This window comes from Malania oleifera, chromosome 1 (assembly GCF_029873635.1).
Source record: "Malania oleifera isolate guangnan ecotype guangnan chromosome 1, ASM2987363v1, whole genome shotgun sequence".
Taxonomy (NCBI): domain Eukaryota; kingdom Viridiplantae; phylum Streptophyta; class Magnoliopsida; order Santalales; family Ximeniaceae; genus Malania; species Malania oleifera.
In genome coordinates, this window is record NC_080417.1 from 5,163,279 (window position 1) to 5,235,367 (window position 72,089).

The 72,089-nt window shown below is 37.3% G+C and overlaps 2 protein-coding genes across 2 annotated transcripts; one reads left to right on the forward strand and one right to left on the reverse strand.

Annotated features, from left to right (window-relative positions):
• The first annotated feature begins 19,651 nt into the window (after window positions 1–19,651).
• LOC131150636 (probable N-acetyltransferase HLS1) lies at window positions 19,652–22,135 on the forward strand. The gene is made up of 3 exons (XM_058101491.1): window positions 19,652–20,271; window positions 20,534–20,709; window positions 20,959–22,135. Exons 1-3 carry the CDS (start codon window positions 20,092–20,094, stop codon window positions 21,821–21,823), a joined length of 1,221 nt encoding a protein of 406 aa, XP_057957474.1. The 5' UTR covers window positions 19,652–20,091; the 3' UTR covers window positions 21,824–22,135.
• Window positions 22,136–31,749: 9,614 nt separating this feature from the next.
• LOC131150647 (BTB/POZ domain-containing protein NPY5-like) lies at window positions 31,750–43,391 on the reverse strand. Its single transcript, XM_058101501.1, has 5 exons — window positions 42,649–43,391; window positions 41,208–42,039; window positions 35,392–35,461; window positions 33,755–34,933; window positions 31,750–32,983 (listed from the first exon to the last, which is right to left on the reverse strand). The coding sequence occupies exons 2-5, from the start codon at window positions 41,267–41,269 to the stop codon at window positions 32,408–32,410; spliced, it is 1,887 nt and encodes a 628-aa protein (XP_057957484.1). The 5' UTR covers window positions 41,270–42,039; window positions 42,649–43,391; the 3' UTR covers window positions 31,750–32,407.
• Window positions 43,392–72,089: the final 28,698 nt, after the last annotated feature.

Sequence of the window (72,089 nt, forward strand, 5' to 3'; positions counted from 1 at the left end):
CTCATTTTATTTTTGAGCTTAAAATCTAAACTCAAATTTGACTCATTTATGTTAACGAGCGAGCCATTATTGAGTCAAACATTGAATACTTGCGAATAGCTTGGCTCATTAGTAGCACCAACTATGAGGGGGTGAGAAAGAGGTCCGGGATAAGAAAGGGTTGCCTCCTGTTATGTCGTTTAAGCCCAAGATGATCTTCAAATTAACCCAATAAAAAGATATTAACCTTGTTAACCTTGTAAGTGACTTGCGAATTGTAATTGATTGACTTCGGAAAGGTAGATGTATCTTGTGGTATCTTTGGAATTTTTGAGAGGAATTCATGACGGAGTTAGGAGTGAACTTCATGGTGATACATCAAAATAAGGAATACAATAGTGCGACTGATTTTTTTACTAAAAAAGGAGAAATAAGAAACAATGTCATTTACAAAGAACAATATTTTTTACCACGTTCTCGGAAAGGTATACTTCGGATGGATAGGTTGGGTCTCACTTCCGTTCGTCGTTAGTTTAGATTTCAAGTTTTGTGATTTTATCTAGGTCTGTTTAAACTTGTTTCTTAATTAGTATAGTTTGGATTTGTTGTCCTGATTTGGTTGGTTGTTGGTGTTGTTTTTGGGTGAGTTTTAATTTCATTATCTGTAATCTTCATTTTGCTCGTTTTGTACACACGATATTCCTCTACCAAAAGTGAGGACATATCAATAAATAAAAGAAGATATCGCCCTCTTTTAGTATAAAAAAAATAAAAACCTTGTTAACCATTGTAATTGGGCTGACCTTACTAGAAGTCTTGAACTTTGAAGGTTCTGAACTTGTTTAAGTTATGTATCAAAGAATATACAAATCATCATAACCCTTTTGTAATTTACAAATGCTATTTAGAAAAATAATTATTTTCAAAATATATATTTAAAAAAAATTATATTTCATATTTCATTTTAAAATAAAGATCTCATAAAAGACATCTCAGTATATAAAATTTGAAACTTGTATATTGAATATTTTGGATTCTAAATTTAAGACGAGTAGAAAAAAATATATAAGATTAAAAATAATCAATGCCGAACATAAGCGTTCAATTTTTTTAAAAAAATTTAAAAATGAAGACTATTCCAATATCTTGAAAGAATTCTTTTAAATAGATTATTCATTTACATTCATACATCATGTAACACAATCACATAGAACTCACAATACACATGATTTTTTTTTGGGCAAGACAAATGTAAAGGGTCTTTTAGTGGCTACTTTAGTAATGCCAAAAGGGATATCCACTCCCACCCTCAAAACAAAGGAAGCCTTCATTCCTTTGTGCGACTTATGATTGGCTTCCTTTCACTTTCCTTCCCACCAAATATTCTTTTTATATTCTCCATTATTCTAAGTCATTTTCATAAAAGAAAAAGAAGAAATAAAAAAGGAAAGACACTCATGAAAAATTAGTTTTTATGTATATGAATTAGAACTCATAAATTATAAAATATCATATAAACACTTGAATTAACATAAGCGAAAAGTACTTATTGGTTTGGACTCCAATGGGGTTGCTCCAACATTACTTTGATATTTTGGTGCAAGAAGAGTTCTTTATCGTTGTATTTTGTAACTTCAAATTAGACATTAAGTTTGAATTTTTGTGAGAATTTATACAAAATATAGAATAAAATACATTGGGTTCTGTCTAAAAATTTATACAAATTCAAAACCCAAAATCTATGCTTCCAACCATATAACTAATTCTCAAAAAATAGAAAATGAAAAAAGTAGGAAGGGGAAAACCAATAGCTCTTATTTTCTTTTGTTAACTTCAAGTGTATCATAAGTCAATAATAAGGTGAAACAAGTAAATGAAGAACAATGCTATTTATACTACAAAAAATATCAATAGCACTCTACGTCTACTTTTTCATATATTAATTGACAAATTTATCTTTCTTTTTATAGTAAATAAGAAATTTGTCCTCTAATCTATCTTCTCTTAACTTTTCACTTATAAAGTAAAGAACAAACGATATGCAACGACACGATTTTTCCATCATTTTTTTTTCACACAATAATAAATAATAATATTTATCATTAACTACATATCCCTGATACCATATATCAATATAGCCCGACCCGAAATGGAATACAGGGTATCTGACCATCAATACACACAAACCATATAGTGGAATACATAAAGTGTCTAGATCTCAAAATACAATACCAGAGTGTTATAATCTCCACACACATACATATACATCCCCAAAATTCTACAAAATACTTTGGGAATCATACCAAACAAATCCCCAGCTCAAAAACACTTACCCTGACTACTAGGGTAACAAGACCTCCTTTACCTCAGAGCTCTCTCTGCTCGTCTATCCTGATTTTTTGAAATGTTTAAATTCTGGGTGAGACACCTCTTAGTAATATGGAATAAATTATTCACAGTGTGTGACAACGTGAATTTTTAATATTTCATAACACTTTTGTCTCAATGATTATATCAACTGGGAAAAATATACATATTTGTACCCATAATCATATATATGTAAAACATAGTTTCATAAGCTTTCATATCATTTTCATAATCATATACATAAGCTTTCATATCACATACCATATTTGTGACGACCTGCTTAATTGCCACATTTATATATATTACAAAATCACAAATCTCAACTCAATAGATCATAATCCACCAGGACCCATGGGTACCAGGGATACATCAGAACACATAATGGAAGCTTAAGCAGTAGGAAACATACAATCACAATATTATAAATATGAAAACATCCATCATATTACCATAAATACCAAAGTCGCTATAACCACTGTATTTCAGTATATACATCCCAAAAACAAGATTTAGGGACATTTCCCACAAAATCCAACTGTCTCTACTAACACTTACCCTTCAAAGAGGGCAAACAAATAGCACTAGATTAGTGGGGCTTTTCCCGTTCTCCTATTTGGGGCTCCTGAAAAGTTTATAAAGTTTTAGGGTGAGACACCTCTCAATAAGAGAAATAAACTAATATCAGTGTGTGGCAACATGAGTATTCTGTGTTATACATATACCATACAGAACATATTTAGTAACTGTTTTGTCAAACTTTGGAAAACACATACATCATCAAAACATGGCAGAACATACTACATTATCATAAACATATTTCATGTCATATAATAATAATACAAAAACAATCCTGATAAGTTAGCTGGCTGTTGTCATATATTACTCCCACATGACTAGGTTGTATGGCCCGAAGGTGGGACCTGACAATGGTTGGCCGACCACTGTCAAGTCAAAAGTTCAGTCTGTAAGTCTTATGGGTCTGCCAAACCTGGTCCGTACACCAGGGGCGCTCACACACTTCTTAAAAACCACATCGACCATCCAATATCACACCACTCCGTATAGTGGCGTTAACACAAATATCATGATCATGATGACCATGGACACATAACAACGGTATCGTGCAAGTGCCAGCCTAGACCAAGCCAATCAGGTTGTGATACCATATAACATATATTGAAACCGTGATACATGGATATTTCATATCATTTATTTTCAAATCAATCATACTATTTTGCATATATACATATATCATGAAAATCATCGGCCCGTACGCCAATATTTCACATTTTACCATAGCTCGACCCGTACGCCAATAAATCATATCATAGCACAGCCCGTATGCTGGCAAATCACATCCATAGCACGGCACGTATGCCGTAAAATCATATACATAGCTTAGCCCATACGCTAGCAAATCACATCCATAGCACGCCCTGTACGCCGACAAAATATATCCATAGTTTAGCTCGTATGCTAGCAAATCGTACACATAGCACGACCCGTACGCCAGAAAAACATATAAAAATTTCGACCCGTATGCTGGTTTTTCATTATAAAAATCCGTATCATCAACACATTCTCAGAAAAAAGTATTTCATAACAATTTCTACTCATGTCACACTAATAGGTTTTTCGCATATTTAACATATCATCATTTTTAACAGTATTGTCCCAAATATAAATCATACATAAATATATTTACTTTCCAGAAATCAAATGCTATAATAGTATACATATTTTTCATAAAATACTAGCTTAGTTTATCCCCTTGCCCGATTCCTGAAAAGCCCATAAGAAAATTTGTTCTGCACGCGCAGGGTTCCCAACTCAACACCCTGGAAACAGTATTTCCCAGAACTAAGGTTTAGTATTTCTACGCGTATAACACTTTCTACAACTGCCAAATAACTAAATACTGAGTAGGAAGCCTTACCCTCGATTTGGGATGGTTTCCAACTCAGCCTCACTAACGATCCGCTCCGACAGACTTGCAGAGAACTTTTCAGGAGCGCCATGGTGGCTTCAAATCGTCGAACCGACGAAAATTCGGCCCAAAATCTTAGTGAGAAGTAGGAGAAACCGTATGAGGAGAGAGAGAGAGATTCGACACAGGAAAATGATTGAAAATTCTCGTTTAACCCTATTTATACTACGGGATTCGTTGAATAGCCACGTCACCTCGTCAACGAGTCTTATAGAAAGTTCATCGACGAACTTCAACGCTCGTTGATGAATTTCAGGTTTCAACAAATTCTCTCTCGATATCTTCTCGTTGACGAATCCTGTCCTTATTGACGAGCTCCTCCTATACCCTCATTGACGAAGTTGACTGCCTCTTTCTGTTCCTATTTCCATTTCCCTTTCTTTTATTATTTGAATACCATTATTCTTCGAGTCATTACAATATTCATAGTCTTCTTCATGACCTCGTCGACAAGATGATGTGGCTCGTCGACAAAGGCCACAATTTAAATAGGCCTAAAATCCATTTTTGGCCGAAATTTTCTGCGCAGAATCTCCCTCTTTCTCATTCTTCGGTTTCTCCTCCTTCTCTCTAAGTTTTTGGGCTGGATTTCCATCGGTTCGACGATCTGAAGCCACCACAATGCTCCTGAAAAAGTTATCTGCAAGTCTGCTGGAGCAGATCGTCGATGGGGTTGAGTTGGAAACCATCCCAAATGTAGGGTAAGGCTTTCTACTCAGTATTCGGTTATTTGACAGTTGTAGAAAGTGTTGTACACATAGAAATACTGAACTTTAGATCTGAGAAATATTGTTTTCAGGGTGTTGAATGAGAAACCCTGCGGGTGCAGGAGTGTTTGATTTAGGGGCTTTTCAAGACACAGGTAAGGGGATAAACTAAACTAGTATTTTATGAAAAGTATGTATAATATTATAACATTTGATTTCAAGGAAATAAATATATTTATATATGATTTATATTTGGGAATTACTGCTGAAAATGATGGTATGTTAAATATAAGAAAAACCTGTTCATGTGGCATGAGTAGAAATTATAATGAAAAACTGTTTTCTAGGAATGTGTTAATGATACGGATTTTTATAATGGAAAACCAGCGTACGCCAACATACGGGCTGTGTTATAGATATGATTTGCCGGCATATGGGCCGAGCTATGAAAATGATTTGCCAGCGTACGGGCTGTGCTATGGATATGATTTGTCGGTGTACGGGCCGAGCTATGGTAAAATGCAAAACATCGGCGTACGGGCCGATGATTTTCGTGATATACGTACATATGTAAAATGATATGATTGATTTAATAATTAATGATATGAGATATCCATGTATCACAGTTTCAGTATATGTTATATGATATCAAAAGCTGGTTGGCTAGGTCTAGGCTAACACTTGCACGGTACTGCTGCTATGTGTCCATGGTTATCATGATCATGTTATCTGTGTTAACGCCTCTGTACGGAGTAGTGTGAGATTGGATGGTCGATGTGGTTTTTAAGAAGTGTATGAGCGCCCCTGGTGTACAGACCAGGTCTGGCAGATCCATCAGACGTACAGACTGTACTTTTGACTTAACAGTGGTCGGCTAACCACTGTCAGGTCCCACCTTCGGGCCACACAACCTAGTGGTAATACATGACAACAACCAGCTAACCTACCAGGATTGTTTTAGTATTATTATTTATATGAGATGAAGTATGCTATGGAATCCATTATGTTCTGTTATGTTTGATTATACATGTTTTCCTAGAAATATACATACAATTTTACTAGTTATGTTTATGATTGTATGTATATCATGGAAATACTCATGTTGCCAAACATTAGTGTTATTTTATTTCCCTCACTGAGAGGTATTTTACCCCGAATTTTATAAACATTTCAGGAGCCCCTGATAGGAGAGCGGGTAAAGCCCCGTTGATCTAATAATGTTGATATGCCCTTCCAGAAGGGTAAGCGTTTTGATAAGGTCAGATGTACTTTGTGGAAATGGCCCTATGACATCTTTTGGGTTGTGTATTGTGTGTATATAAATATAGTGGTTGAAGTATCTCTGGTATTGTGATTGATGATTTTGTATTTATGATATTAAGATTGCATGTTTCCTACTGCTTAGGCTTCCGTTATGTGTTCTGATATATCTCTGATACCTACAGGTCCAGGTGGATTATGATCTGTTGAGTTTTATGATATTGATTTTATTATATTATGGAAAAAAAGTAAAAATTTGAAAATTACGCAAGTCGTCACTGAATATTTCTTCCCCAAAATTGGGGCAATCAACAAAGGAAGAAAGTCAGTCGTCCAACCTGATAGATTAACATCAATGTCAAATGACTTTCGAATAGTGGTATGAAATTTTCCTTTTCAAAATAGCATGAACATGACAAAACATTTATTTTGTGCATATGATCTTTTGATTTCTCAAATCAATATCCAAAATGCATAATCACAGAGCCCTTTTATCCTTCAAAAACTCCAAAAGATGATCTGATAGTCAGAGAAGTATCTCGCAAAGCCCTTCAATTTTTCGAAAGCCAATTTAGAGGTTTGCTTACTTAAGTGGAATTTGAAAATTTGGTCAAGAACAGTTACAGATGCATGCTATTGGGGCAAAATCCAGTTTTAGTTTCTCTGTAGCCATTCTTGGTGCCTTCACATCAGAGTTAGAATTTGAAAGCATGGCTAGAAGCAGTTGCAGATGCATGTAGCGGGGGAAAAATCCAATTTGAGTTTCTTCGTAGCCATTCTTGGTGCCTTCATGTCAAAGTTAGAAAGCATGGCTAGGAGTAGTTACAGACACATGCAACTGAGGCAAACTCCGTGTTGACCTTATAGGTCACACCCAGTTTTGATAATGACAAATACTTAGGTATTTAATGGTTTTCAAGTGTATGTGTAGGTCTCTATGAGCATTTCAAGGAATGACACTTGAAGCAAGATACAAAGATCTTGAAGATTCTATTTCATATTGTAAATTCAATTAATGTAATATGAGTCTGTAATAATAACTAAGTATATGGTCAATAGTTATTACCTGCATGTCATGCATATAGGATATATGATAAACTCAGCAAGACCCTAGTATGACTGTAGGTCCCAACACTCATGCACATATATCATACAAAATTGAGGAGTGTTAAAAATGAATAAAATTGAATAATATAGGGAAATTTGAGAGAGTTCGGGCGACCGAACCCTAGGAGTTCAAAACTCCTCAAGTGCCCAAACTGTCGAACCCTCTGAAAGGGACCCCACACTAACTCGGGCTATCGATGAATTTAGTTCAAAATAGGCCCCGAGCGACCGAACACGTGCGTTCGGGCTACCAAACCTAGGACCGGGCACCCAAACCTACGAACAAATGTTTCTGACTTTTGTTCGGGCTATCGAACCTACACTCGGGTTGTCGAACTATTTTAAAGACCTTTTAAAAATGTGTTTGTTCGGGCGACCAAACCTCGGTTCAGCCACCCAAACCTTGTCGGGTTAAAATTATTTTAACTGAGGTAAAATTGAGTTAATGTGGGTTAATAGTGCTTAAGCATTTTGGAATTTTTCTAATAATACCCTGAAGGTCCCAAACGGTTATATTTTTTACCTTGCGTATAAATATAGGCTCATTTGTGAGGATTAGCAATTATTTAGCAAAATCATTAGCCAAGAATTCTCTCTACTCCAAAAATCCTACTTCGATCAAATACCCTTAAATACTCAATCCTTTTATAAATCTTGGTATTGTAAGAGCTTGATGAGTGTGCTTGTAATTGCTAGATAGTGCTAAAACTCTCATTTGCTTGAGTGATTATTGATATTATTTTTGGAGAGTTTAGCTTAATTTTATCCCACTGATTTCATATTATAAATCTTTGTTGGGATAGACTAGCAAGCTTAAGGGTCTTTGCATAGTGGTTGCAAGACTCCCATAACTCTGATTTTTGTTGTGCAAAAATATTTTCAACAAGTCAAAATATTTTTCAAACTAGTAGTGTGCTTATCTCATTTAAGAAAATTTTCTTGAGTTAGTTTGAATATCTGATTGATATCTTTGGAATCTTGATTAGCTATTGATATTTGCTTTACCTAGTTTAAAAGATATTGCTTGTATTGAACACTCTTGAGCATTCTATTGATCATACCCTATTGAGTGTTGTTTATACAACTATTTACATCACTAAGCTTACACTATATCCATATTGTTGATGTGTATGTGATTGCTTACATTGGGTACATATCTGCTATATATGAAAGCATAATCACTGTACTAGTCTTATTGAGAAAAATATTGTTGTATTCCAAGAGTGGCCTGAGTGGGCGGTAATCTAGTCGGGTAAGGATTATATGTAAAAATTGAGGTCAACCCTGTGTTAATTGACCTGGTTGTTTAGGTGCCACTCCACCCGCTTAAGTAAGCATTATAGTGGTAATCCTTGTGCTTGTTAGCCAAGGCGGGGACGTATGCAATTTGCTGAACCTCGATAACACTTCTGGGTGTTACTTACTTTTTACTGCTTTCTGGTGTATGCTTGGTTGATTAAATTGTTCTATTTAACTTTTGCTACATATTTTAATTGAATTATTATACTTGAATTAGATTGATTTTAGGGTTGTAAAAATACTGCTGTTAGGATATTGACCTAGGACATCAATTTTAAAATACCAATTCACCCCCCTCTTGGGATCATGGTAAAGCTAAAACTCTGTGATGAGCTTCACAAAAGGCAGTTCCGATGCCTGCATATCTGAGAAGAAGTTGAAAGCTTGGCTGAGGTCAATGTAACTGGGGCAAATGACAGAACCAATTCAGGGACCTTATATTGGACTAGAATTTTAAAGTGGCCAAGATTAGGGTTGGGATTGTCAATTACTGGCGCATTAGAAGAAGAAAGTCCATGCTTCAACACACTTTTCATGCATTACATAAGAAAAGTAAATATGCACTGCATACACGTTGTATCATTCAATATGCATACATCCTTGCATTCTATATCACAGTTGGCAACATGCATACATATAGCAATAAAGTGTCATTCATTTATACTTGTCAGATTGAATAGGCTTTTTGAATAATGCTTTGCCATCCTCAATTAAGTCGTTCTTGTCTTGAGAACATTTGAAACAGGGGCACCTGACCCCGATGGTAGAACGACATGCCTAAAAATGGGGCAATTGACCCAGGTACAGAATGACATGCTTTGAAACTAGAGCAATTGACCCAGGTATAGAATCACACATTTGAAACTGGGGCAATTGACCCCAGACAGAGACTAGCAGACTTTGAAACTAAGGCAGACGACCCCAAACACAAAATGACCACTTCGAAATAGGGGCACAATTCTTCAAATCCCAAAATATGTCTTTAACATTCAGATGATCTTTTCTAGAATTTTTCCAACGTACTATGGTACTCGGGTTCATCCTGGTACGAGTCATCTTTTGTTATGGTACTCGAGTTCGTCTTGGTACGAGTCAACATTTACAATGGTACTCGGGTTGGTCCCGGTATGAGTCATCATTTACTATGGTACTCGGGTTTGTCTCGGTACGAGTCATCATTTACTATGGTACTCCGATTCATCCTGGTACGAGTCATCATTTACTATGGTACTCGGGTTCAACCTAGTATGAGTCATAATTTACAATGGTACTCAGGTTCGTCCCGGTATGAGTCATCATTTACTATGATACTCGGGTTCGTCCCGATACGAGTCATTATTTGCTATGGTACTAGGGTTCGTCCCGGTACGAGTCAACAATTACTATGGTACTCGGGTTCGTCCCATTCGAGTCAACATTTGCTACGGTACTCGGGTGCGTCCTGGTACGAGTCATCATTTGCTATGGTACTTGCGTTCGTCCAGGTACGAGTCATTATTTGTTATGGTACTCTGGTTCATCTCGGTACGAGTCATCATTTGCTATGGTACTCGGGTTTGTCCCGGTACGAGTCATCATTTACTATGGTACTCGGATTCGTCTCAGTATGAGTCATCATTTACTATGATACTCAAGTTCGTCCTAGTACAAGTCATCATTTCGTATGGTACTCAGGTTCGTCCCGGTACGAGTCATCATTACAATGGTACTCGGGTTCGTCTTCGTACAAGTCATCATTTACTATGGTACTTGGGTTTGTCCTGATTCGAGTCATCATTTGCTATGGTACTCGGGTTCATCCTAGTATGAGTCGTCATTTGCTATGGTACTCGGTTTCGTCCCGGTACGAGTCATCATTAACTATGGTACTCAGGTTTGTCCCAGCTTGAGTCATCATTTACTATGGTACTCAGGTTTGTCCCAATTCGAGTCATCATTTGCTATGGTACTCAGGTACGTCCCGGTACGAGTCATCATTTTCTATGGTACTCGGATTCATCTTGGTACGAGTCATCATTTACTATGGTACTCGAGTTTGTCCCAATTTGAGTCATCATTTACTATGGTACTTGGGTTTGTCCCGGTTTGAGTCATCATTTGCTATGGTACTCGGGTGCCTCCCAGTATGAGTCGTCATTTGCCATGGTACTCAGGTTCGTCCCAATACGAGTCATCATTTGCTATGGTACTCGAGTTCGTCTCGATACGAGTCATCATTTGCACGAGGTACTTGTTTCAAGCCATAAAAAGATCAATTTAACTTGCAAACATGAGAAGGCATATTAAGATCAACAAAACACGGGGGTTGAACCATGAATACATCCTTCTAAAGGCAGCCATGCAAAAATGCATTTTTAACATCCAGGTGTCAAAATGGTCAATTTTTCTAAACAACAATGGAGAGGACAGTTCGAATAGTCACTAGCTTCACAATAGGACTGAACGTCTCATTATAATCAAAACCAGACCATTGATGAAAACCTTTGGCCACTAACAATGCTTTATAGCAAGAAATATTACCATCATAGTTTCGATTCATACAGAAAACCCATTTGCAGCCAACGGTTTTGATTATGGAGCGCAGTGGAACCAGCTTCCGTGTACCATGTTTAACCAACTCAGTGAACTCTTTGGATATAACATGCCGCCACTTGGGATCTTTCAAGGCTTGAGACACGCATGTGGACTCAATAGGTTGAGGAAGAGGGTGTCGAGTGGCAAGGTAATGATGTTTGGGTCTATGAATATTATTCATAGATCGGGTAGTCATAGAATGAGTACGAGTGGACCAGGACGAAGATGCAGGTGTACTTGGTGGATGAAGGAATTACCTCTAACTAAGAATGTGCAAGGTGTAAGATTTAAAGAAAGCTGGGAGTTGACATTGATGGCAATAAGAGAAGAGTTGCCACTACTAGGAAGTTCGAGAGTGTTAACAATAACGGACTCAGAGGAAATGACCATTAGGGAAACAAAAAGAAAGCTCGTTAGAGAAAGAGCTCTGATACCATATAAAAAATGCATAACATTTTCATTGATGTAGAGATGTCCTATTGTAAGGACCTCAAAATTCTTATCATTTTTTATTTTTTTTTTATTTTTTGTATACAGGAAACATTCCTACGCAGTGGAAACATATATCATGAAACCATTTATACATAAACGGTACAATACTAGATTCTAAAATATACAGACCATACACAAAAATGCCACTTCGGTATCATCTATCCCAAAAACATACACAACTCTACTAAAAACTCACCCTATAACTAGGGTGACCAAACACTTTCTCTATCCGCGAGCCTGATCTGCTCGCCTATCTGGCTCACTTGAAAAATGTTAGAATAAAGGGGTAAGTCGACGCTCAGTAAGTGGAAATATGCTATTACTAGTGTGTAAAACATATCTTTCTTTCACAATTTAAAATATATTGTATCATCTGTTTTTCTACTTTTCATATTGGTAATATCATACTATACTGTAAAACTGTAAACATATAAATATCTGTACTTTATCCCTGGGACTCTGTACGTCATAATTTGACCCCTCATGACAGGGTTGTGTGGCTCGTAGGCAGGACTCTATCTGGTCGGCCCTCCAGATAGGTCATCATACTCTACACTACTTCAGTCCGGTCAAACTGCATCCTCTCCTAAGCTCGGGACTGGCTACTACCTCGTCAAATCGGCCCCCTCAACCCAGTGTGCTATGGAGCTGCATACTCTCTGAGCACGGCTGACGGTACCCATATACTATCTGAGCTATGTGGTTGCACTCTATCTATATCTAGCAACAGTACCGTGCTCTGTAATCTATATCTGTCTGTATAACTTTCCTCAGGGATCTGATACTATATACATATATACATATATATACTCTTTTACTGTTTTCATCATATTTCCAAAATTACCATAATTCTGTCTTTCTGTTGTCACGACCTGCTCATTTTTTTTTCCAAATATTTTTTTTCTTTATATAATATCAATATCATATATCCCATATTCCAACTCAGCAGGTCACAATCCACCTGAGCCCGTGGGCACCAAGGATATATCAGAACATAAAGCAGAAGACCTAGCAGCAGAAAATATACAAACATGTACATCTCAATACCATATACCACAATATACCAGAGTTACTATAATCCCTGTATTTTCATATATACATCCCAAAAATAAAACCTAGGGACATTTCCCACAAAATCTAACTGTCCCTACAAAACTTACCCTTCAAAAAGGGCAAATAGACCATACTATATCAGCGGGGCTTTTCCCGCTCTCCTATCCAGGGCTCCTGAAAAGTTAATAAGATTTAGGGGTGAGACACCTCTCAGTAAGGGAAATAAACTAATATCAGTGTATGGCAACATGAGTATTCTGTGTTCTACATATACCATACATAACATATTCAATATTGTTTATCAAATCTGGGAAAACATACATATATATCAACACATAGCAGAATATACTGCATTTTCATAAACATATATCATGTCATACAATAATAATAACATAAAACAATCCTAGTAGGTTAGCTGGCTGTTGTCATGTATTACCCCCACATGACTGGGTTGTGTGGCCCGAAAGCAGGACCTAACAATGGTTGGCCGACCACTGCCAAGTCAAACAGTAGTCTATAGGTTCGACGGGTCTACCCAGACTGGTCCGTACACCAGGGGCGATAACAGCACACTTCTTGAAAATAACCACATCGACCATCCAATCTCACACCACTCCGTACAGCGGCGTTAACACAGATATCATGATCACGAGGACCATGGACATATAGCAACGGTACCGTACAAGTGCTAGCCTAGACCAAGCCAACCATGTTCTGATATCATATACATATACTAAAATCGTAATACATGGATATCTCATATCAATAATTATCAAATCAATCATATCATTTTTCACATATACATATTTCATGAAAATCATCGGCCCATACGCCGGAATTACACATTTTATCATAGCTCGGCCCGTACGCCAACAAATCGCATAGCACAGCCCGTACGCTGACAAATCACATAGCTCGGCACGTACGCCGAAAAATCACGTAGCATAGCCCGTACGCTGGCAAATCTCATCCACATAGCACGGCTCGTACACAGGCAAACATATCCACATAGCACAGCCCGTACGCCGGCAAATCATATATATATATATATATATAAATATCTCGGCCCGTACGCCGATTTTCCATCATAGAAATTCATATCGTCTCCATTCCTAGAAAACAGTATTTCACAACATTTTTATACTCATGTCACACTAAACAAATTTTCCACGTATTCAATATATCATCATTTAAACAGTATTTTCCAAATAGAAATCATATATATAAATATATTTATTTTTCCTGAAACCAGATGCTATATATATATATATATATATATATATATATATATATATATATACATGCATTTTCTCAAAACAAAACTAGCTTAATTTATCCCCTTACCTGATTCTTGAAAAGCCCCTAAGAAAATCTTCCTCGTACCCACAAGGTTCTCAACTCAACACCCTGAAAATAAAAACTCGCAGAATTAAAGTTAAGTATTTTCGTGCGTACAACATTTACAATAACTACCACTCAGTCAAATTCGGTTTAAAAAGTCTTACCTCAACTTAGGAATGATTCCCAACGTTCCCAATCAACACCCTTGGAAATGAAAATTTTCAGTATTAAAGTTCATTATTTTTACGCGTATATCACTTTTTTCAACTGTCAAAAATCCAAATATTGAATATAAAGTCTTACCTTGGATTTGGGATGAAATCCAACTTCATTTCCCTGACGATCCGCTCCGGCAAACTTGTAGAGAACTTCGCCAGGAGCGTCGTGATGGCTTCGGTTTGTCGATCCGGCGTAAAATTAGCCCGAAATCGAAGAGAGAGAGAGTTGTTTGAGAGAGAGAGAGAGAGAGAGAGAGAGAGAGAGAGAGAGAGGAGAGAGAGAGAGAGAGAGAGAGAGAGAGAGTAAGAGAGTGCACTCATACACACCAAAAATCCAATTCAATTTGGATTTTGACTTTCAAAGCTTCTGGAAGAAGCTTGTGTTATTTTATATATATATATATATATATATATATATATATATATATATATAATAGTAAATATTAATTAAAGTAAAGAAGCTTTCACACTTTATATATATATATATATATATATATATATGTATGTATATATATATATATATATACCTTTAACCTATATATTAAATGTATATCATAATAACTTACTTATAAATATATACATGCTTCAATATTTATATATATATATATATATATATATATATATATATATATATATATATTCCTTATCATACTATTCATTTTACTTGTTAATTTAATTAATTTATTTTATTTTATTATTTTATTATTATTATTTTTTAAAAAATTTTATTTTTCCCAGTTACTACATCTGTACTGTAAACATTGTATCTGTAGCATTTTGATGCTACCTCTCTATATCTATCTGTGTATTCTGTATATATATACTCTGTCTGTATTCTGTATGTTATGGTAATAGGAAAAACATAGCATGTTATAACACTGTATATATGTATATACCGTTCTGTAATAAACTGCAATATAAAATACTGATCTGAGTATTTATATACATGTATTTGGATATATGTATATAACCGTTTCATGAACTATTCATATAAAACTGTATATACATGTACATTTCTTTGCGGATATAAATCTATCTCTGTATAATTTCATATGCTGGAAAACCATATCAAATGTATATACTATCTATATTTTTGTATTTAGTATAGTATGATGTTTCATAACAACTGTATAAATTCATTCTTCACATGAAAAGTCTACTTAGACCACACAAACATTTATGCTCATTTTCTATAAAAACTGTATAATAAAATGACATAAAAATATGCTTATGAAATCTCTATTAACTCTATTAAAACTCCTAGCATAGCATATTTCCCTTACCTCAACTTTGAAAAACCCCTATAAAAATCTGGCTCTATTCCCACAGGATTCCTAACCCAACATCCTGAAAACACAATGTCCCAAAACAAAATATTATTATTATTCCGCCTACGTCATTTCTTATAACTACCATAAGGTCAAAAACTCAAAAAAAGACCTTACCTCGAATTTGGGATGAAATCCAACTTTATTTTCCCGACGATCCGCTCCGGCAATCTTGTAGAGAACTCCGCCAGGAGCGTCATGGTAGTTTCGGATCGTCGATTCGGCAACTGGTGGGACCAGAAACGAAAAGAGAAGGGAGAGAAAGTCGTAAGGAGAGAGAGAGATTTCGTAAAAATGAAAATTTTCCCCTGTGTTCGTCGACGAGTCCTTTACAAATTTCGTCGACGAGGCCCTATATTCGTCAACGAAATTCAGGCTGCCTCAGAACTCCTCTCGGTATTTTCTCGTCGACGAAGCCCTGTGTTCGTCGACGAAGCTTGGCAATTTAATATTTGAATATGGATATTTTCTAGGTTGTTACACCTATATATAGGACTTGTACAAGGTATAGTTGTTACAAATTCAAAAGTATTTAAATACCAAATCAAGAAGATCCTAGACTATTAAATACAAACAAATATTCAAGTAATACAACCGAAGAATACTAGATCGTCGCAAACAATCAGGTATCAGCTAATCTTCAACTGTTAGGATTCTCGACAATTCAACAACCGGTAGAACTGTCGATCGTTTGTTGAAACCGTCGACAATTTGTAGCAATCTGTCTATAGTTTGGTGAAACCATCGACGGTTTCCTCCTGGAAAATATTTTGCCTGAAACTGTCGAAGCAACCGTCAAAGGATATATAGAAACCATCGACGAGTTGCTGGAAAACTACACAATGTCCTTTATAGATATATCATTTTCATATAGGAATAATTAAATATAAGTTGACAGTGATATTTTTTGAAGTGTTAGATAGTATTTTTTTTAACAAATAAATTTTTTATTTTTTTGTTGATGCATCCTAACAAAGATGATTGGCCTTCCTTCGAGGTTTTTTTTTTTTTTACTAAAATATATAAATTAAAATAGAATAAACAAAATTGCAAGGTAGGTGGGGGAATAATTACAAAAGTAAACCCAATGACTTTCCAAGTTTATGTGAGATGTTAAAAATCTTAATTAAAGACTTTTTCTTATGATTTTAAGCCTTTTGTTAGGTATCTAACATTCGTAATTTGTATTTATCTCATGAGTGTACCTGTTGTGTTGTTGGTGCTTTGCTATTAAATGGTGAAATAAATGAGGTCGAATTGATTTATCCAACTTATCATTTAAATAGATTAACCTTGCTAGCTGTCCTATATGGATATTTGAATGATTATAGTACATCTATGTTGGAGGTCTCGTGTTTGAATCCTAAAAATAGAGCCACAATTGAGTTGACCCAATTTTAACTACTTTAGACTTAACTTGTTTAACAAACAAGCTTTTTATATTGAGCTTGAGTTGGGCTTGCTAATTGAATTAGTCGAGTTAGCCTTCTTCATATTCCACTCATAGGAAAGGGTTGCCTTTCGTTGTGTCGTTTAAACCCAATATGATCTTCCCAATTAACCCAATATAAAAAGAAATTAACCTTGTTAACGGTCGTTTTTTGGGTTGACCTTAATTACTGAAGTCTATAACTTTAAAGGTTCTCAACTTGTTTAGGCTATATATCTATGAGTATAAAAATCATCAAAACCCTTTTGTAATTTTCAAATGCTATCCAGAAAATTATTTTAGAATAAAGATTGTGAAAACAAAAATATTCTATTGACTAGTATTAGTATCAAACAATTAAAGATCCCATAAAATACATCTTAGTACCTAATATTTGGAACTTGTATATTGAAAGTTTTGGATTCTAATTTTAAGACGAGTAGGAAAAAAATATTAGATTAGAAACAGTCGATGTCCAATATAAACTTTTAATTTTTTTTTAAAAAAGTTAGATCCTTCAAATTGATGGTTCATTTACATTCATATATCATGTAAGACAATGACATAGAACTCATAATAGACACCATTTTTTTGGTAAGAAAAATGTAAACGGTCTTCTACATTACTACTTTAGTAATTCCAAAAGAGGTATCCACCCCCCACCCTCAAAATAAAGGAATTCTCCATTCCTTATTTTGGAAGACTTATCATTGACTTCCTTTCACTTTCCTTCTATCAAATATTCTATTTATAGTCTCCATTATTATAAGTCGTTTTTATAAATAAAAAAAAAAAAAAAAAAAGAGGTTTTAGTATAGGGAAAAAAAAAAAATTGAAAGAGTGGTGAAAAAATAGTTTTTACCTATGAGATTTAGAACTCATAAATTATAAAATGGGATAAATGAAATAAAATCTATTTTAGTCCCTATACTTATAATTAGTGCAATTAAAGACTCGTGCTTGTTAATTTCATACAACTTTTTTATCATCTTAATTAAATCTAAAATTATTAATAAAATTGTTTACATATATAAAATGTAGAATTGATATTAGGCCTTATATCCATATTATTCTTAATGAGTTTACTATTTTTTTTAAAAAAAATCTTAAGAAGTTTAATTTATCATAAAGTAATTATGACTTTAAGTGCATAATTAGTGTAAAATAATTTAAATATAATATATAAATTTTTTTCATAATTAATAATATACGGGCTTCAAATTCTTTCCTTAATTTGAATTCTCTAATTCGTAGCCATTAACTTAGATTAGTTCATAATTTTAATTGAATAAAATAATAAGTAGTATTTTGTAACTCCAAAGTTTGAATTTTTGTGGGTATTTATTTATATACTATCCGATTTAGGGAGACGTGGCCACTTGCCTTTTAAATGCAATCATTGTCTGTTTAAACTGGCATTTACCGCAATTAATATCGGTACGGCACACCTTATTCATGATGAGGATCTAATCGGGGCCGTCCATTTGTTGGATTAAAAGTTAAAGATCGACTATCAAAAAAAAGTTTCCACTTTTTTGCTTAATCGAAAAGCACAGCCCTGTGCTACAACTTACTGTAGGGTTGAAGGGCGTGGGAAGTGTATTTTGACTTCTTGTCTTCATTCCATCATTCATCGTCTCCGCAGAAGATATGGCCGTAGATTTAACAGAGCTGGCGCTGATGACTCAACTCCATGAGCGTACGCGTGATAGGCCGGCGCTGTATGTTGACATTTCCCCTCCCGTCCAAAAACATAAAGGCTAGAGCCGAGGACAGTCGCGTAATCTATGCTTTTAATCAGGCGTATCACGCCACCGCGGTCGTCCATCAGGATGACCGACGATGATAATATGATATTTTGGGATGATGATATCAGATAACCGGAAAAGCCGCGCCGCCCGTATCTGCAGTTTTTTATTTGACGTAGGGAAGGATAGAAAGCCGCTTTTGCAGCCGGTAGTCGGGAGCTAGAAAAGAAAATCGACGGCCGATAAACGAGGGATTTGTTGGGCGTAACGGACGGTTTCCGTTTCGCCACGTCTCGGCCGTTATAGTAAGATCGAACGGTCCGGATTCTTAACGCATAATGGAGTTGTCATCATCATCATGTGCATGCATGTCATGCAGTACACACATGAAGGACCCATGAAGAAGAAGATGATGAAGACGGCAGAGAAACCCAAAGGGCGCTGTGAGACCCACAATCCCACATCCAGTATGATGATGATGATGATGATGGATGATGGGTGATTAATGGTGGAGGGGAGGGTAATGATTACGAATGGGGTCATGATGGTAACGCTTCCTTCCGTAGAAATAAATGATTAAAATCAAGGCGAAACTACAACACAGGACTGCGCAGCCATAGCCGCCATTTCATCTTCTTCTTTTCTGATGATTTATTATTATTAATTATAAATTAATAGTAAGAATAATAATAAATATTTAGGGTGGGGAGAGAGAGGCCCAGAAATCGGGTATAAAAGGGGCCAGCGTCTGCCTCTGCAGTTATGAACAACTGGGCACGTAAGATTAAGAAAAGGCGAAGAGAAGAAGCACAACGGCTGTTTTTCTTGTGAAGTAGCTATTGTTTTCTCTTTCCTCTGTTTCTCTGATTTGGAAGATTGGGTTGCCTTTGTTTGCTTGCAACACACGTTATACGCACAGCCCATTTCACGCCCCCCACCCTTGATAATTAAAGCTGCGATTGAATCCGGCCCAAATCCCCCTTCCCCCTCTCCTTCTATATCTATTCTCTGCTCCTTTTTACCCTCTACTAGTGGAGCTAGCCGCTGTTCCATCTGTCCTCTGCTTTTGCCTTTCCAAACTTACTGGGTGAATTTGCATATGTATACATAACACACACCACCCATCTTCTTATTGGGGGGGGTTGATTTCGAGAGAAGATATCGGTAGAGAGAAGAAAAATATAGAGTAATTTGACTGGGATATGGGAGAGGAGGGTGGTGTGGTGGTGGTGAGAGAGTTCGACTCGCTTACGGATTGCCCGGGAGTGGAAGATGTGGAGCAGAGGTGTGAGGTTGGACCCAGCGGCAAGCTCGCCCTCTTCACCGACCTCTTGGGCGACCCTATTTGCAGAGTTCGCCACTCGCCCGCCTTTCTCATGCTGGTACATCCCATACACATCCATCTCCATTCCCCCTTTCTCTTTAATCTAATCTCTTTGTTTCTCTTTCAATCCATCCTGAAATTTTTATTGATTCTAAGTTGAAATTACACTGGTGGTGGTGGTGTTTGGAACGGCCAGTATGGGCACAAGGGGTTATAAGCCCAAGAGAAGGATTAATACCCCCAAAGCAGCCGTTACTACTCTCACTCTAATTTGCCATATACATGTGAACTTACTATATACTGTATTGGAAAATATGCAGGTGGCGGAGATGGGAGAAGAGAAAGAGATAGTGGGGATGATAAGGGGCTGCATCAAGACCGTCACTTGCGGCAAGAAGCTCTCCCGCAATGGAAATGGAAGGAACGCCGGCACTTCTGTTCCCGTCTACACTAAGCTCGCCTATATCTTGGGCCTCCGGGTCTCTCCTTCTCACCGGTAAAACCTCTCTCTCTCTCTCTCTCTCTCTCTCTCTATATATATATATATATATATATATAACAGTGTTATTTGACATACCCGAAACGGAATATGGACATGACCCGTTTCAAGTTATTGTTTTATAGATTGCTTGTTATTTCTTTGGAATATGTACAACAATAAAAATGATAATAGAATAATAATAAATAAATTAAAAAGTCGTCCCTCTCGGCTCGGGGTTTAAGCTTGTTTTGAACATGAGTGCAGGCGGATGGGAATAGGGTTTAAGCTGGTGCGGAGGTTGGAAGAGTGGTTCAGAGAGAATGGCGCTGAATATTCGTACATGGCCACCGAAAACGACAACCACGCTTCCGTTAAGCTCTTCACTGAGAAATGCGGCTACGCCAAGTTCCGTACCCCCTCCATCTTGGTCCAACCCGTTTTCGCCCACCGGGCCCGGGTCTCCAAATGGGCCTCTATCCTCTCGCTCCCACCCTCCGACGCCGAGGCCCTCTACCGCCGCCGCTTTTCCACCACTGAGTTTTTTCCCCGCGACATAGACGTCGTCCTCAAAAATAGTCTCAACCTCGGTACCTTCCTCGCCGTGCCCGCCGACTCCCGCTACGCCGACTCCTGGCCGGGTCCCGAGGCGTTCCTGGCGGACCCGCCCGAGTCGTGGGCGTTGCTGAGCGCGTGGAACTGCAAGGACGTGTTCAAGCTGGAGGTGCGGGGCGCGTCGGTTCTCCGCCGGGGGCTGGCGAAGGCGTCCCGGATCGTGGACGGCGTGCTGCCGTGGCTGCGGCTGCCGTCGGTGCCGGAGCTGTTCAGGCCGTTTGGGATGCATTTCCTGTACGGTCTGGGAGGGGAAGGGCCGCGCGCGGTGAAGCTGGTGAAGGCGCTGTGCGGGTACGCGCACAACCTGGCGAAGGACTGCGGATGCGAGGTGGTGGCGACGGAGGTGTCGAGTCTGGATCCGCTCAGGTCTGGGATTCCCCACTGGAAGAGACTATCATGCGCCGAGGACCTATGGTGCATTAAGCGGCTAGGGGAAGAGTATAGTGACGGGTCGGTGGGTGACTGGACCAAATCACCACCTGGCTTGTCCATTTTTGTTGATCCCAGAGAGTTCTGAAATGAAATCGCCACTAAAAAAGAAATGCAGAATTAGCAGTGAAAGCAACGAGACAGGAGAAAAGAAAAAGAACTTTTTTTTGTTTTTGGGAAGTCTATCTGCCACTTTTTATATTTTAGAATTTTTAGGTTTATTGGGGGCGTGAATTTTAAATGTGACGATGGCTGGGAGTGGGGAAAAAAAAGAAGAGAGGAATGAGAAGATGTGGGCTGTTTTTGTTGTAAAAAAGGTCGAATATCTCTTTGTTTTTGTAATTAAAGGATGTTGCTTTTTAGATCCTTGTTTAAGCCAAACAGAGCCTTAGGCTTTTCATATGGGGGGTTTTTATATTTTTCCCTTTAAACATATCTCAGGAGTTAATTGGCTTTGCTTGTTTTGTGGTTTGCAACCCTTGATGAACATGCATATTAGTTACCGTTAGTCTGTTTAAATATTTAAAAAATATCTTTCTTAATTTAATTTGATTGATTGGTTTTAAGTGGCAACTTGCATGGCCCAAATCATCTAATAAAATGGGGGGCGGCTTAAACAATCCGAGCCTTGTAAAGTTTATGTGATATTATATTTCTAAGCATATGAATTTTGTTTTTGTTGTGGTCCATGTATGCATGTCAATGGTGTGGGTTGTGGGAATGCCGAAAAATAAAAACAAAAGCCAAGAAAGAAGCCATTGTCTTTCATGGAATTTTCCTTTGTTGGTAGCTGCTAGTGCTAGGCTACCACTCAGTGCCCCAAACCATTTCATACCCAATTGGAAGAAGGAAAAGGAGATATCATTCTACGCAGTATGTATGATAAAGGGGCAGCTTTAGTTTGTGGGGATGACTTTGTGGTCGTGTGTTCTTCCTACTAGGGTTTGCTCTTTTTGGGGCCTGCTGCCTTTCCAAAATATATGTATATGTATACATATATATGGCGTGGAAATTAAATTTGGCTTGTACCTGCTGCTGCTGCTGCTGCTGCAGCTCATGTATTATGAGCTTGCCTTTGCAGTAGAGAGAGAGAGAGAGGTATGGGGATTTGGGTTGGGTCGGGCCGGGTCCTTGTCTTGGGACCAAATAAGAATGGAAAGGGCCAAGGGGGGGGGGGGGAGTGGTATGGAGTTTGGACCAGGGAGGAGGCTTTGGGATTGTGATATTTATTTCTAATCATATATTTAGTACTCCAAATTGTATTATATTACTTAAGAAAAACAAGTCCTCCTAGGATGTACTAAATATAAACGGTAACTACATGCCTTTCGTACTATATATATCCCTCCTGGGATTTCTTCTCATCCTCTCTCTCTCTCTCTCTCTCTCTCTCTCTCTCTCTCTAAATCATATAAAAACAAAGGACTATTCTTGAATTGTTTTCTTCCCTTTTCTTTCATGGTTTGTCATTTTTGTTCCCATGCATGAACCCTGTAACTGATGAATAGTTTTAGGACTATTCTTGAATTGCCTTTATTTATGTGACTAGACTAAATTAGGTTAAACATTAATTTCTTAGGTCATTAATGAATGTACTTACATAGTAGTGTGGTAAAATTGGTAAAAAGAGAAATTGCCGTTACCTATTTCTATGTTATAAGATTGTTTAATTTTGACTTTTGCCGGTTAAAGTGATTAAACAATAGTATATAGTGTTTGAAATTATGAATTTTGGATTTATTTATTTGAATGAAAACTTAATGTAATTATATATTTCCTTTTATATAATTCCATACAAATATAAATTTAAAACTTGAAATATAAACTTCTAAAGGTATGATAAAAATATGTAGGTTTTTTTGAAAAATTAATTATTCTGTCCGTGACAATCTAAATTTCATTCATAAAAAGAATAAAAAAATTGCTGAATTATGACTCATATTTAAGCGGAGGGCAAGGTAGCTTGCAGGGCCCTAAGCCCCTCGTGCGCTTCTCCCTATATAGTTAAATCAAGCCCGACAAAGGGTCATTGAGAGAGTGCAGTTCGATATAATACATTTAAGTCAGCGCATAATGTAGTTATATTATTATATGAGAGTTTTTTGGAGTTTTTATATGGGATTGTATTTTTTTTTTTTTTTTTTAAAGAAAGGCGGTACCTCCATTATTTATTAATAACCCCTCACTTTTTGCGGAAGAATACCATGGTTACAAGACAATCAATGAGAGATAACAAAAGACAAACGTTAAAAATCTCCCAAAGAACAACACCAACATCCAGCCAAAATCGGGTTACAAGTCCAAACAAAACGAAACAAATCAGGACCTACAAAACAAACCTCACACAACAAAACAAAACAAAAGATAAACAGTAAAAAACATAAGTAAAAACCAAAAGAAAATCAGTTAAACATACCTCATATAAGCCATACCCATCTTCTCCAATTTATACAAACCATTATTAACTCTAGGGAGTTGACTACTATTTGTAAACAAACTATTCCTCCCCATAGCACCTTATCGCGTCAAGGCATCTGCTACTTTGTTCCCTTCTCTATACGAATGATTTATCAAAAAATTCACTCCCTCCAATGTGGGACTGTATGTACATATTATAATCAAAAATTAAAATCTTAAGATAGTTTCATTTGATGATATAGTGGAAACTACTGTAAACGTAGGCACACTATCGAACCACGTAAATTTGATGTTCTTTTTCTTTTAATTTTTTCCTCTTTTTTTTCATATTCTTAATTCTAGGGCGTGATCTCATAGCAAGAATAATATTTTAAAATGAGAAAAAAAAAAGTTAAAGAGAAGAGGAAAGCACAAACCATATGAACATGGATGAGTTGTGGTGGGTATGGGAGCTTGGTAGGTTGGTGGATACACGCACTTCTTGCAGAGAGCTGAGTCGTCAGTGAGTCATAAACCACACATAACGCCTCACCCTGCAGCTTCAACCCCCTCTCCTCATGCTTTAACCATTTCATAAATTTAAATTTAAATTTAGAGAAAGAGAAACATAAGCATATATGGTTTTGGTTCTTCACGGGGAATTCATGCGTTGGGGGGTGGAGGGGAAGTTAGGTAACTAGCTAGCTGCTCGTCCGACCCAACATGCATTATTTTCCACTGTAAATTTCTGAAAAAAAAAAAAAAGGTGAGGTAGAAAGATAAGAAAAATATGATTTTGTTATGTGAATATATATAGAGATATAACTATGTTAAATAATTTTTTCTACATATAGAAAAATTATATTAGATCCGTTGTATACACTTAATGTATCTAATACGTGGCGTGAATCAAGAAATGTGAAAGTGCACATAGGGGTCTTAAAATTCTACACATTGACTCTCTTTGTCGCATGCTTTTCTTGTCACCATGGCAGCCAAATGCCTCAACCACTATGTTAAAACAAAGATCGAGTAGTCACAGGCAAAGAATGAAGGAAGGAACATGCTTATTGGGGTAGAATTTTGGTCAATTTTTTAAGGGTTTTTTTTTTCTTTCTTCCAAGCATTCCAATCTCGGCTTTCATTTTATTTTGCATTAAACACATTGACACTCATGTCCGTAGAATGTTTTGATAATCACTTAATGTGAACCGAATAATGATCTTTTGAGAATTTAACATTCGTTTAAGGGAAGAACATATATTAAATTTATTGACCATATCTTGACATGAGGTTGTCTTTTTCGATATTGCCTATCGCTGGTATGTTTCCTTTCTATTTTTGGTCTTAACCTCTCTTTATATCATTAAAAAATAAAGGGTCATAAATACCCAGAATTCGTAGAGAAAGACTCACATATCTACTTGTCACAGAGACACCATGCCCCTTCCATCAAAATTGTGTCGAACAAATATTTTGGCTCTTCAAAAGTATACACGACACAATTTTAATGAAGAGGGTACATACAGTACTCTTACGAAACCTAATTTTTTTTCCCAATTCACAAATGACAACTGCAAATGATTATGCTTACATATTTATACAGAGACATATATAAGCTACAAAAAAAAAAGGTACAAATTTCTTCAAGAAGCCACCTTTTATCATTTACATAGGCATAAATAGACAAGAAAGTGTTTTGGGACAATAGGGGCAAGAAGCACGTGGGACCTTGTAGCCTTGCTACCCATGTGTGCGCATACATAAAGACATAAAGCCAAATAGGCTCATGCCTTTGCTAATTCTATTTTCCATTTTGAACGGACAAGATGAAGGTCCCCTACTTCCTTTGCCATTTATATAATATATATAAATTATTAATTCTCATACATGCCAAATTGCATAATTTTATTTTGTTTCTGTGTTTTTTTGTTTTTCGTTTTGTAGTGTATCATATGATATTATATATATTCTAATGGTCAAAAACATGTGAAGCGTGTATCTATTTATGCATATTTGTGTGTGATTATAAATAAAAGAGTCAATCTTTTTCACAAAGTTATGAATAACCCACGAGGCTATACCTACATTGAGGGGATATAGAAAGATCCGATAAAAAAAAAAAAAAACACTTTGGGCTATCAATTGACCATATGGAAGACAAAGCTTTGCACGTGAAGATTAAAGGACTTGTCAGCTTAAATATGAAAATGAATGAATGAATAGACACTTACATATACATTGCGAACTTGAAGAATATTTCTCTATTGATTGATGCGTTTTGTATTGTTATTCTTTGGGACTAAATTATATATCCTATATTGATATTTAACACACGATAGTTATGGACATTAGGTCAAACCGTAAATATGGACATTGAGCACTTCTATACATATAATTTATACATTATGATGACCAATACTAGCTAGTGTAATACGCGTAATGTCCATATCTATTGACCGCGAGGCATATGAAATATTATAATTATAACTTGAATGTGTGCATGTGTGTCTCTATGAACATGCGATAAAATCAAGACTCCCATGTGCAATTTGTCTCTATTCATTTTTAATTATTCCTAATTTTAATTGCTTTTTTATTAGAACCTTTGAACTCTTGACTTTTTACTCATATATATATAATGGCAATTTCGATTTAAGAGTTTTCATTTCTTTATTTACTAGAATTATTTAGGTTTTCTCAAAAAAATGAGTTAGTAGTTAATTTTTTTTCCGACCCAATGCATACCATACAATCTTTGTTTTTTTTTTTTTTGGGTCATAATGTCTCTAAAAATATCTTAAATTGAGGAAATATTGATCGATATCAACAATTGAAGATGAATACTTGGTGGGGAAAGCTATTTTTCCAGACAAAAAATTCCTCTTAAATAGATATTGATTTGCAAATAATAAAAAATTAGTGGTGTTTCTTCCTCAACCATTACTTCAATCCTCAAAATCTTTTTTGATATTTGGGAAGTTGAGATAGTCAAAGCAATCTTCTTCTTCTTTTTTTTTCTTTAAAATATAATGACTAATATATCATTCACATTGTCAACAACCATGTTCTAATCCCTTTCTCTTCTAAAAAAAATGACATTCTTGAGTTTTCTACTTGAATTAAGATAAGAAATAAAACTTTTTTTTTTTTCATGATGGTTGTGGTAGCTACTAGCCACTTGGTGGAATAATTTAGACCACCTAGAAGAAATCTTTTCATATCTAGTCCTAAGTGATTCTTAATACTATTTTAATTAGCTACCCCCTCCCACCAACAAAAAATAGAAAGAAAATCCTAAGTTTATTAAAATATTTCTTCTTATTTTTTTAAAAAAATTTATGAATTCGATGTTGAGAATATGCCTTTTTAAATTTATATTTCTTTCCTACTTATTTAAAAAAAAAAAAAAGGATTTATTGTTGTCAATTTTTGACTAGTCTCGGGCCCTTTGAGATGACTTTAACAAAACAAATTAAGGACCATATTTAGATCGAGCATTGCTCGTTGCGGATATCTCTAGTGCTCAACTTCGGTAGTAGGTATACATGTCTTCTTATGCTTTCCGTGACCTCTTTTATATAATACTTAGGGAGATCTTGCTTAATGTACGGGTGGGTATAATAAAAAGGATAAAAATTAGATTCAAATCATAAAATTGGACCAAATAGAACCCAAAAAAAAATGGTTATTGTAAGTTTAGATTTGGTTTTGACTTTTTTCTTTTTCAAAATTCTTTGATTATTTGTTTAGTTTTGACTCTAAGATCTTAATAGTCGCAAGTAACATAACCAAGCTGATATTTTAAACATAAATATTTTCATCCTATGATTGGAGAGATCTTAGATTCAGAATTGTATTGAATTTGGATAAGATATAGTATAAAATTATATTGAAATTTGTCCAAATCTACCCAAGTCTAAATCCAAGATTTGAAATTTATGCTCCCAAACACATCCTTAATGTATATTGTATATAAAATTATGTGTATATATATATATATATGTATTAAAAAATATTAGTTTTTTACATGTTTTCATATTGCAATTTTATGAAATTAATATATTTCAAAACTATTATTGGCATGAAAATATGAATTTAAATTAGCTGGTTGAATTCACTTAATCTTGGATATTATCTCAAACTATAAGGTAATAGAAGTTCGATAAACCAATCAAAATGGTTTAGTTTTAGTTTGATCAATTTCCTAGTGAATTAAAATTTTAACTTGATTTGCATTTTAAGTATGTGGTTGATCAGAAGTAATTTAATAATGATCGATGATGATGCAACTCACCCAATTTAATTTGAAACATTGAATTTATATGGACCACCTAGTATCACTATAAAAAATTAGAAAAACGATAACTAAAAATGATAACTAAAAGCCAAAAATAAAAATAAAAAATAGGAACCAACAACCTATTTTATTAACATTTATAAAACTAATACAAATTAAAAAATTAATTAAAAATTGCTTGTTTTCATCTTTAAATCAAACAATACTATAAATAATTATTAAAATAATAAAATAGCAAATAATACACATTAAAAATTACTATAATAAAAATAAAATTTATAATACTTATTTTACTTAATTGTTCTACTTTTAACAATAAAAAATTTATTGGACATGACAATTGAAAAATAGTAAAAGTATTTTGTAATTGACTTTATTATTATTTTATAAATTTATTTATATTTAAATTTTAATTATATTTGAATTCATATGATCATTTAATTTTTATTTTAATTTAAAAGTGTATAAATGAATAATATAATCTAAAAAATTATTTTTGGATATTAAAATTTCTGAAAATTAGTTGCCAGAAAAACTAAAATCATAAAATCTAACTTTTAATTTTTAGGGAAATAGTTGAAAACCGTCAATAGAAACAGAAAACTAGCAAAATAAATAAATGTGTTTCTTCTTATAATCTATCTCTTTTCTAACAATGTCAAACATACCCTTACCTAGCTATTTTTCTTTTGTTTTTTTGTTTTTTTTACGTTTGATTGTGTTTGGTTTGTAAAAATTTTAATAACTTACGAAGAAGAAAGTGTTTCATCATCATTGATCTGTCCTTGATGTGCCCAAAATATATCAGCTTATAAGAGAAAGTTAACACCTAGTTATCACTTCCCAAGTCTGACCTTCTAACGAGAGCAATCAACTCCAACCCAATAAAAAGGAGGAGAGATCCACGTCGGTGCCTTAAATGGTCGAAGTGATGCACGCAGACACTTTATGACTCGGGTGCAATTCACGCCCCCACACCATAAAGACAAATCAACTCAAGGATAAAATCTAACTCCCATAAGAAGGGACGCAGGGAAGAGGCCAAAGGAAGTGAGTCAACACTCATTCTTACTGTTGCATTTATCCTCTCCGAAGCATTTCTCTTACTTAAGCATCGGAACTATTCTCGTAGTACATCCCGAGTCCTCCAAGTCTTTCTTCCTTTCCCTTTTTCAGGTCTACAGAAGTCGAAAGAGCAGTCTCGTTGATTTTATACCTACACCTTGGGTCCTCCAAGCCTTTCTTCCTTTCTCTTTTTCAGGTCTACAAAGGTCGGAAGAGCAGTCCCGCTGACTTATCCCGCAACGGTCCTATTTCATACTTCATGGAGTAACACAAACATTCACACATCCTACCTTTTTTATCTCCTAAATTATCACATTCTATTTCATGTTTATCGCATTTCCATCTTGTTCCACTCTATTATAAAAAATCGGGATTTTGCAAACCAACTGTGCAAACCTGAAAACTGCATTGCAAGATGGCGATAAAAAATTAGCCACCTTAAAACACACTCTAGAGTTCAAACAATGCCATACCAAAAATAGTGGGTAGTCTAAGAGTTTGGGGCAAATTTTGACTCTCTAAACTTTCATATTTAAGCAATGCTTGTCAAACACAACCTAACTTTACGTAAGCATTAATTAACATAATTGTTCAGAGAACTCCCTTCCCTATTAGCCCTCATCTGAAATTTCCTGGCAGAGGGAGGGACCCCAAAAAGGAATGAAAAATGAGGAATGCAACGGTGAATATAAAGCTCCGCCTTTCTTTTATGCACTCCTTCGTTGGCATGAAAAGGATGGATGTTGGGTGATGGTCGAGTTGGCCTGAGTTACCCAAGTTTGACCTAATTGACAATGATTTTTCAAAATTTTCGGTTCAGGGTGGTCCGGTTCTGGTCCAGTCAGGTCCGGTCCAATGTGGTGCTAAACAATGGGATGGATGTTGGGAGTTTAGGTGATTAGAGGGGGAAAAAGTCAGCAGTGCCCGTTCCAGTCCAACTTGGAAGGCTTTGGTGTTCTTGTTTTCAGCAGTCCTATAAAGAGAGTAGGATTGGGTTGTAGGCTTCTAGGCTTGTAGCTAGTGGCTTGGAAGGTTCGTAATCTCTATGAGATGTTAGTAATATGGATTATAGAGCATTTCTTGAATGAATTGAATCAGAGTTCTTTAATTTGTCTAGTGGTAAATGGAGACTGGCATGGGCGTGTGATTTCTGGGTTGCCATTGTGTTGGGTCAGTGTCAATGTCAACTCAGAGTAGGTTTAACGCTAGCTAGGTCCAAGCAATTTGAGATGACGAAGCTGCATGGCCCCCGCCCCCACCTACAGTTTCCCTAATGTTTTGCTTTTAAGAGGGCTACTTTAATTTGACGTTGGGAGTGCATTAATGAGATTTTGATCTTTAAATAAATAATTAAATAAACAGTTTTTATCTTGAACGATATTCTTTTTCAATTGGATAAAATTCGTTAGATTTAGTAGTATCAAAATCAATCTGAGAATATTTGTCGCGAGGACAAATCCGACACAGAGATGTAAACTTCGATAGGAGTGTCGTATGTCAGGCAGGAGAGCTCGTGGCAACTTCATATCAAACTCGTACTAGGAATATCCTGGAATGGTGGTTTAATAGATTCATCCTTGTGAGACACCAATTAAGCTGGTTTGCCCATGGCATCTTTCTCCATATTAGGGTTCTATGATGCCTCGGTTGAGTTTTGGGCTGTGATCTTTGGGCTGCAATGGGCCGAAGTGGGTCATGCCCTTCCAACCCAGAAAAATATTGCAGTAGGCCCCATGGGAGAACCTTCTAGCTAGGTTCATCTTGCCTTCCGGCCTAGTCTCAGCCCAAGTACTAAAATAAAACGATCGAGTCCAGTAATCCAAAACATGTGATTGCATGGAATTCTTTCTCATTTCAAATTTGAGTTATGTTCGTCTATTTGCATATTTATTTTGGGAGAAAAAAGCAAAGAGTACTTCACGTGCCTCAACTATGGGAAAAGAAAAAGAGAAAGGAACTGCCGAAGCAGATCCCTCCAATTATGCAAGCCCTGCAAGTGGACCAAAATGGTTTCCCGCTTGCCTGTTCTCCATGAGCAAGCTATTGTATTTTTTATTTTTATTTTTTTTTGGTTCATTGCTGAAGGCCCTCTGGACTTTGGACTAAAAGCACTCTCCCACCAGCTGCCACAAGCCATCCTAATTGGGGTATGAATTGAACATGGGGCCTCCAGGATCTGCAGAGGAAACATGAACGCCCTAATACAAAACTTTTAGGATGCCTTTCAAATCTTGGATTTGAATTTTGGTGAATTTGGACAAATTTTAATACAATTTTATATTATATCTTGCCCAAATCCAATACAAATCCAAATCTAATACCTCTTCAAACATAAGATCAGAGATACTGTCTCTACAGATCACACCCCCTCATACACCAATTCAGGCAATTGGGTTGTGCTCAAGAACTCCTAATCATTCTTCTATGTAGTTTGTGCAGTGGCTTTAACTAGATGCCAGTAGTTTAACAGTGAAGTCTAGAGGCTCCTTCACAATATTAGAACACCCTTCAAGACACACTAGGATGGCTTCCCAACACTCAACATACCCTAAAATTATAAAGGCAATGGGTGGACTCCAAAGACACAAATCTAGCATTCCCTTTTATCCACATGGTAGAACAAAACCGAGCCATTATCCAAAGCCCCTATTTAATCTGAGACCAAGAAAAAATAAGGAAGAACTTGGATATTTCTTTGGGCCAACAAGTGAATCACTAGATGTTTCAAAAGATATCCGCTTGATCTTCCTCATCAACATGCCTCTTTTGCTCGAGGTTTTCCGATCAGCCTTTTCTGTTCATCCCAAAGTTAAGCTGGAAGACGTCAGCAGGTTCTAACTTTCTAGTGTCAACGCAGTTCAGACATAATTTTACAAAGCAATGGACCAACCATTTGGCTCCTTCCCCTCACTAAGATACTGAATGCCTCCTACTTCTGGATGGGGTGGATTTTGTTTCATCTGCATTTGCGGATCCAGGACTCTCTGACGTATCGGAGCTGCTGCATTCGCCATGCCTCTCTTTGCTTGACCACAGTTTTGAGAAGATTTTCGACATGACCAAACCTTTCATTTTATTTGCAACCACCTTATCAGTGTTTTTATTACCATCATGTCCATGCCTGTCACTGCCACCTCCCCCAACCACACCTCCTAACTTCAGAGTAGCAAGCTCCCCTTTCAAAGCCTTAAGCTCCTCTGCCGTGGCTACATTATCCCAGTCCTCTTCTGTGTTGGTAGTTGCAGACCTTGAGCTTTCGTTTGAACCACTGGGGAGTAATGATCTGATGGAAGTTGGGAGGTCGGGTGTACTACCACCAGCGGATGCTGAAGCCCTAACTTGCTCGAAAAAGAGAACCTGAACAACAACCCGCAAGGGGAGCCGCTCATTTTGCACAGCATGCATGCAGGCATCGCCAGACAGCTTCTTGCAGTCCATCAACCTGCAAATTCTCTTTCTCTCACTCTTGCTGATCCCAGGGTGTTCCTGCACCAATAACCAGTAAGCAGTTTGTAGCAAAACAAATGACTCTTGTCTCTGTGAAAGATGGTACTGGACTCTACGTTTGAAATATACCAGTAGATGCATTACAGATAGTGGAGAAATTGAGTATAACAGATACATTTTAGTTAGTCGATTGCAAAAGGGAGACATGAAGAGGCGATTAGGAAGTCTCTCCAGCTCCACAGGCAGGCTGGATCAAACTAAATGATCATAATCTTGTGATTGTTCATTCTAAAAAAAATTAATTTTAATTAATTATAATTTTGAGGAAAATGGAGAGAAAGATAACTACAATGAATAGCTAGGGTTGTCTAAAAGATTCACTCTCTAAAATACAAAAATATTCTCAACATTACCAGTTGAACTTGTTACATGGCATAATGCCTGTTACCCTGCAAGCCTTTTTTATACCAACCCATATTCAGTAACAATGAAGGGCATTCTTTTCTTGATATAAAATCTTATACCAAAAATAGTGATAATGAACTCTTAATAAAGAATGGCCATTGTCACACATCGGCCAGTGCAGAAATATGTTAACATGATATAAAGTTGTACTCCCGGCAACAAGGAGCCCCTTTTGGAGTGTTGTGTTTGTGTTTGCCTTCTGCCCTTGCAACTGCCTCAATATTCCACTCCCTACCTCTATGTGTGTGTGTGTGTGCATGTGTTACAATTAACCTAGGGAAAAAATTCTAATTGGTGGATATAATCTAAATGAGACAACGTAAATGAAAATGTTAGAGAAATTACCTTGAGATACATGTCAATGGCACGGTAAAGTCCATCATGAGATGGTCTTGGAAATCCTGATACCATTTCAGCAAGACTGACAAATTTGGACAGAGGTAGATTGGGATCCCGAGCAATTTCGGCAAGATAGCCATCAACTAGCTTAGCCACCATCACCTTGGAGGCATCAGACACATACCCAGGGCTTGTGATTTCCAGGAATTCATTTTCCACTGGAAGATCAGTCTGAGCACTCTGCTCATGCATCACAAACTCTCCAACTAAGGTCTGCACTATATCAACATCATATATTGTTGTCTGCCCTGCTGGGGCAGGAATCAAAAGGTCAGTCACTGTAGCCGCCTCCAGCTGCTCGCCAATTCTTCTCAACAACTCTCTTCTTCCGATTTCACCACATTCTAACAAAGTTGCTGCTTTTAACAATTTTAGCAAGAAACTACAGGAAACACTGCCTTTCTCAGTGGGTAGCAGCCACACAATGGTCTCCAACAATGATCGACTCTTTACGACATCGCTACACTGGATCATTCCCTTGCCGAACCCTGGTAATCTTTTCAAAATATATGCTTTCAAGGCTTCTCCAATTACATCGCTAGAAATTCTTCCGGTTGATTTGATTGTTACTATGACTCTCTTATATAAATCAATTTCAAGCTCGCATAGATCTTCTACCCACCAGTCCTTTGGAACCATCTGGTGTTTTCTCACCGCATTCCAATGTGGATCATTCCCATTCTCTGACGGAAGTTTTTTCCGGTTATAAGTGTATGACCACTCCACCTTGGAAGTATCAATGGAAGCCTTGGATGCTATCGAGTCCAGGCAATGGCTGACCACCTTCAGTTCTTCAGACCATGGAAGAAGAGATTTTGAACTTCGAAGAACAATAATTGAATCTTTCCAGCTACGGAAGATGCTAGAGTTGAGGAAAACTTCAATTTTGTAGATGAGATTTCCTTTTTCAACGGTTTCATACATCTCAAGGTACTCTGCTGCACAACGAGCTGCAACCACATTGTATGCATTGAGCGTGACTGTCATACCATAACAGAACTTTGCACATATTTCAAAGGCAGCTGGTCCACCAGGAATATCCTGAATCTGGATTTCTTCATTTGCCTCCTCATTTGTTGTTGCAACTAGCTTCTGCAAGCGGGTACTCTTGGACAAAAGCGGAAACTGCAAAAAAATTAACTTAATTAGCACTTTCAGACAAGCATGTGGGTTTAAATTGCATACAATTGGGCAGAACTGATTCAGTGAATCATAAGTGACAATATGATTCCCTGCTGTAGTTGAAGATCATTGTTTCTTTCTGCAACCGGACGAGCCTAGCTAGTCATATATTATGGATATGACTAGCATGGTTTGGCCTATAACTGGCCTGCCGACCTTGAACAAATCAGTTTGGATTACTCAAAGCAATCTGAAGGATTTTTATTTCACAGAAGGAAAGTCAACTATAAGTCTTCAGTCCTACAATTTTCATATTATTTGGGGGAAAAAGAAATGATGGCTGACATCATCTGTAGACTTGCAATTATTCATTAATTAACCAGATCAAACCTCACATACCTAAAATATTACTGCATTTGAATATTGTTAAGCTATTCATTCAAAGCGTGTGTATCTCATACCTTGTGGAGAAAAAATTTCACGTCTCCAATGGTGATGACAATGTCAGTAGCCAGCTCTGTTGCCACATACCTGGGCACACAAATGTTCCTTCAGTCATGTTAAATGGACATTTGACACAAATTTTTACTTAGCATTGGTTAGCCCTAAGTATGTGCAGGAAAAGAGTAAATGAAGATCAATGTCACTATGCAAAATTTCCGGTGTTAGACTGGAATTTTAAGTCCAAAAAGAGCTCGGACTCACACCTAAGTACAAAGAAAACATAACCATAACATCATATGGAATATGGCAAGCAATATAACACCTAAAGTTGATACATAAGGAGAAAGCAACGAACAACAATGTAAAAGCAGCCTTCCAAGAAGGACAAACTAATCTCACAACAATGCCTGTGATTCCCTGATTCCTAAACATCATCATAGTAGATAATCTGTAGAATAAACAAACAGAGAACAAAAGAATGTGTTCCAAGTAGCAGAAAAGTGTGTGTTTGTGTTTTTTTTTTCACATGATATAGAAAGTCTTCTCTGTTCAGCAATGCTGGTGCATGGTCCCATGACTTCCCTTTCTACATCCCTCTCCCAATCTAACCTAGGAAAAAAATGTGATAGAAGAGAGTTTGCAGATAACATGTACACATACACAACACCAAGTGCACAAGGCTTCATGCTATTTTGGGAGTCTTGTGGGGGGGGTGGGGGGTGGTGTTGTTCAGGATGTATGCATCCTAACCTCCACATTTGGAGATACTGATTCAGTAACTTAAGCTTTTGATTTCTAAGTTTTGAGTTTATACCCCTTGCAATTGAGTTGAGACACCTTCAGGAATGATATTCCACATCCCAAGAAAAATTGCCTGTAAATTGGAGGATATTCCAACATCGTTTCATACTTTCGTACAATTCCAAAAATTCATTTCATCACCAGAGCGACATAACTTTATGAATTAAAATTTAAAACCTTCAATGACTCGCATCGATGGTTTGGTTTTATAAGCCAGAAACTTCACTGAATTCCATAAATTATTTACAATTCTGCAGTAGCTGAATATTGATAAGAATTAAAAGATAAGCTTACACCCAGACACACTAAAAAGGTGGTTTTCTAGTTCGATTTTTTTTTTTAAACAAGAATAATTAATTAGTGGGATCCATAGAGAACAGATTCACATGCAAGAAGAAGATAAAGGAAAAATTTGAAGGTCCTAAAAGTATTCAGGGCAACATTGGAAAAGCACCGTCTAACACAGTGGCCTGGTATACCATTGGTTAGCACATGATAACTGGACAATGGAGCAGCAGTTTGTTACTGGACCATGATGAAGAAAAGTGTAAGCATGAACACATAAAGACACGTGGTTTGGTTTCTCTCTCTTCAATTGCTCACAAGTTTAAGCAGCCAAACCCATGTAGCCAAGTTCACCTAAAATTCATGAGCAAGATTCTCAAGATGCTGAAGATCATTTTGTACATAAAATCAAAGACATCCATTTGTCACATGGCATACAGCTCAATGAGAAAAATTTCTTGTTTATATTTTCACTTTCGCAGGTTTCCTGATGACATCTACATTAGATAAATTTCCTTCTCCACTGTTGTTAATGTCCTCTGTGAGTGTGTATATACCTTGTTGCACTATCAAGAAAAACAGGTAGGAAAGGGCATATTGCATAACTTCTCAAAGGAAAAATAATTAGAAGGGGAGCAAAATTGGGCTGATCAAGCATTTTCTGTTGATCTCATTTTTAACTAGATTTTAATATTTCAATTTTTGTGCTGGACACAACACAGAAGGAACCTACCTGGAATGCAAAATTTTGTCATTCATCTCTACTCTATGCTTTTCCGTACCAATAATGCACCATGCGTGTTGTTCAGTGAAAAATCTGTATGAAAACTATGTCAAGCAACAATGAGATTTCATGATTTAATATCATCTAATCTAACTTGGGGTAAACACTATGCTGGCACAGAGAGCTGATGAGCTATAAGATGCTCAATGAGTCTATAAATTGAATCAGGAGTTTCTTTTTTGTCTGTAGCACTTGTTCTATAAACAAGTTCTAAATTAACAGAGGGTGAAAAAAATGGTAACTCAGAAAAGTATTTTGAAATAAGTCTCCCTTATAGGAGAATTTAGAAAAGGGCAATATATCTCAATTGGAGTCATGTCCCATCTTAAGATTTACTTACATTTACAATATTTCCCTTCAATTTAATAAGTTGATCTAAATTTCACATATCCTACTTACAATTACTTCAAGGAAAGATTATTACAAGATAATGATCAAAGAGCTGTAACAAACAAGCTTTAATATAAAAGGTTTAAAAATAATTTGAAACTTGATGCATCTTAGAGATTTAAAATGTATCAAATGCTAAAATATGCATATTACACCATATTAGCTGGTTTTGGTCCTTTCAATTCACTATAAGCAATTACCAAACATGTTGACAATAGTTTCAATCAGTGTTTTAAAAGACGAAGGCGTAAGGCGAGGCGTTTTACCCTCTGCGAGGCGAGGCGTAAGCTTTAAGACGTAAGCATTTTGGGACAATATATACATTTTAATAATTAATAAAAAAATAAATTTTAATATAATACAAATGTGAAAATTTTTAAAATAATATAGAAAAATATAAAAACGCAATTTTTAAATATCATATAGGCCAATTTTAAATTTTAACTAACAAACACAAACAATATATGTTAAAAAAATAAGCATGAGATGAGCCATAATAAAAAATCCAAATTAAAAATGTCTCAAGATTCTAATTTCTAAAAGCCAGTTGCAGCCAACACAGAGAGTACGAGAGGATCACGGAGAAAGGCGAGAGACTGCAGAGGGTCGCTGCAGAGAGATGACAGCTCCGAAAGGTTCGTCGAAGGGAAAAAATACGACAGAAGGAGTCGTCGGAGGCAGATCATAGTTTGAAAGGGAACATCGATTCGTCTTGTCAGAGAGAGATAGGAAGCTTGGAGGAATCGTTGGTAGCAGCCGTCAAGTCATCGAAGAGAGAGGAGGTGCTGGAGGAATCGTTGGATAGAGAGCAAAGGCTATCGTCGAGGAGAAGACTCGCTGGAGGCTTCGTCGTCGAGAGAGCAGAAGGGAAGAAGCTTCTTGGGAGAGAGGAAGGAATGGGTTTTAGATGTTTTGGGTTTTCTTTTTTAATTTATGCTTTAAACAGAGAAGCCCAAAATGCATACGCCTTGATTTTTGAGACATAAAAGGCGAGCATTTACGGGAGACGCATACGCCTTTTGGGATTTACACATTTCTACCTGCGCCTTAGTGCGTTTTAGGCCCAAATTGCCTCAAGGCGTGCGTTTTAGGCCCAAATTGCCTCAAGGCGCGCCTCAATAACGCCTTTTGAAACACTGGTCTCAATTTCTATCAACTTTTTCAACCCAAGATAGAGATTGTTCCAGATATGTGTTCGTGATGACATTGTTCCAATTGAAACATTTGTTTCTTTTTCTTCTTCTTTTTTTTGCAATTTCCCAATAAGAGGCAGGTGCTTCCTATAAAAAATTCCGAGAAAATTTGATTTTTTTTTCCTTTTCTTTGTTTTTTTTTTTTTTGGGGGGGGGGGGGGGGGGGGGACGTAATACCCATTCAACCTAAAGAAGGCAAGAGTCATTGCTGATTTTTCCATTCAACCTGCTCAACTCACCCTCAGCTTGACAAGCCCAACTAAAGTTCAAAAAATTAAGCATTGGCTGGGGTTTGTAATCGGGCAAACTATTTTCCTCATGCGGTTGAGATTGGGATAACCTCAAAAGCTAATCCTATTCAACCTGAAATAAGTTGCACAAAAATTTGACAACAATCATCCTATCTAAAGACCTAGCTTATTTTAAAAAAATAAACAAAACTAAAAGGTTGCTATTACATTTGAAGCCTTGGAAAAATGGCAAGAGTATGGTACACAACAGGTAAAGGTTGCAGTTTCAAATCATGGAAATGGTATCTCCAAATGCAGGGGTGAGGCTGGAGACAACATGCCCTCCTAAGAAACCAACGTGGTTGTGAGCCTCATACACTCATTTTTAAAACAAATCCTTCGTTTCCAAATCAAACAGTTACTTGAATTTTTTGGGCACTGTCAAAAATTTTCATTAAACAATGAGCCTCGTAGGATTCATTGCCTGGTGCACAGGTGCATAAACTCTATGCTCATGTTGGATAAGTTTGCATATTGTCTTATTTTCGTTCACAAAACAACTCAAAAAGTGAGGCAACTGAAAATTCAACTTTGCACAGCCTATGGGAGATACTAAGAGAATGTAGAGCTCCCCGTTGCTTGATGGACAGATGTTGCATGATGCTGGTTAGCCCTGGTAGATCTAATGATGCTGTGCTCTACTTTGAACCCTAAAATTACCCATATCAGCACCTTAGCCTCCAGGCTACTGAGTCCCCCACATGCTAAATCTGTTTGTACAACACACCACTAAGACACCATTTTTTACCTCTGATCAGTTATATTATCAGGCTCTAATGTTTTCCTCTACGACATTGGACTTCCATGCTCTATCCTCACCATTGTCCACCACATCCTTTCCAACAGCTCTACTCCCCAATCAAGGGGCCATTTTCATCTCACCATGAGATCACCTGGTCAGAAGAACATAGAACAAAGGCCTTGATCCTAGACGTCAGTCTAGCTTAGAATGTTTATTTCAAGTGGCTTCAGACCTTTTATTAGATAATAGAACAAAGGTATATAATGCATACTGCATAGATAGGACAGCAAACAGCATTTTTTCTCACAAATTACAATTTATCTGATTAAAATTAAAAAGGGCAGACCAATACACGAAGCTCTTGCGCTTGTGGGATCCAGGGATCCGGGAAAGAGGTGAATCATGATGGGTCTATAATATGCATCCTTACCTCACATTTTGTGCAAGAGGCTGTTTCAAAGCCTCAAAATCATGACCTCAAACTCGTGACCTCCAGGTCACATGGCAATAGCTCTTTTGTTGGCTGTTGCGCAAAGGCTCCCCTTCATCTAATTAAAGTTGGTACTACCAATTAAAAGTTAAGAAGCTCCCTTTAGGTAGTCATCAAGGTAAGCTGAGTACCATATTTGAACATCACATTCACCTGTGCCGGTGCCGGCCACCATCCTTAACTCTCCCCTTTCCTCTCCAAAAAAATAAAAAATAGAAAAATAGAGAGAAGACAAAAGAAAAAGCCCACTAATGAAGGGAATGAAATTATAACACTTTATATTCCATAGCCATCCATACTAAAGGAATCATTGAGCCAGTAACAGTCATTTCAGACAAATTTAATCATTGCCAATTTTAATAATTTAATAATAAAAATTATTTCTAGATATTTTGATGAAAATGAGTGTGTGTCTCTGTGTGTGTGTGTATGTATAATTAAAAAGAAATAGCCTCACTTTAGATGCTACACAGTATATGTAACAAAACAAACTTGTCCTTACTGCTGCATAAAATAAAATAGAATATGTCAAAGCCTTCTGAGATTGGTAGCAAGGGCACCTGTGGGGGCAGAAGGTGGGGGCTTAGGGCTTCATTCTTACCATGGCAAATAAACAAATAAATAAACTAAACAGTTTCATTTTCATTATTTGAGGTTGGAAGTGCGAGGGGGGCGGGGGGGGGGGGGGGTGAAGACAAATGAATCTTTAGACACACAATGTGATGAGAAATATTCAAGATAGAAAACCAACAACACTGATTACGGGCGAAATGGGGATCAGATTAGAATTCCAGCAGAAAGAAGGGGGAAAAGCACATTAGGAAACATTCAGAAAAAGAGTACCATGCTCATTCTCACCTGATGTTGTCCCCATCAGTCTGAAATGAATCAGGTTTTGATCCAAGTTTCATGAACTTCATTTTGCCTAAGATCTGTTTCACCGCTCAGATTCCAATTTCGGGCCTCCACTAAATTACCAAATGTGCCGTCACTGCCAATCAAAACTGCATCAGATGGAAATATAATTCGCGGAAAGGAAAATCCCAGAATTTGAGGACAGAGCTTCTGAATGAATGTGACCAAGTTTCTGCAGTTCAGGGAAGGGTGGATGGATCACAGGGAAGGCTGATCAGTCTTCTGGTATGACCGAATCTTTCCCACAAAACGAGGCCACAGAGAAAGAGAGAGAGAGAGAGAGAGAGAGAGAGAGAGAGAGAGAGAGAGAGAGAGAGAGAGAGACTGAGGATTTGTTGTGATGGTGTAGAAATGGAAACTCTGCAAAAAAAAGACTGAAAGGAGAAGTTGCTTCCTGGCTGGGCAACAGAGGCCAAAGAGACCGGGCTCAAAGGGTCAGTCAGGAGACATTGCCAATAAACTCTCTCAACTCACACAACTCTCAAAACACTTTAAATAATTCTCAAAACCAAAGACACCCCACCTCACAACACCACACCACTTGCTCAAACCTGACACCACCGCCTTTCCTCATTTCTTTATCTCCTCTCTCTCTCTCTCTACAGATGCATATTTCTGCTCTCTCTGCACTGTGGTTAATTAATATAATCAATTCACAAACGCTACCGAGACCTATTATGGACCACAAATTTCAAGACCCGAGCAGTAGGAAAATCACATTTCTTCACAAATCTTCACCCACTACCGTTGCTTCTCCGTTAAAGTTGCACGATACCTGCAACAAAGGACACGATCTCGGCATGAGCTGAAAAACCCATCAAAATGGTAGACACTAAGCATCTTTTTTTTTTTTTGTCTAGGTACCAACAAAATAGTTTCAAAGTAGAAGTGAAACTGAAACGGGGAAAAGAAATTGGGAATCAAACAATCATCAAATAAGTATATATGTATAGGGCACACAAATCAAGCCAAGAACATCCCATGTTCTACAGAACAAAACAACAAAGACCCACCACTAGAACACATGCGCAGCTCGAAAACATAAACCAGAAACATCTCCCCGTGTCATCACCCGCTAAATGCATGAAACTTAACAGACCCCAAATGGAGGAAAAGCTCTCAAAATCAACAAAATCATCTCTCTGACAACCCAACCCTGTTTGTAGAGAGAGAGAGAGAGAAAGAGAGAGAACCACCTCTGATGAAGCAAAGCACTAAAACCAAACCCGACCCAGATAACAACATTCAGAAAAAAATAGAAGATTGAATAAAGAACTGTAAAACATGAAGCAGAAGAACTTAAAGTGGGAAAAGGGAACAAATGAAAAAGCAGTAGAATCCAAGTTTTGGGGGGGGGTGGGGTGGGTTGGTCTCCAGAACTCACCTAACAAAGCTTCTTTTCACTTTCAATCGTCCCAATGCACCTACTCCTCACCCTTCTCAGTCCTGGATCTCACTTTGCCAAGTCCAAAGAATCAATACCTACCAGTGGACACAAGAACTCCCATACGCACTGCATGGGCACTATACTATACCGATCTGCAGGGCACAAACCAGAACCCCACAAATTTAAGAACCAATTAAAAGACCAAACCCTATCAATAAAGATGAGGTGTTTTTCATTTCTTGTTTGCCACACCGGCAGCACAATGTTTTTTCACAGAAGAAAAGAAAAAAAGCCAAGCTCAGAATGTTCCCAATCTCGTCTCGTTAGAATCAGCAGCAGCAGCACCACCGCCCCCACCACCTCCCCCCACCTTTATCTCTCTGTTCTCATGAATCTCACCTGCTTTTCTTCCATACCCAGAATTTAATGCCTAATATCTCAAATCCTTATCTTTTTATCTCTTCATCACCATTCGCCGATGCATCTTTCTTTTGCTCTCATCAGGTCTAACTATAAAGTGAGGCTGCTTCCTTCAGCAATGGGGTCTCTCTCTCTCTCTCTCTCTCTCTCTCTCTCTCTCACACACACACACACACACTCACTCCATTGTTATGCACGCCAATCTGACAAACTCTACTTTGCTGCTCCCCTTATCAAATACACACTGGCTTCCTTCCTTTTAGTGCGAGAAACAGACCCCGTGTCTCAGAAAACGACCCATCCGTATTCCTCTGGACCCCTCTCTCTCTCTCTTATTTTTTTACTTATTTTTTCATTTTCAAAATAAATTAGAGGAAAGAAAATGAAAAAACGAAAGAGGGTTATCTCCCAAATCTTCAGCAATGCAATCTCATGATTTCACAAACTAATAGAGTGCATGCAAACAGGGCCTCAAAAAGTTAAAAGAAAATATGCATAACACTCATTGATGTGAAATAATTTGGTCATCACATTCTACCAACTTTTCAATAATTACTTCCCTTTAAGTACTATCATTAGTGATCCTGCCCCCATAAATAATTATTATATTTTTCTTAAATATAAATAAATGACAGACCCATAAATAATAATCACATCAACCTAAAAAATTTATAGGTATTTAATACAATAAGTACTCAATTATGTCTTTGCTAATGTAATTCATTAAATTAATTTACCCAATAAATCGAGCATTTCAATTACTTATTTTTTAGATATCACAAAGATATTAAAAAAAATTATCGATTGATAATATTATTTATATAAGAATATAAATCTCACTTGAAATCATTCATGTTTCTGGAAAAAATGGTATTAGTACTTGTCAAAGATTAATTGTAATATGTTGATTGCTTGTACGTATAATTCTAAATATATAATGATCAAATTAAGTGGGAAATACCAATTTTCTTTAACTTCTACATCTACACTGTGCTTAATATGACAAAATGCATTATTGCTATTCATGTGAAATGTTTCACTTAATTGGTTTGTAACTTCCACACAAATTGACATTTTATGATATAATAGGTGATTTTCGATTTAGGGCGTTCAATTGTTCAACCTTTTTTTTTTTTTTATGTAAAAGAGGACGGTACCTTCATTTATTTATTAATATACTCTCAATTTTGATGGAAAAATATCATGATTACAAGTTAAAACAAATCAACCAAACTAGGACTACGACACATTTAAACGCTTAAGTCCATAACATATTTCATTATGTCTAATGCATCTAAGACTGCATCATATATACATCAAACATGTACCAAAATTAGTGATATTCCATTAAACTTAGTGCACATGAACCCATGGCACTCCATTAAGCTCCATATATGTTGGCTTGAGCCAAACTATTTAGCTCATTGCATGTAATGATTAGCTTAGTGAGCAAGCCAAACTTTATTCAGTTTGCTACATATGTCATCTTTGTCCGCTTCATTAAACTAAATGCATTTAAGATTGGTGCATACCATTAAGCCTAGGTTATGTAAGGTTGAGCTTTATGCTTTTCTGAGTTTGATGTATTTATTTATCGAGTTGCACCCATTTTAATCATTAAGTTTAGTACTTTTTTTTTTCCTTTTTGATGACTTGAAACTCCAATTTGGACAATTTTTTCAGAATATGGGAGTGGAGCGCGATTTATGTAAGTAATTTGGCCACCATAGCTAATGATCCTAAGACCAAACAAGCAAACCTCACTTAGCTATAATACCTCCATTTGGTTGGCAGCATGGCAAGTGCCACTAAGATGTCATTAGTGGGTAAAATCCTATAAATGACAATTACATGCACTTGAATGTAAATGAATAGAACTCTTGTATTGAAAACGACATACCAAGACTTAATGTACGTACTTATGGTCATTCCAGAAGCAATTCTAATTTTACACACAGATACACGCATATTCACATATATTAATTAATTAAATTCTACTAGCTCTGCTAAGTTAGACGTTTGAGAAGTATGTGAAATATAGGGCTTCTGGAGTGCATATTTTTTTTTCTTTTATTGGAGGAATGATAAAGATGGAGCACATCCATATATTTTGTGTAAAGACAAAATATGCTTCAATTATTTTTTTTGAAAAAAGAGATAAACAAAACAATTAAATACAATATAAAAAATCCTAAAAGCAAACTACCATTATCAAAACAAATTTAAAGTACTCATCAATTAGGAGTCTACTGGAAGTTGTGGGTGTCACATGGTTTGTCAAAATTTTCATAGTTATACTGTAGAATTCCCATGATATCAAGATGTGTACCACATGACTTCACTTTTAGGAATCAGTAACTAGACACTCTCCTACTTTTTAGTTGTGGTTGTTTAATGTTGTACTACATATATATATATATATATATATATATATATATATATATAGGATGATCATACTAACACGACAACTTAATTTTTTTTCTTTTTAAAAAGGAACTTGTCAAATCTCAATGATAAACATCATCCCTTCTCCTTGTGGACAAATAATGGCCACATCGATGAATCCCTCCAGGGTTATCCAATATTCTCATATGCCCTCTAGCTACCTCACATGCCCTACCCTCCAACCCATCACCTTCTCCCTAGGTCATCAAAAATCAATGAAAAACCATATTCAATTCCTCGTTGTCTTCTACTTTAAACACACCCCCACAACCATGCTTGCAAATTTTGAACCTTGATCTTATAAAGATCCTATCCACGAGAAATTGGTTGGATGCAAGGCAAATACATGCATAAGTATACGCTTGTTTTTCTTAATTAATTAATTAATGCCTAGGCACATCGCTGTAAAGGTGAAAGGGCCATTGGATTTTTTATTTTCATCACACCCGTGCAAAGTCTTGATCCATGCCAACGGTACTTAGAAAAAAAAGAAAAGAAAAGATACATATGTGAGTGTGTTTGTGAAAAGACTTGGTGATATTAGACAGTGGGAGTCGCAATACATGTCGGGCTGGTAAAAGCTTAGAGGTCCTACATGCCCTAGTTTGGAAGTTTGCAGCATGATTTAATTAGCAATCCGAATGGAATGGCTTATGGGTTACCCTCAAAAAGCTTGTATGGTAGTTCGTGCATGCATGCCCACTTGACGGTCCAAAATTAAAAAGGGACCATGCATCAATTAATGTGGATGTCACTCTCGTGTGGTCTAGTCTCCATGCATGCATGTGTGGTAGTCTTTGTTGCCTAGCTACTTGATCCTTAGCTTTCGCCTGTTTTCTGTTTCATTTTTTTTCATAAAAAAAATCTCCTTGCTTAGCTCCATTACCCTAAAAATATCTCAAATTTTTGAGAGAGGTTCGTAGTTTGTGTCTACTTTTTCTTTTTTTTTTTAAATGTTTTTCAAGGTCGCTTCTAATCTGAATCACTCTTTGGACATGACAGTTTGTGATATCTCTGTCTCTCAAGCGGTGAATTAGATGGGAGTTAAAAAATAAAAAAGCTTAGATTGATGCTGATGTATTTTTTTTTTTTCTGGGGGGGGGGGGGGGGTGTTTTCAATCTATATGTTTGTATTTAACATAAAATTAATAGGGTGATCTTGTGGCATTCTTGGGTGGTGGGTGGTGTTATATGCGAGCTTTTCTTGAGAAAAAAAATTATTGGATTAGATTGCCTAACCATGTCATATAAATTTGGACAATCAAATAAATCCTATTTTTAAGTGGTTGTGAGAAAGTTTGACTTAAATGAATAATAATGAGTAGAAAACTATTCAAAGTTTAAAGATACGATTACTTGTTTGAAAAATATAATATTGTTATTCAATCTAATATAATAATTTCTGGCTTAAAAAGAGTTGTCCATTAATCCTTATTTGGTAAAATACACTCACCTTTCTTGAGGTTTGACAAAAAGACAGGAATCTCCTTCGAGATTTCAAAACTTTAATTGACCTTCTCTGAAATTTCAAAAATATTACGAATCTCCATTAAGATTCGTCAAAAAGACACAAACTTCTCTAAAAAAAATTATTTCTTTTGCAAAATATAATGAGAGATTTGTATCTTTTTGATAAATTTCAATGGAAGTTCTTAAAATTCTTGAAACCTCGGAAGAGATCTCTAAAATTTTTGAAACTTTAAAATAGATTAATATTTTTTTTTTTTTACCAAACCTTAAAAAAGGTCCAGGTCCATCTCTTGGCGTTTTTCTTTTTTCTCCTTGGAGAGAAGAGATGGCATGTATTTTGTGAAAAATGAAATTAAGAGAGATAATAGTTTGGATCCAAATCCATTATGCAGGGAGAAATGAAAATTAAATTGGGGTTTTCACACCCATGAAAGGGAAATTTTATACAATAATATTAAAAAATAATACAAAATAATATAGTTAAGATGATGATGATGATAATAGCAGTGCAGGGCAACCGCAAGCAAGGCACATGGACACAGATTCATATGTTATGTATTAAATATATTTATAGAGTTCACCGGCCGCTAATTAATCCATGCCTAACTACTGTCTGTGGACCATTAACATTTAACTGTACCACTAATCATGAGTTCCAATGCGCACTAGCGCTGGCCAGTTTAATTAATTTATTAATCTATTGATTAGTACATCTTATTTCAATTCCCAAAATGAGCCACACCAAAGTTAATCATTGTAACCAGTGCCTTCTAAAGTGTAAATTAAAGCCCTAGCTTGCTTCAACTACTCCATCCATTTAGTCCACCTTTCAAATTTTGGTGTTTGAATTATTTTCTTTTAGAAATTTTTGTTGTTGCTAAAATTTGGATTGTAATTTGTTGGTTCGATCAAAATCTTGATCCCTAAAAAAAGAAAACATAAAGGAGTTGGAGGTATGCTTCGGAAGATTACTCCGATGTTTAACTCAAGAATTAAAGGGGTGGGCACGAAATGTCTTTCCTCTTCCCAGGGTCCTCGTTTTATATATATAGTTGTTTAGGTCCCCCTTCTATTAATGCTTTTTTCGCTCAATTATGGATGAGTTATAGGAGAGCTATGTACTTTTAATACAGTAGTTATACAAGATTTATGAGCATTCAATCTGACATTTATTTGAAAGTTATGACTATTTTATTATCCTTTGAAGTGTCTTTAATTAATTTCGTACCCTCGTCAGTGTCCATTGACATTGTGCAATTGCCTCATTATTGTTTCTTGATTTAGACTGACATTTTGTGCCTAATCACTTTTTTTTTTTTTTTTTTATTACATGGGAACTCCAGCCACCAACAAGCCCTTCGAACCCCCTGGTACGGCACCAAACTTACGGATCAACGTCCTCTCCCTAGGTCTCGTTGATCAAGTAAAGTCCGGAATGCGGATATGGCTTTCGTACATAAGTTGTGCCTAATCACTTGCAATGATTATAAATAGTTATTGAAAAATATATTGAAATTAGAATATACAACAAAGGAAAAAATACATTTGGTCGAAACTTTGATTATTTTTTTTTTCAATATTTGAAAATACTATGTAATATAAATATGAATATATATTAGTTAAATTTTAACGAACTTATTCTCGCAATTCTAATTTAATATTAATCAATTAACTAGGAAGCAAATTCATGATTTTCATTTGCTAGATGGAAAATAAATAGGTCTATCATTTTATAATTCAATGATAGACTAACACTCCCCTACTATATACCACACATGCATCCTATACGCATGGTTTGTAATTCTAATTAACCCAATAAGCTAGTGAAATAAATAAGTTTCATAATTTATATGAGTCCGTTTGGATCAAGAAATTTACGTGAACAAAAAAGAAAAGGAAAATAAAGAGAAAATTCATTTTTCCTTATATTTTACTTCTCTATTAAATACTATAAAAATGAAAATTTATTTTAATATAATTAAAAAAATTAAAAATAAGATATTAATTATGTATAAAATCAAATTTTTATTTATAAATTTGAGATATTTTTTATTTCTTTTTTCATTTTTCTTGATAATCAAAACTTTTTATATATATTTTCTGAGTTTCAAGCTTCCCAAAAGAAAGAAGGGGAAAATGAGAGAAAGTAGGGTTTTGGACGTAATGAGGGCATTGAGATTGGGATTGGATTAAATTAATTAAAACCCCATTCCCTTCTCTCTCGAGATGATGCAAATAGATGCCTGCTGTATATATATATATATATATATATATATATATATATATATATATATATAAAGTATGTGATGATGGGCGCATGCATGGTCCATGTGGGTGAAAGTTAGGTCCCCCCACTCTGCAGCCTTTCCATGTAATGCTTTTTTACTAGCTAGCTGCCGCTGCATGCCAAGTACCAACATAAATCATGATGGCAGGTTTTGCCCCCAACCCACACCATTGGATCCCCACTCTCTTCCTCCTCCTCATCTTCTTCTTTGGTGGTGGGGGAGGGAGGGGTTTGGGTTGTTTCACAATTGTGTCTATCATTGCTTTAATTTGCAATTTTCACATGCAATTTTATAATACATATATATATATATATATATATATATATATATTGTGTTTGTGTAATCTTTATGTATCGCCTTTAACACGATGATAAGGGCCTAGTTATTTGTCATTCGTCACATAATAGATAAAAAATTAGGAGGAGAATTACTTATAGTTGAAGCATATAAGACATTAGTATGAGTGTTTGTAAACTTCTTGAATTTATGATGTTGTTTTTTATTATGAGAAAATAATGTCTAAAATTTATGATTTGCAGTAGTAAAGTTTAGGTTGGTTTGGCCTAGAAAGGGTATAAATATGTGTACGTAATTTGAATTGTAAAAGGACTTTTCAATCAATTTTACACACTTAGTATTTTTAGCTTAGTGCTAAGCAGGTCAAAAAACCGAAGGTACACAGAAGGTTATCAATAGAGACACAACATTGTTGAAGCCAATTAGACTTATCAATACTAATTTGGCTATTTCGGCTACAAGTAGCTGAAGAAAATCTTTGTGTGGTTTCTCACATCTCTCGTGAGGTAGCAATTACAATGAATACAATGATTGACAATTTGAATGGTAAAATGAGAACATAGAAAAAAACATGTTCAATGTACAAAATCCATAACAAAAACATTTGTTATAACTTGTTGATAATCCTTCTATAAGTGTGGTTGAATCATTAATTATCAATAACTATTGTGATCCATGTGGTTCAACCAATTTACTCTTCGCCAAGAAAACATTAGGACAAGTGTTACTCGCTCTACAATTTTCTCTTGGCTCACCTAACCCATTGCGTATAATGATTTCAACTAGACTCAACAACACACGGAGCATTAGAAACTTGTGATAGAAGTTGGCAATTATAAGGATTACGAGAATCTCCTATTGGCCAATTATGTACGAGAAGATAAAGAGTTTGAGCTCATTGTTGATGAAAGTTTTAATGATCTTAAGAGAAAATAATATCTCAATAAGCACAATGGTCCTAAACATCCCAATTGTGCAAATTTAATTCTCTACGTTGAGGTTGGGATTATTAAAACAAGAAATGATCTAAATGCCATTAAATTTGACGATGAAACTATTAAGCAGAGCAAGAATCACTCTTTAGCGTGACATAAATTTGGTATACCAATTCTTATCTATTGTGAAGGACGTTCGTCGATGAATACCTTCTCCTCGTCGACAAAATTCAGAACATAGAAAAGCAGTCTCTCGGTATTTCCTCATCAACGAAACGTGTCTTCGTCGACAAAATCCTCTGTACCCTCATCGACGAGTCTCTTGTATTCATCGACGAGGCCCTGATTAAATTCCTTGGGTTATTACATATCCCCTTACCTGACTTATGGAAAAAGCCCACAAATTGCTCCAAAATTACACCTGTGGCGTTTCCAACTCAACACCCTGAAATGTACATTTCCTCCAACAAAACTTCAGTATAAACTCATCTAATACTTTTCCTAAGCACAAAAATACCAAATACCTTAATAAATATTAAAATAACTAACTTACCCAAATTTTGGGATGGTACCCAAGTTGGCCTAACCAACAAATCATTCCAGCAGATTTGTAGAAAATCTTCCCAGGAGTAATGTGGCGGCTTCGGATAGTCGAATCGGTGAAGGACAGAGCTGAAATTTAAGAGAGAAGGTGAGAGAGTTGTAGAAGGGAGGGAGGGAGAGAGAGAGAGAGAGAGAGAGAGAGAGAGAGAGAGAGTTCTGAAAATTTCTTTTGGAGGAAAAGTGCGTTCGTGGCCTTATATAGAATTCTAATCCACGTGGAGTCGTCGACGAGCCACAACTCCTCATCGACGAGTCAATGAAGGGAGCTCGTCGACAAACACCTTCTCCTCGTTGACGAGTTTCAGAGTCTGAAAATAGTCCTCTTGGTAACTTCTCATCGACGAGACGCATGTTTCTGTCGATGACCCCAAGAATCATGCTCGTCGACGAGCACTTCTTCACTCATCGATGAGACTTTCACTTGTGGCGGAGGAATACCATGATTACATTTAAGGTCCTGGGAGATTACAAATACATAACTAAAATTCTCTCAAAACCAAAATACTACCTATTCTATACTTACAATACTACTCATACATATATTATCTTGCTTTTCATAACCTTAAACCATACTACATTTACTTTACTCATATACCTAGTGCAGATCTCCACTGAATAAGTGCGGGTATTTCTGTTGTATCTGCTCCTCGAGCTCCCATGAGGTTTCCTTTATCGTATGATTTCTCCACAAGACTTTTACTAGAGGAATCTTCTTATTGTGTAATTCCTGTTTTTTCTGTCCAGAACCTGTACTAGTATCTTCTCATACGCCAGTGAATCTCTAAGCTCTAACTCTGCATTACTGACAACGTGGGAGGGATCTGGGACGTATTTCCTCAGCATGAAAACATGAAATATATCATGCATTCTGAATAAAGCTAGTGGTAAAGTTAGCCGGTAGGCAACTGACCCCACTCTTTCAAGTATCTTGAAAGGGCCAATAAACCTAGGGCTCAACTTACCCTTCCTCCCAAACCTCATAAATCCCTTCAATGGCGCTATCTTCAAAAACATGTGATTTCTCATATCAAATTCCAATTTCCTACGGCGAGTATCAGCATAACTCTTCTGCCGACTTTGAGTTGTACTGATCTTGTCTTTAATGATCCGAACTTTATCATATGCCTACTACACTAGCTCTGGCCCCACCACTTGCCTCTCACCTATCTCATCCCAATATAGAGGAGAACGACACCTCCTACCATAAAGCGCCTCATAAGGTGCCATGCCGATACTAGCCTAATAGCTATTATTGTACGTAAACTCCATCAATGACATATACTGGGTCCAACTACCCCCAAACTCTAGCATGCAAGCTCGTAGCATATCTTCAAGAATTTGGATCATCCTCTCAGTCTGCCCATCTGTTTGAGGATGAAAGGTCATACTGAAAGATAATTGAGACCCTAAAGCCTCCTACTAGCTCTTCCAAAATTATGACGTGAAACATGGGTCTTGGTTTGATACTATAGACACTGGCACACCATAAGAACGAACTATCTCCTAAACATAAATTTCTGCCAATTTGTCCATGGGGTAGTTGATTTTAATGGGAAGGAAATGGGTAGTCTTCGTTAGACAATCCATGATCACCTAAATTGCATTCTGACTATGCAATGTCGATGGCAGTCTCGTAACAAAATCCATAGATATGTGATCCCACTTTCACTCCGGAATGAAAAGTGGCTACAACTGACCCGCCAGTCTCTGGTGCTCAGCCTTAACCTGCTGGCACGTCAAGCATTACGCTACAAACTCGACAATCTCCCTCTTCATGCCGCTCCACCAGAAAAATTCCCAAAGGTTCCTATCCATTTTCGTACTACCAAGATAAACAGTGTATAGAGATCAGTAAGCCTCCTCAAGGATGGTCCTCCTGGTATCAGCATCTAACGTTACACATAATCTAGTGCAAAACCTTAGAGCTCTGTTATCTGAAATACTGAACTCCTCTCCCTAACCACCCTGTACTCTGGCTATTACCTCTGTTAATTCTGGATCCTTTTTCTGAGCAGCTTTAATCCTTTCCTGTAATATAGGTTGCACCACTAAGTTGGCAATAAATGCCTGAGGATCACCTTCTATCAACTCTACATCGAGTATCTCCATATCCATCAGGATCAGATACTGAACCTTCATAGCTGCTAGTGCTGGTCCTACTAATTTCCTATTCAGAGCATCAGCTACCATATTTGCTTTCCCTAGGTGGTAACTGATAGTGCAATCATAATCTTTAATAAGTTTCAACCACCTTCTCTATCTTATGTTTAGCTCCTTTTGAGTGAAAAAGTACTTCAAACTTTTGTGATCGGAGAATATCTCGCATCTCTCACTGTATAAGTAATGCCTCCAAATCTTTAACGCCTGTACCACCGCAGCCAATTCCAGATCGTGGGTAGAATAGTTCTTTTCATACTCTTTTAACTATCGGGAGTCATAAGCTACAATCCTACCATGCTGCATCAATACATGGCCGAGCCTTTTTAAAGACGCGTCACTATAAATTACATAACCATCACTCCCTGATGGAATCATCAATATTGGTGCAATGACGAGCTGCTGCTTTAATTCTTGGAAGCTCTGCTCGCATTCATCATCCCATACAAATATAGTATTCTTCCTGGTCATTCGTGTCAAAGGCCCTGATAATCTTGAGAATCCCTACAAACTGATGGTAATATCCCGTCAGTCCCAAGAAGCTCCTGATCTCCTGAACATTCCTTGGCCTTTCCCAATTTATCACTACCTCAATCTTGCTGGGATCCACTGAAATACCATCCCCTGAAATAACATGCCCCGGAAACGACACTTTCTTTAACCAAAATTCACATTTACTAAATTTAGCACACAACTTCTTTTCCCTGAGCATCTAAAGCACCAGCCATAAATGCGTCTCATGTTCCTTAAAAATCCTTGAGTAAACCAGTATGTCATCAATGAAAACTACAATGAACTGATCTAAATACTAGTGAAAAACTCTATTCATCAAGTCCATGAACACAGTAGGAGCATTCGTCTGACCAAATGACATAACTAAAAATTCATAATGCCCATACCTGGTCCTGAAGGCTATCTTCGAGACGTCTTCTGCTTGGACTTTCACCTGATGGTGCCCAGAGCACAGATCAATCTTCGAGTACACCTGCGTACCTTGAAACTGATCAAATAAGTCATCTATATGGGGTAGAGGATACTTGTTCTTGATTGTCACCTTATTAATTTCCCTGTAAACTACACACATCCTCACAGACCCGTCCTTCTTCTTTACTAATAACACTGGAACTCCCCATGATGATATACTGGGCTGAATAAAACCCTTATCTAGTAAGTCTTGCAGCTAATTCTTTAGCTCTCCCAACTTTGCTGGAGCCATCATGTAAGGACTTTTAAGAATCGGTGTCATCCCCAGAAGTAGATCAATAGATAAATCTACCTCGTTATTAGGAGGCAAACCAGGTAGCTCATCTGGAAAAAAATTTGAAAACTCCTTCACCATTGGCGTATTAGCAAGCTTTAATTCATTTTTTGACTATTCCTTTACAAAGGCCATAAACCCCTGACATCCCTCCAAGAGAAGTCTTCTCTCCTGCATAGCTGACACTAATTGGGGTGGGGAACACACCTGCGATCCCACAAATTTAAATTCTTGCCTGCTTGGTGGTCTGAATTTCACTTCTTTCAAATGATAGTCAATATTAGCATAATTAGCTGCCAACCAGTCCATACCCAGTATTACATAAAATCCATGCGTATTAAGCACAATAAGGTCAACTGGTAGTACTCTTCCCTGAATTTCTATCGGATAACCCCTGAGCACCCTATGACATTGCACCATTAACCCTGACGGTGTAGCTACTAAAAATTCTACATCTAATAACTAAGTTTTGTTTCCAGACAATTTAACATAGGCCATAAACACAAAGGAATGAGTAGCACTTGAATAAAATAAATCAATAACTTTATATGGTAAAATAGTAAAGGTACCAGTCACTACATCTGCGGCAGCCTTAGCGTCTATTGGCGTTAGAGCATAAACCCTCGCCGGGGCTACATTCCTCTGTGGGCCTCCATGGGGCTCCTGATAACCTCCCTTGTAAGGCCTGGGAGTAGGAGCAGTACCAGCTGGCGTAGGACAATCTCGTATTAAAAGTCCTGGTCGACCGCATCGATAACAAATGCCCCTCCCCACTCGACACTCTCCCCAGTGTCTCTTCCCACATGTCTGACAGATGGGGTAGGTCTATACTGCTTGGACCTCACAACCCACAGCTTCCTACCTCTGTCCTCTGCTATAGTTTCCTCTCCTCCATTAACCCTGCCTAGATCCCTGTTGAAAGCCTGATGGCATGGATATCTTCTTCTGTCCTTGCTCCTCTACATCCATTCTCTCATTAGCCTCAGCCATAGTTGCTTTGTCTACCAATTCAGCAAAATTCTGCACTTTCAAAACTGCTATCTGCTTAAGGATTTCTCGCCTTAGACCTCTCTCAAATTGCCTTGCCTTCTTTACTTCATTAGGAACAATATAAGGAGCGAAGCGAGACAACTCTATGAACCTCGCTGCGTACTTCTGAACTGACTAATGTCCCTACTTCAAATTTAGGAACTCCTCCACTTTGGCCTATTTGATAGTGGTGGGAAAATATCTATCAAAGAATATTTCTTTGAATCGGTCCCATGTCATCTCTATAGTGTAATGACCTGCTTAATTAACATGATTTTTTTTTTTATATATAAACTCAGATACCATCTACGTCATTAACCTAAGCAGCAAGAAGCGTAAATCATAATAAACATATTCATACAATATAATACCAGAGTTATATACATATCATTGTTTTCCCAAAATATAAATACATCTCTTCCCCAAAAATACCCTCAACTAGCTAGGGTTAATACAAAAATCTGACTCTGTACTCACTTTGCTGATAGGGTACTACAGACGCCCTGCTACTTGCGAGCTTGGTCTACTCGCCTACTTGGATCACCTAAAAAATGTTTCAACACTGGTATGAGCCAACACTCAGTAAGAAGAAATATACTATTACTAGTGTGTGGCGAATGAACTACTGTATATATCATGAAATTTGTTTCCATATAAACATGAATAACTGAATACAAGAGTACAGTACCATAATAAAATACATCACCCATTTTCCCTGTTGCTTAACATATCAGTATTATGGTTATAATTTAAAATACCTCTAGTATACATAAGTAGGATCTCTATTTCTATAAATCCATACGTAAGTAATAATAACCGAAACTATTCCCTGTGGCTATCTGTGTCATGACATGCCCCTCATGACGAGGTTATGCGGCCCGTAGGTTGGATTTACCCTTACTGGCCAATCAGGAATAAATCACTGAACTCCGTCAGTCGACCCGCCCACCTCAACCCATATCTGGATGGGGAGCCTAACCTCTTCAAGGCCTAGGTGGTCGACCGTACCACGTATATCTGAATAGGTGGTTGCACTCATAAAGTAGCATAGTATCTGTAGCAACGGTACCGTGCTCTATAGCTGCAAGTCCAACAGGGTCTGATATCGTATAATATATTTCTATATACAAGTCTATCTGATTTACCATGATTCTGAAGTACTGAAATAACCATGATACTGCATATCGTACTGAAATCTGAATAATCATAACATGGAACTGCATATTCGTAATACTAGAATTCGTGTTATCATGGTACTGAAATTCATAAGATCATGGTACTGAAATATCGTAAAATCATGGTATTGAAATTCGTATAATCATGGTACTGAAATGCGTATACTCATAATACTAAAATTCATAAAATCATGAAACTAAATTCATAAACATATCCCCGTACCATATACATAATCATAAGCCACACTATACTAAAATACATAATTTTCGTAAATAAATAAATTGCATAATATTTAGAACTTTCATAGCATAGCATATTTCCCTCACCTTATCTCTGAAAAGCCCCTATTGTACTCTAGCTTGATACCCATAGGGCCTCCTACAAAACACCCTGAAACCCATATTTTCCAGAACTAAACATCAATATTTTTCTGCCTGTATCAATTCCTATAACTACCACAGGGCCAAAAGGAGACTAAAAGGCCTTACCCTGAATTTGGGATGATTTCCAACTCCAATTTCCTGACAATCCGCTCCAGTAGATGGGTAGAGAACTCCGCCAGGAATGTTGTGGTAGCTTCGGATAGTCGATCCGGCAACTGGTGGGGCCGAAAATGAAGAGAGAAGGGAGAGAGAGTCGTAGGAGAGAGAGAGCGGCGAGAGAAATGTGATAAAATCCTGGGTTTCCACTATTTATAGGGCCAGGTTCGTCAACGAGACCCTGTGTTCGTTGATGAGCCCTTCACAAAATTCGTCGACGAGGCCCTATGTTCGTCGATGAAATTTAGAGCAGCCTGAATCGCCTCTCGGTATTTTCTCATCGACGAAGCCCTGTGTTTGTCGACGAAATTCTGAAGACCTTCGTCGACGAGACCCTGTGTTTGTCGACGAAGTCTACGGCCTCTTTCTGTTTCTATTTCTATTTTCTCTCCCTCTAATATTTAAAATGTTATTATTCTTCGGATCACTACATTCTCCCCTCCTTATAAAATTTTGTCCTCGAAATTTACTATCCGAATCTCTATCTATACTTCCATCATTCTGTAAAGAAAATGGGCTACTTATTTTATTACCTGCCCTCACTTATGGTGGAGGAATACCATGGTTACATGAGTGGTTCTGGGAGATTACATATATCATAAAAGAAAATTTCTCCCAGAACAAAATACTATCTACTACCCATAATCAATACATGTACCTACAAAAGAAACTTATCTAACTACTATACTCTACCTGAATACCTCTATACCTCATGGAACAACTGTGGGTATCTCTGTCTAATCTGCTCCTCGATCTCCCAAGAGGCTTCCTCTATGTCATGGTTCCTCCACAAAACTTTAACTAACGGTATTTCTTTAGTGCGTAAAGTCTGAACCTTTCTGTCTAAAATCTGTACTGGAGCTTCTTCATATGCCAATGAATCCTTGAACTCTATCTCTGCATAGCTAATGACGTGGGATGGGTTTGGGACGTATTTTCGTAACATGACAACATGAAACACGTCATGAATACGAGCCTAAGCTGGCAGCAAAGTTAGCCTGTAGGCAACTGACCCAATTTTCTCAAGTATCTCAAAAGGGCCAATATACCTAGGGCTCAACTTGCCCTTCTTTCCAAACCGCATAACTCCTTTCAGAGGAGCTATCTTCAGAAAAACATGATCACCTACTCCAAATTCCAGTTCCCGGCGGTGAGTATCTGCATAACTTTTCTGCCGACTCTGCGCTGCACTGATCCTATCACGAATAAGTCGGACCTTATCATATGTCTACTGAATTATCTCTGGACCCAAAACTCGCCTTTCGCCTACCTCATCCTAGAAAAGAGGAGATCTACATCTCCTACCATATAATGCCTCATAGGGTGCCACGCCGATGCTAGCCTAATAACTATTATTATAACTAAATTCAACTAACGGAAAAAACTAAATCCAGCTACCTCCAAAGTCTAGCACACAAGCACGAAGCATATCTTCTAATACCTGGATGGTTCTCTCAGTCTGACCATCGGTCTGAGGGTGGAAAGCTGTGCTGAATGCTAACTGAGTCCCTGGTGCCTCCTGCAAACTCCTCCAGAACTGTGATGTGAAACGTGGATCACTATCTAAGACTATGGATACTGGCACTCCATGGGACCGAACAATCTCCTGTATGTAAATCTCTGCTAACCTGTTCATAGGGTAGCTGACCTTAATAGGCAGAAAGTGCGCTGTCTTCGTCAATCTATCAACTATCACCCATATGACATTTTGACCATGCAACACTGGAGGTAGCCCAGTAACAAAATCCATAGATATGTGGTCCCACTTCCACTCGGGAATGTAAAGTGGCTGCAACTAACCAACCGGCCTCTGGTGCTCAGCTTTAGCCTGCTGGCACGTCAGACACTGCTGCACAAACTCTGCTATCTCCCTCTTCATGCCACTCCACTAGAAAGAATCTCACAGATCCCTATACATTTTCGTACTGCTAGGATGAACAGTGTATAGAGACCTGTGTGCCTCCTCTAGAATCGTCCTCCTGATGCTATCATCTACAGGCACACACAATCTGGTGCGAAATCTCAGAGTCCTATCATCAGAAATACTAAACTCCTCCCCCTGACCATCCTGAACTCTAGCTATAACCTCCACTAACTCTGGATCATCCCTCTAAGCAGCTTTAATCTTCTCATACAATGTGGGTTGTACAACCAAACTGGCCATAAGTGCCTAAGGATCATCCTCCACTAGCTCCAAACTGAGTCTCTCTAAGTCCATCTGAATCTGATGCTGAACTATTGTTGCTAACTATGCTGAGTCTCTTGATTTACGACTCAGAGCATCAGCCACCACATTTGCTTTACTTGGGCGGTAACTGATGGTGCATTCGTAATCTTTGATGAGTTCCAACCACCTCCTTTGTCGCATGTTCAGCTCTTTCTGCGTAAAAACGTATTTTAGGCTCTTATGATCAGAGAATATTTCACACCTCTCACCATAAAGATAATGTCTCTAGATCTTCAGCGCATGTACCACAACAACCAATTCTAGATCATGAGTAGGGTAGTTCTTCTCATATACTTTCAACTGTCGAGACGCATTACTACCACCCTACCGTGCTGCATCAGCACACAGCCGAGTCCTTTCAAGGACGCGTCATTGTAAATAACATAACCATCGCCTCCCGATGGAATCATAAGAACTGGTGCAGTGACGAGCCTCTGCTTTAATTCCTAGAAGCTATACTCGCACTCTTCATCCCACACAAATCTGGCATTTTTCCTAGTCAACCGCGTAAGAGGACCTGACAAGGCTGAAAAACCCTCAACAAAACGACGGTAATAACCTGCTAGCCCTAAGAAGCTCCTGACTTCCTGCACATTCCTCGGCCTAGCCCAATTTACCACTACATCAATCTTGTTGGGATCCACTGCAATACCGTCCCCTAAGATCACGTGGCCTAAAAATGCCACCTTCTCTAGCTAGAATTCACACTTGCTAAACTTCGCATAAAGCTTCTCCTCCCTGAGAGTTTGCAACACCTGCCTCAAATGCAACTCATGCTCCTCAAAACTCCTCGAGTACGCCAGTATATCATCAATGAAGACTACTACAAACCGATCTAGATACTGGTGAAAAACTCTGTTCATTAAGTCTATGAACACATCCGGGGCATTCGTCAATCCAAACGGCATAACGAGGAATTCGTAGTGTCCATACCTGGTCTTGAAGGCTGTCTTCGCGACATCCTCCGCTTTTACTCTCACTTGATGATACCCGGATCTAAGGTCAATCTTAGAATATACCCGCATCCCTGGGAGCTGATCAAACAAATCGTCTATACGGTGTAGAATATATTTATTCTTGATAGTAACTTTGTTTATCTCCCTGTAGTCAATGCACATCCTCATGGACCCGTCTTTCTTCTTTACGAACAACACTGGAGCTCCCCATGGCGATGCACTAGGTCGTATAAACCCCTTATTCAACAAATCCTGCAACTGCTTCTTTAATTCTCCCAACTCAGCTAGAGCCATACGATATGGGACCTTAGAGATTGGCGCCGTACCTGGAGGTTAATCTATAGGAAAATCTACCTCGCGTACTGGAGGCGACCCTGGTAGCTCTTCTGGAAGAACATCTGAAAATTCTCGTACTACTGGAGTGCTGTCAATCTTCAATTCATTTTCAAATACTTCTTTCACAAATGCGATAAACCCCTGACCTCCATCCAAGAGTAATCTACCCGCCTACATGGCGAACACCAGCTATGTTGGAGCACGTACCCACGAACCAACAAATTTGAATTCCTGCTCTCCAGGAGGTCTAAAAATGACTTCTCTCTGAAAACAATTAATGCTGGCGTGATTGGCAGCCAACCAGTCCATACCCAGTATTATATCGAACCCACACATATCAAACACAATCAGATCTGCCGATAGTACTTTCCCATGAATTTCTATCGGATAGCCTCTAAGTACCCTCTGACATCTGATCATTGATCCTAATGGTGTAGCTACCAACAGTGCTATATCTAATGACTGGGTCTTACTCTCACATAATTTAACATCAGATGCAGAAATAAAAGAATGAGTAGCACCCGAGTCAAAAAGAAAAGTAACTGGATATAATGAATCAGTAAACGTACTTGTCACCACATCCGTAGCCGCCTCTGCATCTCTTGGCGTCAAAGCATATACCCGTGCTGGGGCCACATTCCTTTGCTGGCCACCCCGGGGTGCCTGGTATCCTCCCCGAGCTGCCTGATGTCCTTCCTGATAAGGCCTGGGTGCTGGGATCTAGTCCTGCTGACCTGGGCAATCACGCATCACGTGACCTGACCTCCCACAACGATAACATACGCTACCTGCCCAGCACTCTCCCAAATGATGTTTCCCATATGTTTGACAAACCGAGTATATCTACGTACCCTGGTTCCCACGAGGTCCTGCCATCTGCCTCGGGTCACCCCTATCACGACCACCTCTCCATGGACCTCTACTAGTGCCAGCCTGAAAACCCTGAGGCGCAGGCCTCTTCCTCTGACTCTGAACTGCTACACCCCTTTGAATACCACTCTCAATGATCGTAGCCCTATCGACCACCTCCGTGAATGTCTGAGCCCGAAAACCAATCACCTGCTCAAACAGCTTCTGCCTCAGCCCCTCTTCAAACTTCCTCGCCTTCTTCTCTTCATCAGGTGCTAAATGTGGGGCAAACACGACAACTCGACAAACCGAGCCGCGTACTGAGATACAGTCATCTGTCCCTGTACCAAATGTAAGAACTCTGCTGCCTTAGCACTCCGAACGATAGCATGGAAATACCGCTCGAAGAACATATCCTTGAATCAGTCCCACGTCACTGGAACTGGAACGGCCTCTATTCCTCTATCAGACGCGCTACTCTCCACCAGCGCTTCGCTTCTCCTGTCAACTTAAATATGGAAAATGCTACCTTCTGCTCATCTGTACATGGAAGCACTGCCAACGTCTCCTTAATATCCTGGACCCAATTCTCAACTATGATCGGGTCATCACCTCCAGCGAAGGATGGGGGCTTCATACGCGTAAACTGCTCAATCGAACAGCCACGCTCCCCAGAAGTCCTGGCCATCTCAGCCATCACCTGCTAAGTGACACTACGCAGTACAACATCTGAGTCTCCTCCACCCATGCTGGAAAGACCTGCTCTATCCTTTCCAGTGTTCGTATCGCTACTTCCTCGATCCATCTTGAAAATAAGAAGCATACTTAAGCATCTTATACCCTATAAGAACCTATCCTATACCCACTCACAATTAACTATCTTCCCTGTCTCTACCCAATATCCAGTCTTGTCATCTAGACACACGACCCTACAATAGTTTACTATATTTTTCCTGAAATCGTCACCCCAAGAAAAGCACAAAAATCACTACGGTAATCCTGTACCCAAACACAGAACAAACCTCAAATCCTTTTCCTATACTCTGGTATGGCTTCTGCTACATTCTAAAGTCTACAGAACCTAGCAAACCTAGGCTCTGATACCAAACTGTAACGACCTACTTAATTAACATGATTTTTTTTTTTTATATAGACTCAGATACCATCTACGTCATTAACCTAAGCAGCAAGAAGTGTAAATCATAATAAACATATCCATACAATATAATACCAGAGTTATATACATATCACTATTTTCCCAAAATATAAATACACTTCTTCCCCAAAAATACCCTCAACTAGCTAGGGTTAATACAAAAATCCGACTCTGTACTCACTTTGCTAACAGGGCACTACAGACGCCCTTTTACTTGCGAGTCTGGTCTGCTCGCCTGCCTGGATCACCTGAAAAATGTTTCAACACTGGGATGAGCCAACGCTTAGTAAGAAGAAATATGCTATTACTAGTGTGTGGCGAATGAACTACCGTATATATCATGAAATTTGTTTCCATATAAACATGAATAACTGAATAAAAGAGTATAGTACCATAATAAAATACATCACCCCTTTTCCCTATTGCTTAACATATCAGTATTATGGTTATAATTTAAAATATTTCTAGTCTACATAAGTAGGATCCCTGTTTTTGTAAATCCATATGTAAGTAATAATAACTAAAACTGTTCCCTATGGCTATCTGTGTCATGGCATGCCCCTCATGACGAGGTTGTGCTGCCCGTAGGCTGGATTTACCCTTGTTGGCCAACCAGGAATAAATCACTGAACTCCGTCAGTCGACCTACCCACCTCAACCCATATCTGGATGGGGAGCCTAACCTCTTCAAGGGCCTAGGTGGTCGACCATACCACGTATATCTAAATAGGTGGTTGCACTCATAAAGTAACATAGTATCTGTAGCAATGGTACCGTGCTCTATAGCTGCAAGTCCAACAGGGTCTGATATCGTATAATATATTTCTATATACAAGTCTATCTGATTTACCATAATTCTAAAGTACTAAAATAACCATGATACTACGTATCTTAAATCTGAATAATCATAACATGGAACTGCATATTCGTAATACTGGAATTCATGTTATCATGGTACTGAAATTCATAAAATCATGGTACTGAAATATCGTAAAATCATGGTATTGAAATTCGTATAATCATGGTACTGAAATGCGTATACTCATAATACTGAAATTTGTAAAATCATGAAACTAAATTCATAAACATATCCCCGTACCATATACATAATCATAAGCCACACTATACTAAAATACATAATTTTCGTAAATAAATAAACTGCACAATATTCAGAACTTTCCTAGCATAGCATATTTCCCTTACCTTATCTCTAAAAAGCCCCTATTGTACTCTAACTTGATACCCACAGGGCCTCCTACAAAACACCCTGAAACCCATATTTGCCAGAACTAAACATCAATATTTTTCTGCCTGTATCAATTCCTATAACCACCACAAGGCCAAAAGGAGACTAAAAGGCCTTACCCTGAATTTGGGATGATTTCCAACTCCAATTTCCCGATGATCTGCTTCGGTAGATGCATAGAGAACTCCACCAAGAGCGTCGTGGTAGCTTCAAATCGTCGATCTGGCGACTAGTGGGGCCGAAAATGAAGAGAGAAGGGAGAGAGAGTCGTAGGAAAGAGAGAGGAGAGAGAGAGCGGCGAGAGAAATGTGATAAAATCCCCGGTTTCCACTATTTATAGGGCCAGGTTCGTTGACGAGACCCTGTGTTCGTCGACGAGCCCTTCACAAAATTTTTTGACGAGGCCCTGTGTTTGTCAACGAAATTCAGAGCAGCCAGAACCGCCTCTCAGTATTTTCTCATCACGAAGCCCTGTGTTTGTCGATGAAATTCTGAAGACCTTAGTCAACGAGACCCTGTGTTCGTCGACGAAGTCTACGACCTCCTTCTGTTTCTGTTTCTATTTTCTCTCCCTCTAATATTTAAAATGTTATTATTCTTCGGGTCACTACATATAGGCACTGACCTCTGCTGCTCCAAGAGTTTCACTATCGTCCACCATCTCTTGGCCTCTCCTATTAGTTTATACGTGGTAAATAAAACTTTCTGCTCCTCTGTACACTGCAGTACTGCCAACACCTTTTCAATCTCCTATATCCAGTTCTCAGCAACTGCAGGATCAGTTCCTCTTGAGAAATCCAGAGGATTCATCTTTATAAACTTCTCAATCGTACAACCGTGGCCTGCAGATGGACCTCCCTACTTCTTGGAACTTCTGGCAATTTCAGCCATGACTTGCTGAGTAGAAATGATAATACTGCGTTTGAGTCACCACCAGCTGCACCCAAGGGTCCAACACCCTTACTACCACTTGCATGCGCGCTACCACCTCTAAAGTCCATCCTGGTAAAACAATAAACTCAACTTTAGGGCCCTACAACCATAACATATCCAACACATTTCATCTAACTTGTATATCTTATCCTGAATTAATTTATCCTCCCTGATCTTAATTTAAGGTTCAATCCTACAACCTAGACACCCAACCCGACAATAGTTTGCTATGACTTTCATGAAATCGTCACCCTAGGAAAGACACATAAACCATCACAGAAGTCCTGCATCTAGACTACAAAAAAAAAACCTCAATTCCTTGTCTTATACTCTGGTATTGTTTCCACTGCATTATAAAGTCTACAAAACCTAGCAACCTAGGCTCTGATACCAAACTGTAATGACTTGCCTATTTTACCATAATTTTTTTAATAACATTTAATATAATAATCTTGATATCCTGTTCAACTGATAAAACATGATCAACCTACACTCATGGGTTCTAGGGATATACCTGAAAACAACTCTGATACCTAAGCAGCGGAAAACATAAATTACATACATACCATCCAACAGTTACAATACCAGAGTACTACTAATAAGTTAAATATATATACATCCCAAAATACCAAAAATATAAAACTAGGATCATAATCCAAAAACCATCTGACCCTAGCTCAGTAACTCACCCTTCCACCAGGGTAGTATAAACTGCTTCTATTGATGCGAAGCTCGGTCCGCCTGTCTAGCTAGATTCCCTGAAATATTTTGTAAGCTGGGGTGAGACACCTCTCAATAAAGGAAATAAACTAACACCAGTGTTTGACAACATGCGTATTTTTGTATTATACATAATATCAGTACATAAAACATATCTGGAAAAACTATTGATGTCGTATCTGAATTAAACATGATACCTCATAAAATGATCAAATGTATTAAATTACTATACATGAAAATCATCTTATATAATAATACAATACGTGAATAATGCCCAGGATGGATAGCTAGCTAATGTCATGTCTTACCCCTACATGACTAGGTAATGTGGCCCAAAAGCGGGAGCTAGTAATGGTTGGCCGACCACGCTAGATCAAACATAAGTATGTAAGTACTATGGGCCTGCTCCACCTAATCCGAACTGGAAGGGGAGCTCTTGCACTACCATGAAACCACATCTACTACCATCTCCCACACTCTACATAACATGTGTGGTAGCACTATCATGAACTTGTACTTGAACTTGAACTTGTAGCTACAGTACCGTGCTCATGAAATCTAAACTAAACCATCTGGGTTTTGATAATAGATAGTACGTTTCATATGCTGGTACATAACTATTTCATAATCATGATAATGTCTGACATGTTAATATTTCATGAATCTTGCATATCATACATAATAACGGCATCTGAGCTAACATGAATCACGACATTTGTACCGACACATCATAACATGAAAATCACGTCATCTATGTCGGCGTCTCATAACATATTGAACATGAAATTCTTGTACTGATTTACATAATATCTATAAAACATGGTTTCTATACTGTTTAATAATTTTCCTAAAAATTGAGAAAATCATGTTTATTCTGAGGAAATCATAATATTCTATTATAACATAATTTCATGAAAATTATACTCATGCCACACAATTATGAATAATGTTTCAAGCATAAAACCTGATCTGAAATCATATTTCATGATAAATAACATTAAATCTATATTCATGTTCAACTGTAGTATTCCCAAACTCTGTGCTAATACATACATAATGAAATTAGGAATAGCTTCCCAAGAGGGGGGGGGTGAATTAGCTTTTAAAATTTTCTTTTAATTCCTTTTAAGATACCTTAAACTTCCTTTATTTCTTTTAACCAATTCTTGACTTGTTTGTTTATTTCTTTAATCACTCAAGAACTTAGTTCTTTTATCCAATCAATACTACAATTAAACAACCAATCAATTAAACACAATTTCCAAATCAAACAATCAATTTATTCGCCAAGCACAAGTTAAACAACAAACAACCAAACCAAGAAATAAAGTATTCAGCACTTTGGTAATATAACAACTCAAGATGGTTGTTTGTTTATATTTTCCAAATTTGAACCAAGCCCTGTAGTGAATGAGAATTTATGCTTACTGATGTAAAGCCTTGTATAGATGAATCAAATCACTTTTTCCAAATATTTAGAACTCAAATAAACTCTTGGTAAATTTATCTTTGGGGTGTTAACCAAGTAACGTATTCCCGTATGGTTTCCACAAGATATGGTGCAACCAACGTACTCCCTTTCGGTTTCCGCAACCCAAATCAAAATTGGACTTTAAGTTTACTTGATTTCCAAATATGCGTAGTATGTATAATTTAGATATTTAAATCATCCACGCAGTTGTATATGAACTGAAAATAAAGAATATGGAAAGATAGAGTGAGACGGAGATTTTTACAAGGTTCGACTTCAACACAGCCTACGTCCTCGCCTTTGGCAAACCACCAAAGGATTCACTAAAACCTGCTCCGTTGACGGGTGGAACAAACTTTTACAACACTCCTTTGTTAAGGCTAGAGTCTGCCTTCTCCAAACGATATCCTCTCGTTCGGTCACTCCTTACATAGGCTAAAGCCCACTTCTCTAAGTAATATTTCCTTGCTTAGCCAACGATCCAAAAAACCCTTGGAATCGTCAAAGAACTACAAGAAACAAGATATAATCTGCATACAAGTATACTCTCTCAAAGAGCAAGTTAGTACAATTTCAGCACTATATACTTTGAATGTAAAATATCAATATGAAATACAATGAAGCTTAAGTGTAGAATTCACCAATATCCTTTTTAGAAGAGGATTAGTAATAGGAATTCAAAGGAGGAAGGATTAGTACTTCAGAATATCTCAGCAAAATATATTTGCAATGAGTGAGCAAGAGAGCTTTGAAAGAACAAGAGTGCTTTCAGCTTTACAAGTAGATTTTTCAATTCTTGGATGTATTTTGATTTGCAAAACCATGTATTTATAGGCTTTCAAACTTGTTTCCATGTTGCAAAATTTTCCTTTAAGTGTTTCCCAAAATTTTAGAAAGTTTAGAGCTCAAACGGCTATATTTTAAAATATTAGAATTTAAAAAATTTTCCCGTTGAACAGTGTTCAGACGTCTGAAGTCGCGAGTTCAGACGTCTGAACTGCTACTACCTTCTTTATATTCTATCCAGAAAATCTTCAAACATCTAAACTTAATCTTCAGACGTCTGAAGTCGTTTGTTTAGTCATTTGAAGTCCCTCCTGTGAACAGTGTTCATATGTTTGACAAAAGTGACCCTGCTTTAGTGTTTTGGCCATAACTTTTTCTGTATAACTCAAAATTAGGTGTTCTTGGTGTCAAAAGAAATTTAAGATAAAATACTACAACTTTTATGTTGAAAATATTTTAAAATAATGAGATATTGATAGATAAAAATTCACCTCAATGCGGCTATATAAAAACTGACAGCATTTGGAAGAACTCTTTTTTGTGCTTTTCATTCCAAAAATGATTCTAACCCTTTTAAAATAATTTTTGACCTCATAAAAATATTTTCCAAGTATTTTAAAAGGTATCTAGGTCCAAGAAGTTAACCTAAGAGCTTCAAAATATTTCAAACGATATTTTAAACATTAAAGTACTTACATGAAAACTTTTAAGACTTTAATATTTTAGATTCTTAAGTCTTCATGCTTTGTCCTTGGATTGAGTCCATCTTTTCTTCAAACTTTCATATTATTTGAGCTTTCTCACTTTGCCTTTCTTTGGCTCTTTGGACTTTAATATGCCTTGGTTTTCAACAACTCATTCATGTCCTCATATTCTTTAAGGTTTCATATATCATCTTTAAATCCATGCTTTGACTCATTTAAGTTTCATTTGATCCTTGTGAGCACTTTGACCTTACTTTCTCATATATGAGCCCTGAAATATCATTACTCACACAAATACATTAAATTTCACTTATTTGTCATCAAAACAAGATAACAAGATTTTAAGCCTTGTAAGGCCAACACATAATTTGTAAAAATAAATGTTGTAATATAGTAAATAATTTCATGAAAAATACTGACTTAGTTTATCCCCTTACCTTGCTTATGGAAAAACCCACAAATTGCTCCAAAATTACACCTGTGGTGTTCCCAGCTCAACACCCTAAAATGTACATTTCCTCCAACAAAACTTCAGTATACACTCATTTAATACCTTTCCTTGGCCCAAAAATACCAAATACCTTAATAAATATTAAAATAACTAATCTACCCAAATTTTGGGATGGTACCCAAGTTGGCCTAACCAACAAATCAATCCAGTAGATTTGTAGAGAATCTTCCCAGGAGTAATGTGGCGGCTTCGGATCATCGAACTGGTGAAGGACGGAGCCGAAATTTAAGATAGAAGGTAAGAGATTTGTAGGAGAGAGAGAGAGAGAGAGAGAGAGAGAGAGAGAGAGAGAGTTTTGGAAATTTCTCTCATAGGAAAAGTGCGTTCTTGGCCTTCTATAGAATGCTGGTCCACGTGGACTCGTCGACGAGCCACAACTCCTCGTCGACGAGTCAATGAAGGGAGCTCATCGACAAACACCTTCTCCTCATCGATGAGTTTCAAAGTCTTGAAATAGTCCTTTCAGTAACTTCTCGTCAACAAGACGCATGTCCCCATCAATGAGCCCAAGAATCCTGCTTATCGACGAGCACTTCTTCACTCGTCGACGAGACCTTGCTGAAATCCCTTAAGAAAATTCCTTTTTCTCTCTTACTTTTTATTATTTAATTGTTATAATTCTTTGGGTCTCTACATATTGGTTTAGCATCAACTATGCTGAACCTTTCCAACACCTCCACATAACCGCCCTGAGATAACCACAACCTCCCTGCAGTTCTGTCCTGGTGAATCTCCATCTCAAGTATCTTCTTGGTTGGACCAAAATCATTTATGTCAAACCCTTTATGCAACAAATCCTTTAACTGATTTACCTCAGTTAAATCCTTCGTAGCTATTAACATGTCATCGATATACGACAATAAGAAAATAAGAGAACCATCATCAAGCTTCTTTACATACACACATAAGTCATACTCACATCTTCTATAGCCTATCCTGATCATATAGGAATCAAATATTTTGAACCATTGCCTTGGAGACTATTTCAGCCCATAACGAGACTTCTTTAACTTGCAAACTAAGTGTTCTTGCCTAGGTTCATTGAATCCCTCCAGTTGTACCATATAAATCTGTTCCTCTAAGTCACCATGGAGAAATATCGTCTTCACATCCATTTGTTCCAAATGCAGATTAGAATCAGCTACTAACCCCAACACTTCCGTAATGGAAGTGTGTTGGACCACAGGTGAAAAGATTTCATCATAATCTATTCCCTTTTACTGTGAGTATCCCTTTGCCATAAACCATGCCTTGAATTTCTCTTATTTCTTTTCTGAAATTGCTTCCTTCTTTCTATATACCCATTTGCAACTTATCGCCCTTTTCCTATTTGGAAGCTCCACCAACTCCCAAGTTTGATTCTTATGCAAAAATTCCATTACCTCAATCATAGCACCCATCCATCTACTTTTCTCCTCGCCGTGCATTGCCACTTGAAAAGTTGTTGGATCATTGTAACTAGTAATGAAAACATAAGATACTAACTCTTGAAACCCATACCTTGGCGGTGGTCTAATAGTGCATCCGGATCTTTGTATAGGAATATTGTCGACTTGCTGGTTTCTTGAGTTAGAACACCTTGTAACCGGGGGACTAAGATCATTATCATTGCCCTGAGTTTCTAACTCTACCTACACAACATGTTCGTCTCTGCTTTAGTTTTCAGGCTCCTATTTCTCTTTATCAAATTCTTGAGTATGCTTCCCCATAGTTTTATCATCGAAAACTACATCCCTACTGATTACCACCTTATTTGCCATTGGATCCCACAACTTGAACCCCTTCACACCCTTTTGATGTCCCAAAAAGATGCAGCATCTAGAATTTACATCAAGCTTCGATCTCTTCTCACTAGACACGTGAAGATAGGCTAGACAACTGAATACCTTCAATCTGGAATAGTTTACCACATTTCCTGTCCAAACCTCCTCTACCACTTTCCCCTCTAGTGATGCCCTTGGTGATCGGTTTACCAAGAAACAAGTCATATTAACTGCCTTGGCCCAGAAGTTTTTGGTAATCCTGCATTAAGCCTAAGTCACTGAGTTCTTTCAGCTAGAGTTCGATTCATCCTTTCAGCCACACCATTTTGCTAAGGTGTCTGGTGAACAGTGAAATGTCTTTTAATTTTCTGCTGCTCATAAAACTCTATGAACCTAAAATTAGTGTACTCGATCCCATTTTTTGACCTGAGACATTTGATTCTCCTTTTAATGTAGTTTTCCACTTTAGCTTTCCATAACTTAAATTTGGAAAACGTATCATACTTGTGCCACATGAAGTACACCTAGACTTTCCATGAGTAGTTGTCAACAAAACTCACAAAATAAACATGTCCTCATCATGATGCTACTCTATCAGGCACCCAAACATCAGAATGTATATAATCAAGAATACCTTTCGTCTTGTGAATATCTGATTTGAACTGTGCCCTATTTTGTTTCCTAAGAATACAAAACTTGCAAAAATTCAACTTGCATGCTTTCATACCTTTCAAGAGTTTCCTTATATGAAGTTCTTTCATATCATGTTCACCTATATGCCCAAGCCGCATATGCCACAAAACGGTTTCATCAAATTCAGAATCAACGATTGCAGATCCAACTACAATAGTAGTTCCCTATAGTGTATAAATATTTCCATCTAACTTTTGCCCTTTCATCACCGTCAGATTACCTTACACACCTTCATGGCCCCACTTGTGGACTTATAATTAAATTCGTTACAATCCAAAGTGCCAAGTGAAATAAGACTCTTCCATAGGTCCTGTAACGACCCGAATTTAAAATGGAAATTTGAGTAATAAAGAGAAAGGGAAATAAAGACAGAAACAGAAGGAGACCGTAGACTTTGTCGACAAACACAGGGTTTCGTTGATGAAGGCTTTAAGAATTTCATCAACGAAAACAGGGCTTCGTCGATGAGA

Excerpts from the sequence above, each read along its gene's own strand:
- LOC131150636 (XM_058101491.1), top strand. The coding sequence starts at position 20,092 with ATGGGAGAGGAGGGTGGTGTGGTGGTGGTGAGAGAGTTCGACTCGCTT. Across the intron at positions 20,272-20,533 it reads CGCCCGCCTTTCTCATGCTG|GTGGCGGAGATGGGAGAAGA; the intron begins GTACATCCCATA and ends GAAAATATGCAG. Across the intron at positions 20,710-20,958 it reads CGGGTCTCTCCTTCTCACCG|GCGGATGGGAATAGGGTTTA; the intron begins GTAAAACCTCTC and ends ACATGAGTGCAG.
- LOC131150647 (XM_058101501.1), bottom strand. The coding sequence starts at position 41,269 with ATGAAGTTCATGAAACTTGGATCAAAACCTGATTCATTTCAGACTGAT. Across the intron at positions 34,934-35,391 it reads TGAAATTTTTTCTCCACAAG|TTTCCGCTTTTGTCCAAGAG; the intron begins GTATGAGATACA and ends ATTTTTTTGCAG. Across the intron at positions 32,984-33,754 it reads CCATTGACATGTATCTCAAG|GAACACCCTGGGATCAGCAA; the intron begins GTAATTTCTCTA and ends TTATTGGTGCAG.